The 72,089-nt window shown below is 28.1% G+C and overlaps 3 protein-coding genes and 1 pseudogene across 3 annotated transcripts; 1 reads left to right on the top strand and 3 right to left on the bottom strand.

Annotated features, from left to right (window-relative positions):
• Positions 1-18,446: 18,446 nt before the first annotated feature.
• On the bottom strand, positions 18,447-20,419 carry LOC114167245 (transcription factor bHLH14-like). Its single transcript, XM_028052268.2, has one exon. It carries the CDS (start codon positions 20,162-20,164, stop codon positions 18,776-18,778), a length of 1,389 nt encoding a protein of 462 aa, XP_027908069.1. The 5' UTR covers positions 20,165-20,419; the 3' UTR covers positions 18,447-18,775.
• A 17,207-nt stretch (positions 20,420-37,626) lies between these two features.
• On the top strand, positions 37,627-45,460 carry LOC114167087 (CDPK-related kinase 3). Its single transcript, XM_028052025.2, has 11 exons — positions 37,627-38,367; positions 41,197-41,327; positions 41,840-41,881; positions 41,961-42,069; positions 42,207-42,285; positions 42,485-42,781; positions 42,994-43,103; positions 43,623-43,730; positions 44,001-44,063; positions 44,765-44,932; positions 45,025-45,460. Exons 1-11 carry the CDS (start codon positions 37,846-37,848, stop codon positions 45,160-45,162), a joined length of 1,767 nt encoding a protein of 588 aa, XP_027907826.1. The 5' UTR covers positions 37,627-37,845; the 3' UTR covers positions 45,163-45,460.
• A 9,807-nt stretch (positions 45,461-55,267) lies between these two features.
• LOC114165746 (SAUR-like auxin-responsive protein family) lies at positions 55,268-56,212 on the bottom strand. The gene has a single exon (XM_028050317.2). It carries the CDS (start codon positions 55,959-55,961, stop codon positions 55,629-55,631), a length of 333 nt encoding a protein of 110 aa, XP_027906118.1. The 5' UTR covers positions 55,962-56,212; the 3' UTR covers positions 55,268-55,628.
• Positions 56,213-66,772: 10,560 nt separating this feature from the next.
• On the bottom strand, positions 66,773-67,569 carry LOC146883398 (auxin-responsive protein SAUR32 pseudogene; annotated as a pseudogene).
• Between the last annotated feature and the right edge of the window lie 4,520 nt (positions 67,570-72,089).

Raw genomic sequence — 72,089 nt, 5'->3', positions numbered from 1 at the left:
ATTTATCTTCATTAGACAAAACAAAAAGAGTATTTTCCATTGTTCCTTTTCATTTATGATTATCTCTATTGAATGTCCAATTATCCAATTTATGATTACTCGCTTTTCATGTTTTTTTATTGTTTCTTATGTTTCAATTTTTTTTTCTATCTTTTTCGAATTTATTATGGTGAATAAGTAATCAACCAAGATATTGTCGACAAGTTCGGAAAAATTCCTCTATTACAGTGGGAACGATGAGAAATGAAATTTAAATCTTTTAACAAAAATACTTATAATCTCACTATTAATTTTCTGGGGACATCTTCATGGTTGTTTTATGATAGATTCCGTTAAGAAGGCGGAGACATGTGCAACGGTGAGGGATATTTTTTATTGTTAGGGTTTGTTTATTTTTTTTTATGAATTTAATAAATTTTATAGGAAACCATGAGCGACAGAAAAAAGTATAAGGCTAGATTTGATGTGCAATTTGCATACTGTTCGCACAGTGTTTGTTTAATGGCTTCAAGCCTTTCCACCGGTTCAAGCGTTTAATCTGGAAGAGAAATCCCGCACGTGCACCAAATCTCATTATAAATTTATTTTTATTTTAAATTATTTTATAACTTTACAACAGAAATACTTTTCCTTATCAGTATTTCTAACTGTTTTGCATGTTATAACTGTTTTTAACTTTTTATTATTTAATAACTTTACAACTAGCATATTTTTCATTATAAGGTTAAAAGTTTACGAGATAAATATTTTTTATTTAAAATAATTTTTACTTATGAATTTTACGTCATAAATAAATTTTATAACTTTACGTTATAAATATTTTTCATTATATGTTTTTAAAATTTTTCATTCTTTTTTAAGTTTACAAGATAAATATTTTTCATTATAAATATTTTTAACTTTTAATCACTTTATAGATTTACAAGATTAATATTTATAATTTTTAATTATACATCAATGATTTTAATTTTTAATCATTTTATAGGTTTACCTTATAAGTATTTCAAAATTTTAATAATTTTACAAGTTTACAACATAAATATTCTATAAGTTTTTTAAATTTTACATTATTTTTTAATTTTACAAAATAAATCATTTTCATTATAAGTAGTTTTATTTTTTAATCACTTTATAATTTTACAATATTAATATTAATAATTTTTGGCTTAATTCATCTTTTGATCTTTTAATTATGATATTTGGTTTATTTTGCTCCCTTAATTTTTTTGAGGTTCATTTTTAATCATTTTATAAGTTTACTTGATAAATATTTATATTTTTTAATAATTTTTTAAGTTTATTACATAAATATTTTTTATTATAAGTTTTTTAATTTTTTTAAAATTTTTATGTTTACAGTGTAAATATTTTTCATTATTATTTGTAATTTTTAATCACTTTATAAGTTTACAACATTAATATTTTTAATTTTTAATTACACATCAATATTTTTAATTTTTAATCATTTTATAAGTTTACCCGATAAGTATTTCTAATTTTTTATTAATTTATAAGTTTACAACATAAATATTTTTCACTAGAACTGTTTTTAACTTTAAATTATTTAATAACTTTACGATAAATATATTTTTCATTATAAGTTTCACAATTTATAAGATGAATACTTTTCATTCAAAATATTTTTAAATTTTTATTAATTTATAAGTTTACATGAATTTTTTTCATAAATATTTTTTATTATAACTATTTTTAATTTTTATTGACTTTATAAGTTTCCAAGATTAATATTTTTTATTTTTAATTACACAACAATGTTTTTAATTTTTAATCATTTTATAAGTTTACACAACATCACTTTATTTTATCATTATAATTCAATTTTTTTTATAACTTAGCAATTTTGTATTTAGTGTTTTTTTAGAATTTAGCAATTTTTAAACATGTTGTATTATTTTAAAATTGACAAATTACTTTTTTAATTATAAATATCTTTTTTTTTTCTTCAGTAACTTGCTAACCAGCCTGTCATCATCTGCATTTGTTGTTCTTCATTGTTACATCAAATCAAATTTTATAGTCTTTTTACTTACACATTTAAGTACTTCTTCCTATATCATTATCTTCCTTTAATTTTATTTGTTGTACATATTATGTACTACTTTCAATGTCCTTCTTTTCATTCATTACTTTCTTCCAAGTAATAGATTTTTAAATTTATATTAATTTTGGATTTATTATTTATTGTTTTTGGTTTAAATAAACAACATTCCTAAATGGAAAATATTTTTTCTAACAAATCAAAATCAGAACAACAAAGACAAAGATGGAGAATAAATGCTGCAAATAGAAGATGTGGAATGACTTCCCAACAAAAACTTATTGAACAATCTAAAACAAGGAAAAATAATCCTGAAAACACAACCAACATTGTCCAAATAAAAATAATAAAAATAATAATAAATAAAAGTCACAATAATAGAATGCAATATCTGTGTTGTCGGTCAGTAACTAATGCATGTAGGGATGTCAAAAAAATCCGTACTTGCGGGTATCTGCGGATAAAACCCGCAACTGGTAGAAAATGGATATTAAAATTGGATACTCGCTACCCGCGAGTACGAGTATTTTTGATACCCGCATGTTAACGGGGCGGATACGAGTATCATAGTATCCGTACCCGTGGATACCCGTACCCGCTAAACTTACACCCATTGACATTCTTCTCTTTCCTTTCTTTGAATTTGGTATTTACATCAAACCTTATATAGACAATGACATTTATGGTATGCTTGTTGTCAAATGATGGAATCAAAATAAGAATACTTGGCATGTGCCAATTGAGGTTTATTATTTGTTTATTTTGTTTATTTTTCAAGAACCAATCAGAGAAAGTGAGTTTGTTGATCAAAGCACTAAAAAGAATTTTCATTGTGTTGAACATCATTTTATATTTACTTTTACAATTATTTGGACTTGTATCAACTTGAATTAATTTGAAATTTATTTAAATTTTATGACAGTGATGTATTTTATTTTATTTTATTTGAATTTATGATTAAATATTTGTTTTTTAAATAATTTTACAAATACCTGCGGGTACCCGTGGATACCCGTGGATATGAAAAAAATAGGCGGATACCCGCATAATGGATACCCGATGGATATGGGTACGGGTATGGGACAGATATTTATCCATCGGGTAGGGTACGGGAGAGCTACTACACTACCCTACCCGCCCTATTGACATCCCTAAATGTAGATAACATCACATTTTTCCTCATCACTATTGTATGTCATTGGCCGAGAATGTCCTTCCGAGTATCCTCACATTCTTTTTAGCTATTTCCTTTAAACTATATATTTGATTTAAATAAAATTTAACTTATTTTTTAAATATTAGTTATTCTTTTTAGTTATTTAATCAATGTTATTTACTTACCATTTTATGAAATATTTTCATATTTTCATTTATTATGCTCCATGCTTTCACATAACAGGTATTACTCATGCACCGCAAAGGTTTAAAGAATATAATGTATATGAAGCATTGTCAAGTACTTCACCTGTCAGTAACATAGATTGTGGTCAGTACACTATATCTGTAACACCCCCGGATCCTCTTGGGCTTACCAGGCATCCCACCTGCCACCCTCAAACCGCCCCAACCTGACCTTTAACACCTCTGGCTCACCAACAGATGCTACCAGTTGTGCTGCAGCGCAACTGGTAGCATCTGCTGGTGAGCCAGAGGTGTTACATGTAACACCCCCGGATCCTCTTGGGCTTACCAGGCATCCCACCTGCCACCCTCAAACCGGTTGTGTTAGGTCTGCAGCCCAATACACCCCAACCCATCACCCTTCTCCGTCCATTCATACTGGGTGGGTTGTTGCCAGTGGGAATCGAACCCCCAACCTGACCTTTAACACCTCTGGCTCACCAGCAGATGAGGTTCACGTTGTTTCTTGTCTAGGATTTATCAAAGAACTCTCCTAAGGTAGTCCCAACCTTTTATTTCTTATATTCTTTTAATTATTTATTTTTATGAATTTCTTGGATCTCACATTACTCCCAACTCAAAAGAATTTTCGTCCTCGAAAATTTTACTTACCAGGAAATAAATATGGATATGATTCGTTCATGAGTTCCTCCATTTCCCATGTTGCTTCTTGTGTTAAAGGTCAGGTTGGGGGTTCGATTCCCACTGGCAACAATCCACCCAGTATGAATGGACGGAGAAGGGTGATGGGTTGGGGTGTATTGGGCTGCAGACCTAACACAACCGGTTTGAGGGTGGCAGGTGGGATGCCTGGTAAGCCCAAGAGGATCCGGGGGTGTTACAATATCCTTTGTATTATGTATAACAATAAAAAAAACGTATATAAACAATAATGTATTATAACAATCGTAAAAATATTTCATAAATAATTACATTTACTTACGCTTAAAACAAAAAAAATTATATCTAACTCTATACGCAAAAGTAGAATACAACTTATTTGTTTAGGTTTAAACCCACCTCATCACTATTGTATGTCATTAGCCGAGAAAATCCTTTCGAGTATGCTTACATTCTTTTTAGTTCTTTCCTGTAAAGTATATATTTGATTTAAATACAATTTATCTTATTTTTTAAATATTAGATTATGATTTCACCCCGCAAAGGTTTCCATGACATAATGATAACGAAGCAGGACCAAGTAATACGCACATTACTGACACTGAACATGGTTAGTCAACTTTATTCATCAATATTTAATCCATGTTATTTACTTTCCATGTCACAAAATATTTTCATTTTTTTATTTATTATTCTAGGATGCGTAATTATGATTTTGATATAATTTATTACAGTGTTGAATAATAAAACACTTTTAAGTTGTCGTTAATTTTCGCTTTCCTTTTTTTCTTTTTTGTTTGTGTATCAAGATATAATTATACTTTTTTACCATCTATCATGGTTTTTAATTGGCTCTTTATTTAATACGGTGATATTGGTTATTTATTATGCACTTTTTTTCATTGATTTAACACTACTCAGGTTATGGTGTTCCTGCACAAAGATTGGAAGGATGTAATGATAATGAAGCAGGACAAAGTAATACACACGTCAGTACCATTCAACATGGCTAGTAAACTATTTCCATCAATAGTTAATCTTCATTTTGGTACCATTGAACTTGATTAGTATCTTTTTCTACCATAATTAATACATGTTGTGCTATAATAATGCATTTTTAATACTTTTGCAATTTATAATACTACATTATTTATTATTCTTCCAATTTATCACAATAATGTAGATATGCTACATAGATTCCCCCGAACACATAATAGTACTAGAAATTTTTCAAATACGGTTCCGTTGCTCAAATTTGAACTGCCTACACCAACTACATGTCCATATTGTCATGCACGATTATTTTATCATGAATCACGCAATATGTGTTGCTCTGGTGGCAAAGTGTTACTTCCACGTGTCCCTCCTCCACATGAGCTGCTTCAAATATTTTTAGATCAAACATCTGAAAGTAGACATTTTAGACAACATATAAGAAGTTACAATCATGTCTTTTCGTTCACTTCTCTTGGTGTTCATATGGATTAAACTATAGTAGCAAATAGTCGTGGTATATATAGTTTTCGTGCTGAAGGTGAAATCTATGATAGGATAAGAGGATTTTATCCAAATGATGGGTCCAGACCCCGATTTTTGCAATTGTACATTTATGACACTGAACATGAATTACAAAATAGAATGTTGAAAAACCCTCAACTTCATCAAATTATTGTTCATAAATTGCAACAAATATTACATCGGTGCAATCCTTTTGTGCATGTATTTCGACAACTTGCTCAAGAACCAAATATTTAGATATGTTCTTAACTCATTAAAGAGCGCCTTGCGAATCAACCACAGTATAATCTTTCAACTGCATCTCAAGTAGCAGTTGTATACGAGTCCTAGACCTCAATCTTTATTTGGCCTCTCAATTAAAGAAATGGTTAAGGATGTAAATGTATGATACTTTCATTTACTAATTTTTTTCTACATCATGTATGTAGTAAATATATATTTCAGTTTTTTAACGAATGTATATTTATAGACACCTACTAAAATAGTTTGTATATTTATAGACAACTACCATTGACTTCATCACATATAGCTCATTAACCCCAAATCTTGATCAAATGTATTAAATATTAGTTGATACACAATCTTACGAATTAGTAATTTACTGCTTTCTTTTTCAATCAATCTACGTAGTATACCCATCATAAATTGTCATTGATTATTCTTAATATTATACATATAGCTACATAAAAAAAGCGAACACATAGGCGCTGCCGCGCCTGTGTTTTCGCTAGTAATATATAAAGGGGATTCCCCTTTTTGTGTCCACTTTTCAAAATACCGATTTTACCCTTTAAATATAATAATTTATTAAATTTTTAAAAATTGACCGTTACTTTTACAAACTTTTTATAAAATCAACTGTCTCTCTTCTTCTCTTCTTCTTTATTTATCAATGGTTATTATTTTATCTGATATATTTCACTTTATTTTTAATAAATATAATTTTGAATATATATATATATATATATATATATATATATATATATATATATATTACCTTAATAACATTATAATAGTATCACCTACTAATATAATATCATACATATTTAAAAAATCATACACATAGGCACGATATCGCGCCTGTGTTACGCTTTTATTAATAAAACATGTTTTTGTTATATTCAAGTTGGTCGAGTCTGCTAAGTATAAATAACGGCTGTTAGTACTCGAATCCTCCTAACTTAATATAAGGGACCAAGCCCATGTTTCAAATATTCCGTTAAGAAATTGGGCCTGGGCCTCTCAACCAAACCTCGTCTTCTACATTGGGCAGGTAACTTCTTCTTATTGTGGAACTTTAAATTTATACTTAAATTTTAACAAAAAAAATTATTGAACTATATTGATCGATTTACTCATACCATGTTCACGAAAACTCAGTCAATAAATATTAAAATTGTCTACGATCATAATTCAATGAAATTATGAAAACAAAATTAAAAAAGTTATTATTCGGAAGAATAATATAAATATACATCTTAATGTGTAAGTTAGAAAGAGTTGAGAAGTTATAATAAAGAGAAATTGTTTTCTTCTTGCATGATTATTTATGTTGGAGATTTTAAATTGACTACATAAAAGGCGAGTTACAGTATATAAATATATATAAATTTAATTCTGATTTTGTAATGTTGAGTTAGAAGTCACTTTTTAACATGGAATCAAAGTCATAAGTTTGAGCATTTTTTAGTGAAATTTGTTATTTGTTTGGTCTATTGTGGTTTTTGCTATCAAGATATTTGTTATTTTTTGAGTTTATTGTGTCACTCACTATTAGACTACTTTCGGGTCACTATTTAATGTTTAGTTTCATACTCTAAATGAATATACATTAGGCGTGAGAGTGTCTTAAATATCCCATGTCGACTAGAGATAAGACGTTTTTTTAGATAATTGAATTAAGCTTAAAGTTCACTTCCTAACAATAAATAATAATAAGATTTTTTTTTTCCATAAAAAAAATGCATCATAACAATAAGGTAGAACTATATAATCGCGTTTGGAATATAAATAGGATTAAATATAACAATTTTAAATATATCAAACTTTTATAAAGTTAAGATGAGAAAGGTAAAAATATTATAGTGTTCATGCTTGTACTGTCCAGAAAATGACTAACCTCAATATAATCATTTCGATTCCGACCCGATAAAGATTTGTTAGAAAACGACGAGTTTCGTTAAAGATATGTTATGGGTTGAAGTGACTTATTAGAATTTGGGCCAAGTAAGGAATTAAAACAGAATTTGGGCTGAGCAGTAAAAGAGAGACTGATCTAAATATAATTACTTAGCAACCAATTATAATTTATTATTTTGTTTATTGGTATTTAAGTTTGGTTGTTAATGAAACATTTGTTCTGGTAACAACTTTAGTAAAACAAAAATTCATAATTTTTTGTTATTATTTATGATCAGTGCTAAATGTTCCCTTCATTAATATGACAGTGTTATCTTAATCATTGCACGGTTTATTTGATGATTTTAACAAAGAGAAATCAAAGGTTTTAAATCAATTAGGAAACCTAAAAATATAATTTTATATAAAAAAGATATAATCTATCTTTTTCATGTTATTTCATAATTTGAGGTGCTTTATTACCTAGTTTATTAAAGGCTTCTAATATAACAAACTATTAACTGAATAAGTGATTTCCATTCATCAACTTTCATTGCACTTCAATCCAGTTTATCACTATGTTTTTTTTATGAACCACAACTTTTGCACTCAGAAACTTTTTTTATCATCTCAAAAGCAATTTTATCTTAAAATTGCATGATTCACTGATAACTTAAATGGGAGTAGTTTAGAGGATATATCTAGTATCTAATTACTTCATTGTGATCTTGAAAGCTTCTTGCATTCTGCTATGGAACTGTACGAATAAAAAATGACCAAAATCTCAATTATTTTTTTAATTCACATAATTCCTCAAATAATATTTGGATAAATAAGCTAAAAAATTATTTGCAGTATTTAATAATAAATATTTTAACTACAAAATAAATTTTCATTATCTAGGTTTTTGCTTCCAGTTTATAAATCCCATTATTATTTTAAAAGTATAGTTATATACATTTATTCATCAAATAACAAATTGCAGAGGGGCATTGCATTGAGTTAAGTTTTTGTTACCAGCAAAGTTTGTTATCATCATAGACTAGCATTTAGTCCCCAAAATAATTGCACAACACACATCGTGTACTAACTTTTTTATTCCATTTTTCTATATTATATATATATATATATATATATATATAAATTTAAAAAATAGTTTTTTTTTTTTTTTCTGTTGGTGATATTGTGTGCGGTTGATTCAAGTGGACCAGGTTTGAACAGGTTTATGGAGAGAGTTCAGTATCACCAGAAATGTATTTGTCTATTATGATCTCTCAATTCTGTCTTAAATAATGTCCACTCATTTCTCTTCAACCATCTCAACCATAACAAAATTTTCATTTTCATTTTATACCTATAATGTTGTTCCTCCAATTTTCTTCAATCATGTTATACAGTGTATTAAACATGGTGTAAACAAAAATGTCTGCCAACACTCACCTTTGTCTGGGACACAGATGAAAACGGAAGAAAATACAAACCATCTTAAAATATGGTCGACTAACACTAAAAAATCTGATTAATTTTATTAATATATATAGATTAATTTATTAATTAGAGATTAATATAAAAACTAATTATAATAAAAATTATTTTAGTTACTGATTTAAAAGTTAATATAATCTTTTAAGATTATTTTAGTTATTAATAATGTTTAGTTTATAAATTAATATTTAAAATAGTTATTATACTAAATAATTGTTTTTTATCATTAAAATTAATGATTATTTAAACATTTTTTTTATGTCAATGCATTTTCTTTTATTTATTTATTTTTTAATTTTTTAGTAAATAAATCAAATTATTAATTTTGTTTTCTATTTGTCAAATATTATATTTTTTAAAAATTTTATATCGGATAAAAATTAAAAAATACAGCATTATATAAAAATACAAACACATAAATTTTATTGTTTTAAAAGTTTTGAATTAAAAATAATGTTCTAATAGTTTTTTTGAAAGATCCAACAATATTAATTAAGTAAATATTTAATTTTAATTTTAATTTTTTTTATTTTTTTATGAACCTAAAAAATGAATATATTTTTGTTATAAATTTTGTTATGATCCGGCTCTTATCACTAAAGTTATAGTTTCATCAAAGAATAATTGTCCAACCGTTTTTATTGTCTTTACAATTTTTTCAATTTAATCTCAAATCAAATAACTAATTAAATATAAAACTCTCTGATTTATATTAAAAACATGTTTCGTTACGATGAGTATATATAAAAGAAAATTTAGACGATGATTATAAGTACCTAGTAAAGATTTAAAATTACATTATCGTGTTAGGTGAATTTCTAGTCATATATTTTAATATTTTTTTATTAATGACAAGACCAAATTCTAAGAGTTAAAACTCCGCGTTTCAATAAAATTATATATATATATATATATATATATATATATATACTATAATGGTTTGGTAGCTATCTAATCATATCAGCAGCTATTATTGTATCAAATCAACCTTGAACGATGTATTGGGAAAAAGAGTCAAACTTTAACCTTTTTTTTATCATAGGAACAGTGAAAAATATTACTTATTTTCGTTGTTTTATTTATAAAAATATTAAAATATAGTAGAATACAAATAATGCAAAAAATAATTTTATTTCTGTGGGTAGGATTTGGTTGGGGTTGTACGAAGATAATGATATGTTAAATTACAGTCACGAACTCTTTATTATCACTGACCAGTAATTCCATTATTATTATTATTATTATTTATTATTATGATTATTATAATTTCAGCACTGTACACTCATCGTCGTTTTCGTTAAACGTCGACGTCCCATAAATTTGTGTAGAGTTGCAGATTCCTTACGCAACCGTGAATGTGCTATCTCTTTTGTCATAGCAAATATTAGTCCACTTTAATTTCAAAGAGAATGAAAAAAACATGTTTTAGAAGTTTCTGACTTTTCGCTAAAGTCATTTTAGTATCGTTATTATAGTGCCATCATCAATCTTAATACAGTTATAAACACGTGCTTTATGCACTTAGTCGAATAAAACATAAAGCGTGAAACAAGGGACCAATCTATCGTAGAAAATTAAAAGGAAATTAAAAACAGAAAGAAAAAAATCATTGAAGTATGAAAAGATATAGGATCATTGAACCCGGCCACGATTTAAAAAGTGTCCACACAACTTTTTTTCAAAATTAAGTCTTTATACAAGTCTTCTCAAAATAGTTTATTCATTTAATTTTCACTACCGTGATTTTTAAGTTTCAATACCGAAAATATAGCTTCAGTTCGGAAGTTAAAGTTCTTAAAGTGAGTCTTCATACGATCCATTTTGCTAAAGAAAATAATAAAAGTTACACGGAGTATGATAAAAATTATACTTAAAAAAAAAAAAGTTACCTCTGGTATTGATGGAAAGAAGAAAATGATGCGTTGAAAGGAAAAAAATGTACAAATTTTATATTTTCAAAGTCATTGAATATATTAAAAGAAGTACAATGAGTACTTCACACTTCACTCCAAACAATACCCAAAACAATATCAGAACGATTTGGTAGATTCAATGAGCAGTATACCGACAAGAAAAAAAAATAAATCATGACTACTACATGGTCATCGACTCTTACTTCTCGTATTCTTCTTTTTCCTCTTCTATATTTTCTCTATCCATTTCAAGTTAATTTGTAAAAAAAAGATCTAGATATTAATGAAAAGGATTAAATATCTTTTTTGTCCTCATTTTCGTAGTGTTTGTTGTGGATGGTCCTCATTTTGACACAATGTTTAAAATTGTCATCATTTTGACCGAATATTTAAAATGGTCCTCATTTTTGCAATTCGTGTTTTATTTGGTCCTTTTCTATAACGCCGTTTAAATCATTAACGGAACATTGTACAGGTGGCACGGTTTGTATTAGGATGTGTTACGTGTACTGTACAGTTGTGATAATTAGATATTTGGGGATAAATAAGTGAGCTAGGGTTTTGGTAAGGAATGTTTGGGCAGTTGATGAGTTTTGGCAATCTTATTCCTCCATTCCCAATTGGTGTTGCTCCAATCTTCTTCTTCCTACAATCTCATTATATAGGTATGTTACGGTCTCAATCTTCTTCCTTTATCTCTGGTTGTAATCGTTGGAGACAACCGTGTTGTATCACTTCGTGCACTGTTGGTGGTTCAACGAGAAATGGATTAACCCCGATTTGTATCTGCGGAGAGATGACAACTTTAAGGATGACAAGAACTCCAAAGAATATTGGTAGAAAATTTTGGGTACAATTTATTTTTATTTTTGTGTTAATAATAAATTGGTTTTAATTTTTGGTTTATTGATTTACAGAGTGGTGGTTCCAATAACGTGGACTGCAACTTTTTCAAATGGTGGTGTTGATGAAAAGGATGTCATCATCATGACACAAATGAGGCAGATTAATGATTTGCAAAAGTCATTGAAGGTTGCTGAGAAGAGACTGCAATTAGTAATAGGGTTCACTTGTGTTGTTATTGTATTATTCGTACTATGTGTAATTTTTAAAGTCCAATCTGTTTTATACTATTGTTAAATGAAGAAATGAATTAGTTTGATTATGTTGATATTAGTTTCAACATGTTCAAAATGACATCTTAATCTGAGCATTGAAGTAAGTGATATTGATCTAAGCTTGGGAAAAATTAAATTGATCTAAGTATGGAAGAAGTTAAATTCATAACATTAATTCATCCTCATCAAAATGCAATACATCAATGTTTGGCAAAAGTGAAATTGAACGAAGTTTAAGAAAAGTCAAAATGCAGTACATCAATAATGAATTCTACATCAGAAATTCCAAAAATAACTAAGATGTTTGTAGCTGCTATCATGGCCTCTCCTAATCTGTAATTTTATCCTAAACGATTGAGATGGTTCCTTTGCAATTTCATCCTAATCTGTAATTTCATCCTAAGTTGCAACTGCAATCCAATGATGAAATGACAAATATTAACTGTTTCCTCTGCAAATCCGAGCTCAAGAAAGACGAAGATGAAGAAATTTCCCTAATTGCAAAATTTCCCATAAATTGAGAAATTAACGTTAATTAGCCATATGTACAGTACACGTAACACACCCTAATACAAATCGTGCCACCTGTACAATGCTCCGTTAATGATTTAAACGACGTTACAAAAAAGGATCAAATAAAACACGAATTGCGAAAATGAAGACCATTTTAAACATTCGGTAAAAATGAGGACCATTTTAAACATTCTGTCAAAATGAGGATCATTCACAACAAACACTACAAAAATGAGGACCAAAAAGGTATTTAAGCCTAATGAAAATTTTGATATCTATTTACTAACCGATTTACTAACGAAAAAAATTGTCAATAATAAAAATTTATACATTATCGATAAAATTTACACTCAAAACAAAAAGTTTAACATTATTTTACACATAGATGTATTATTGGTGAAATTTTTGTAGATTGACAAATGTTTTCGACGGATTTAATTCTGATAAATATTTTTGTTAATAATTGAAATTTTAAAATGTATAAATAATTTTACTAATTATTTTCGTCGGTAATTATGAAAATTATTGTAGTTTTATATTCATAAATTTTAAAATAAATTAATTATGACATCTACACATAGTATTTAGATTTTTAATTTTTTTAGTTTATTCTAAAATGTTTAGTTTTATATAAAAAAATATTCCTCCATCTTCTCTGTACAAAAATACGAGATTCTGATTATGATTTACATGCTAGCTTAGAATTTTGTGATGTTGGTGCAAAATACATTAAGTTGGTATAATCAAAACTTGGTTTCAGTATATAGTTTTATTCGTGATAATATTTTAAGTTATTTTCCTCTCCTGTGCTTGAATGGATGATGAAGAATGAGTGTGTGTTTGGTTTAATGTTTCGGAGTCCAAACCTAAGTTTATTTGTATTGAAAGTCACATAATGATATTTAACCAAAAAAAAATATTTCATGAGCACCAAACAAGAGTTTCTTTAAACGCAACACCGTCAGGCTTTTCCGTTGAATGAAATTTTTTTATTTCATTCAATCAAATTTAATTTTTCTAATTATAATTCGTTGTGGCTTAATCAAATTGTAACATCACAACACCATGTAACAATTGCAACATGATCATTTCTAATTACAAAACGCAACACCACCTAGTATATCTAAAATTAGTTTTACAATTTTTTCATAAACAATGATCATGTTGTATATATGAAAAAATGTTTAGCCTTAATCAAAGTTTACAATTATTTCAGTTAGAAAAAATTATCCATATTGGAGATCAAAGTATGAAAACAAGATTACTTCACTAAGACACGGTTGAAATATTGTGGATAAAAACTGAATACACATAAAATGAAAATTTAATACTTAAGTCAGTAATAAAATGACAGTAAATAGTAAATGGGATAGATTTGGTTAGTTGAGGAATTTGGATTTTCTGTTGATTTTTTTTACTGTTTTTTTATTGTGTCTTCATAATACATTGATTACCACTAATTTTGACATTTTAAAATATATTTAAAATATCAACATAGTGTATTTCTAGTGTTTAGCATAGAACAATAAAAAAAAGAACAATAAAAAATCTGAACTCGTTAATTGAGACAGATCCTAAAAGACATTACTACGTAATATTACTTCTATTTAACGGGAGAGCAATATAATTTTATTTTAGTTTAAGTATCTTATTATTTATATGTATATTCTTCACATTATGTCTCTTGATGAGATGTTGACTTTTGGTCAATGACCAGTACGCTGAGTAGGTTAGGAACTTTAAACCATTAGGACTAGTGATCGGAAAAACAATCTATAACAAAATGAAAAAAATGTTCCAGTTATATTTGTTTATAATATAAAATAAACGAGTAAATTTTTTTCACACAGATATAACGTAATTATTAAAGCATTAATTATGTCCCCAAGAAGAAGAAAAGAAGACGTTGACCAATAATATAAACAACTAAAACTTGAAATCCACGTTTAACATCAGTGTAATTTAGTGCGTGAGAAAATGAACTTGGACAAGAAGCGTATGTGTAAGAGTGTGAGATACATACACATATGACGCAAGCTTGGAATTAAAGTAGGAGCAGAGAACTTGGTCAAGTGTTGCCTAGGTTTGTCTTACACGTGTCGGAATATGCCACGAATACACAAAGACAACATTAGTTAGCTGGAACATGTTTGTTCGCAAGCGAGTGTTTAAAGTTCAAACAACATGGACATTCTACGTGTGTCTTCCATAAAATTTACTCACCAGTTTCGTTATCCATCATCCATGGTGTGGGGTTTCCTCTGTCTCTCTGTCAGAGCATGCTGCATTCACATGGGTTCTGACTCCGATACAAAAAAACAAACAACATAGTACTACCATAAGTAAATAACATTAAATCAATTAAACAAAAACATGTCCCATACTATTTTAGCGTCTTCAGATCCCATTCAACCCGTCACTTCGTTACGGTCCTACACAAAAACATGTAACATCACAAAACTTCCAATTGCCAAATATCTAATCACCCCACTACTTGCAAGTGCTACTAATAAAGTGAGCAATTACATTGCAATTGTCATTGTGACTGGATAATTCCTAATTTGGTTGGTGGTTATAGCGGTTTTGTCATGTTTGTAGGATCACGGATTATGAGAGATAAGATAAATTTATATTATATAAATAAAATATAAATTTTATTTTACAAGTTGATTTTGTGAAATTGAGTTAAATTTAAAATTTATTTTTTAGTCTATATATAAGATATATATATATATATATTTCAAAATAAAAAGTATGTGAACAAATTCATAAGATATAAATAGAATGTAAACCTTATTTACAAACTAGTTATATCAGATTGATTTAGATTTTAAATTCAATTTCTAACTATAGTCACGTCTCTGAAAGTCCTTCCAATTGATATTGTCTTTTATGAAAGATTTGAGACAAGAGATTCAAATAGATTTATAATTTAAGATTTAGGATTAAAATTTAGAATTAAGGTTTCGGTAAAGAAAGAAACATAAAAGGATGATTATGGCGGGACAAATCTATGCGTCATCTTTGTCCTATTTCTCGATCAAAACGAAATTAAAAACCCTACCATAAAGTTTTCTTGGGTTATTTATCGGTATACGTTGCCTCAAAAAATTAGATCCTGGATAGCGAACACAATTGTAAAATATAAAGAAACAAAATGATAGCTCATGCACAACTAAAGAATAAATTATGTGCATAAAAAAATTTCCTCACGTTTTGCATAATTACTTGTAGCTCCTCCTTGTTCTGCAAAAATAACAAAAACCTCCACAAATGACAAAACAAAAGTTGGTGTTTAACGTCATCTACATCTCACGAAATCGATTTCTGTTTTCTCTTTCTTGTAAGTTCGTGTGTACAAAGATGGGAGTTTTCACTAAGAGGCATTCATTGACTTCTTTTTGTTACCAATTTTTTTCGTTTTTATTTCCACGTCCGTATATAAATAGCATGCCTAAAAGTTAAGGGACTTTACGATCCATTATGGATAGATTTTAATAATTATTTATATAAAAAAGATAAAAAATTATAGTTTTCATGAATATAAAGAGTGGGAAGGAAATCTACTACTGAATGCATGTTCTGGATTGTTGTTTTAATAGGAACATGTTGACGATGCAACCGACCAAACATTTCCCACGTGAGATGTAAACATGTTATGCCCAACAAGACTGAAGTTTCGTGCTCAGAATTTGAATGTTCAACGTTTATGTGCCAATTGGTTGTTCAGAGAATTGCAATGAGGAAAATTCAAAGTTATTCAAAGAAAGTCTCAACATGTATAACAGGAAACCCTAGAAAAGATTGATAATTGACATCTTTTCTTAAATTGTTTCAATACATCACAAAAAGTCAGGGAATTGATTCTCTTTAAAGTAATCATGTTTGATTAAGTTTCTTTCCAATTTTATTGTATTTTTTACATCTCTTAGAAAGCATACATATATTTCTATAGAATTAAAAAAATATCTTAATAAATTTTTAAATGGTAAATAATTCTTTTAGATTATTGATATTTTAAATAAAATAATACATAGAGTAGTATACTTGTACTTTAAAAACTTAAAAAGATGAATATAAAAGAGGATAAAAACTGTAATTTGAGTCTGATTGTGAATATCTTAAATTCACCAATTCTTAGTTTAATTAAAAATGCATTGCAACCTTCAGTTGGTAAATTTTAAATTGAAAAAATATAATGTTTTTTTAAGCTTAGAAAGAAAACAAGATAAAATAGCTGAACTAAAATAGATGTGAAAAGCTAAAGTAAAATAAATAAAAGGAATAACAAGCTAAAATTCAAACCAACCAATTTGGGCGAATTAGGAAATTACGAACGATAATTTCCACTTTCATATTTAACTATAAAGTAAAACAATTCCTATAGTGATAGAGTTCTTCGTAGACTATAGATTTATATTGATTAAATTATCCTTTCACAACAAACTCTCTAAAATTAAAAAAAAAAAATCACAAAAGAATGAGATTTATGTAGGAGTTTGGTTCCTGTTTAGTCTTGTTCTCAATCTAACAGATTTACACGAACTTCGATTAATGAACAATGACACGAGAGTATTGACAAGCATGTCACTAACATTATTTTTTCAAGTATTTACGAATAATAAGATAATCACTACGAAACACATACGTAACATTATACAATTCAATTGTTGTCGATAGTAGCAACTCCCTATACTAAACAATTATTATATTTCCATTATTTCTCTCACGTGCATATATAACAGTCAGTTTGGACACATGTAATCATATATTAAGCAATTTGAAGAGTTCATGGTTAACATAGAGTTTGTTTAATTTCTTAAAAGCACTTTCAAACTCCTAAAGTTTATTTTTGCGTAAATTACATATTACCACTCTAAATTTTTTAAATTATACTTATAATACTCTCACTATTTTTTTTTATCGTTATAGTAATCCCTTAAGGGGTGTTTGCATGATATGGATTTAGAATTAAAGGAATTAGATAGATGTGTAAATATATATTAATATAAAAATGAGAACAAAATATAGTATATTTGAAACAAACGTGAGAGGTTTGTATTTGATCACAAAATCTTAATACAATTTAATAAAAATATATTTTATTTATTCCGACACAATCTATAACATGACTTGTAATCTGCTGCATAAATAAAATTATACTAAGCACATGTTTTATTTATTTATATACATATGGTATCAGAGCCGATGGTTAATACCGGTTCAGACGAGTGCAGTATAGTTCTAGTATCGAAAGTCTTTCTGGCAAGGGTCCCAAGTAAGAGTTCCAGGTAAGCGTGTCCCGTTAAGAAAAAACGGCGGTACAGAAAAGGGCAGAAAAGGAGTATTCGTGGTTGGGAATGCTTCCGCTGGAGGGGGAGTGTACCAATGTGGTTGAAGGGACTCACCCTTGAGGGGGAGAATGTTAGGAATCCAAGTGTGAGTCTAAGTCCCACATTGACCAGAATTGAGAAAGTAGAGCACCATATAAGGATCAAGGCCCATAAACTCATTGCCTTAAGATTTTGGGTTGAGAGTGGTGTCAGTGTCTTATGTGGTTAGGCTCAGATCTCATTGGTGTTGTTCTCCCCAGTGAAACCCCCTCTGTAAGACCTGAAATAGGCAATCTAAATGTAGTATCGTAAGATTAGAACATTTGGTTATACAGCATAAAAAAGATTAGAATATTAGAATTTTGAGAAAACATAAAGAAGATGGTGACCACATTTTTACTAATGTTTGTCTTCAACTTCAAAATCCGAAAAGATATATGTACAAAACACGGTGGTTCACATAAACGACAGGCTTCTTAGATTCCCTGATCAGCATCTCAATCACATAATTGAAGGTTGGAGCTAACCCCACCGTCATCAAGCACCACGCACGACAAAAAAAAAAAAAAAAGATAGCTTTTTTTTTAACCTAAAGCTTTAATCATTATTATAACGTACACCAAGAACCAACTATACTATGAACAGCAACATCTTACAGTTACAGCTACTACTCTTATGGTAAAAATCTGGGCACTGTCACTGATCCAACCTCATGAGAATGGCAGATTTAAGACCCTCTTCGTTCCTCATTCCATCAGGGACATTGATCACCACGTCTTGAAGCATGAGATCGTTAACGCACGACATGCTAGCATGATGAACCTGGAACTCTAGGTCTCTCAGTGCACCCATTAGCCTCGCACCGGGGTGGTTCGCATTTTCCGATTGCACCCTAACCATGGCATCTGGCCCCACGATCTTCACATCGATCTCGAGACCGAAGGGGCCTGGGCCTCCGGGACCAGGCCTGCCTTGGTCTACGATAGTGGAGGTAGTGGCGGTGCTCTGATTATCCATGGTATCCATCATTTCTGTCTTCACTCTTTTATTACCCTCTCTCTGTTGATGCGATTCCAAGTACTCAATCTTCGCTTTGAGCTCGTTGATGTAAGCGACAGCGTCGGACAACAACGAAGCCTTGTCCATCCTCGAAACGTTCGGAACCACCGCGCGTAGCGCGTAGAAGCGGTGGTTGAGCTTTTCTCTTCTCTGCCGCTCAGCCTCCACGTGGTTCATTGGCGTTTCGCGGCCGAGAACGGGTTTTCTGCCTCGTCTTTTGGGCTCCGAGGCGGTCGGGGTGGAGGTGGTTGGCAGCGTTGGACAGTCCGAATCAGAGTGTTCGGAGTCTACGTAGCTGTCTTTTTGGTTGTTGTTGGGTGGTGGTGATTGGGTTTGTTTTCGCTTTTTGGTTTCTTGGATTCCGGCGGCGACGCCGATGTCCGCGAAGGAGATGGTGTGGTCGTTGAGGATTTGAACGGGAAGCGGATCTGGGAGGGGTTGGAAGAGAGACTTGACGTGTTGGACGAGGTTCCAGTTTTGTTTGATGCTGTCGTAGGATCCCATTTCGACGACGCCGTTTTGTGTGGGGATGGAGATCAACGTTTGGATCCCGTGCAACTGGGCGTCGTTTGATCTGTCGCACTTGTAGTATTGGAGCTCGTGCTTGCTATTGAGCCACAGCACAGAGCCCAGAGCAAAAGACTTGCCAAGGAGTGAAGAAGGAGCGGTAGAGGCCGAAGAAGAAGAATTGTTGACGGGAAACGTTCGAGTCAACGACATGACGTAGAACCACTCGGCATCGTTGATGTTTTCTGTTGTGGGGGTTTTGGTGAACTTCTTGGTGGGAACGGGGTTTGAGAATTTTGGGGAGGTTTCTTTGGTGCCTTGGAAATGACCTTCTCCGAAGGAGAGGTAAAGGTTGCCATTGTCGTCGTGTGAAGCCTGCCAGAAAATGGCGTAGACCCACCAATCGGGTTGGGTTTGGAGGAGAAATTGGAGTTTTTGTTGAATGGGTGGTGTTGGGTTTTGTTGGGGCAGAGTGACCAGAGAAGAAGATGAGGAAGGGGAGATGATGAGTTCCTCCATAGTTGTTGTTGTGTGAGAAGATGTGTGAGAAGAATCAGAAGGAAGTAGTTTTTAGGTGTGGAAGAAAATGGAAGAATGAAAGAAGTGGGTGAGAAGGTTTGGGCATTAATAGAATAAAGATAAGGTATAAATGATGTACGGATGAACAGTCCTTTTAGCGTGAGGAAAGGGTGTGATGGTGTGAAACATAGAGGGAAAAAACTAATGCTTTAAGATTTTGGTTGGAAAGTTGAGAGTGGTGGGTTGTGGGTTGGGGAAAGAGGGGTTATATTAGGAGGAGATGGTGGGGGCAAAAGTGTGAAATTTGGTGGGAATGACCAAGAAAAATGGGTTCAAACAAAATGAGTGTAGTGAGGTTGATGTTGAGCACCAAGACCAGCACGTGACGCGAAAGCGAAAGCTGCAGTGATGCACGGAGATGGAAGAAGTGTGTTTTTTGCGGTACTAATTTGGTGTGCACACCTTCTTTACTATATAAAACTCCAATAATATCGAGATCGATCAATGAATCTATCCAATTAACTATTATTTTATATTTTCTATCTATGCAAACTTTATCAATTTCATCGTTTTTTCTTCTTCTTTTACTGCTAAGCTTTTCAACTTTCACATATTTTATCAGCTTATTAAATTTCTAATAATGGGTGTCCACAAAAGTTTTAATCTTTTACTTGTTTTTTAAAATTACATTTTTTCTATTTTATTTTATTTTTTAAAGTTTTTTGTTACACGTTATCTTTTTGTTGACAGATAGAAAGTTCACCATGCAAGATGACGATAATTGGATAGGATAATATTTATTTAATTAATATTAAAATTTTCAATTTTTATATGTTGTTTTAGTTTCTCTTTGCTTTACATCTGATTCTTTCACTTTTTTTAATCCTTATATAATAAATAAAAGACTAAGATATATTAACACAAAAAATGTTAAGAATATAGATTAAATAAATAATTTGACTAATAAATTAGATAATTAGTCCCGTTGGTTCGTCAACTGTCTTGTCGTTGTTTTCTTATGACTTTTAGCTCAGTGCAATAATTACAAAAGGTACCACTTTTTCTTTTACAATTATGTCCTCCGTATACCATGTCACAAAAATATTCATCACTTAACAGATAAAATTTAAGTTTTAGAAATTCTGCTAAGAATTATTTATTGACGATATAAATATAAACTAAAATATACAAATATACTCCCAGCGATGAAACTAAAAATAACTTGCTGTATATAATTATATTATGTGTGACTAAATTTCAACAAACATTATTTTATTTGATAAAGTTATTCTCGACCTACTATTTCTTATTCTTTTGACGTTACTGTTTTTTTATTCTTCATAAATTATATGTTAATATAAGATAGTTTAGTATTTTATACATGAGATAAGTGTAATTTAACAATATTAAATGATAAATTTAATTACTTTGAGTTTTTTTTTTATAAATGTCAGATCAAAGAAACTAAACATAAAATTCTTATTTTGAGTTTTCCACTTAATTGATAAAAGTACGTTTTGATAACAACTTTTAAGTTGTGGTTCCAAGTTGAACGTTGATTTCATGTACTAATATTCATTTTGGTGAATAAAATTTATATGATACATCTAGTTGTGAGATATTATTTATTACAAAATAATTTGGATTAAATTTATACGTATACAAATTTTTAAGTTTAAGTATTAAAAATATATGTTTTTTAAATTGTTGTCAATTTAACTTGAAATTAAAAATTATATGATGTTATTCTAAAAAATATTTTGTAGACATTAGGTAAGGGTGATTTTATATCTTTAAAATGATTGTTGGTGTTTTGACATTTGTATATCTAAATTGACTAAAATTTCTTTCTAACGTAATAAGGTTATACTTTATTGTTAATTCAGTATGAATAGATATTCATTGGAATTTCTCGCCTTTTGTTGTCAATTTATGTGATTTTTTTTTAGTGGTTAATGAAGATGAAGATGTGCCTAGTTGGATTCTAGATGATACTGGTGTGCTTTTTTAAAAAGTTGAAAAAATATTTTAATCTTCTAATATGGAATGTGTGAATTTAAGAAAAAAGTTGTATATATAATCGTGATAGAGAGTGGTGGTGACAAGTGCGTAGAAACCATGTGGGGGTGAGGATAGAATATATGGGGTGTGTGTAGTTGTGACACAAAGAGGAGGGTGGTAGCAATGTCAAAGCGAAAAGAGTGGATGTAATTACAAATACAAAGAAGGAAAATGGTAGCAAAGAAAAAGTGAAGAAGAGATAAAAAAAAATGGTTGACCAGGCAAGGGGAGGTCACAAGCGTCTATACCGTTAAATTAATTTTTGACAGAATGAAAAACATATATAGTAGAATCGTAACCATGAAATATAACCCTAATTGAAATGTATTCATTTGTCTCGTACATTGTGGGGATGGTGAGAAAAATATATTTTTTACATCCCAAGAGAAACTATAATTGGATATACCATTATTTCTAGTGCATAAGTACCTATAGAGATGGGAGGAATGTATAAATCAAGACTTCAATAGATTTAATCGTAGTTTACAATAATAATTTTCATACTCTCATTTTTTCGAGTTGAGACTCTTTTCGAAAAGAAAAAAAAAGAATAAATGCAATGATTCAAATCAAGATTTATCAAGTTTTTTTTATGTGAAATTCAAAATGATAAAAAAGTAGTAAAGAACAAAAGAATGTTATATAGTTGGATTTCCAAATTCTACTTTAGCATCTAAATATGGGTGGACCACTAACAAATTTTAGGAGTGATAAAGTGACTTAGTGGTGAGATAAGAGGGAAGAGAGGGAGAGGTAGTGTGTTCAATCCCTCTGCTAAAAATTTGTAAAAATAATTTTTATTTGGTGGATTTAGAAAAGAGAGTGGGAGATGTTTAATTTGTAAAAATAAGGTTTATTTGGTGGATTTAGAAAATAGAGCGAAAGAGGTTATATTAGCTAAAACTATAATTAACATGGAATATATTTTATACCTTAGTTCAAATTAGAATCAATACACAAAATTCTTTTTATCTTTACATTCTATCACCATTCCACTTATTGTATCTTCTAGTAGTGATCGTTTTAATTGAGTAATTATTTTGTTTATGGCATAAGTTAATGTTATTGTTTGGGAAATTTAATAAATGATTTTTAAATTGACATTTGTGAATGCTTTTATATTAGGATTTTGAGATATTGTGTTGATTTTACATATATAAAATATTTTTAAATGGTGATACAATTGAGTTCACATCCATTAGGGATGGCAACGGGGCGGGGCGGGTACGGGTATCATGATCCCATCCCCATCCCCATAATAAAAATTCATCCCCATCCCCATCCCAAACCCAACGGGTATACAACTTTTGACCCATCCCCATCCCCACCGGGTAACGGGTATTTTCTTATACCCATACCCATACCCATTTTTTTATTGTTTCATATATCAATTAAATATTTTTTATAAAAAAAAATTTAAAAATCACACCAACGGAATCATGATACTATCAAAATATTCAATATTAAAATAACATACTCTTTTTGATTTTCATGATGTCAAATATTAAGAAAAATATTATAATAGTATAAATCTCAAATTAAAGTATCAAATAACAACTAAATAAAATTCAAATAATTATATAAAAGCTAAAAAATTACACATTACTAAAATTTTATAATAACCAAAATATTTATTAATTTTACAAATGATCAGTGGTTTCATTTGCATTCGATCCACCTACACATAGAAAAAAAATGAAAAATTAGATATGATATAATAATTGAAATTGAAAATTTTAATTACTAGAATATAATGTACCTCCTTCATCAGATTCATTTTCACTCATGAGAACATCTTTTCCTTTTAATTTTTTAACACCTACAAACACCAAATGTAGAATATTAGATGAGAATTCACAAAAAATACTAACAAAAAATATTAATAAATTTGAGTAACTTACCTAGATGGTTTGAGTTCCATATCCAACTTCTTGTACACATCAAAGCCTCTATAGTAATATGATGAAGTCGACTACGGTGAGAAGTTAATATCTGACCACCAGTACTAAAAGCAGATTCAGAAGCTACAATTGTTATTGGAATAGCTAAAACATCCCTTGCAATTGCTTGAAGGGTTGGAAACTTTAACCCATTTGAAAATACAAACCAGACAATTGAGAGAGTAAACAAAGTGTATAACAAAAAACAAAGAGAATGAGAAATATGTTATATATATATATATATTATATTATATTATATTATATATTATATTACTATGTATATATATATTATATGTGTGGATATCTTATGTTTATATATATATATATATATATATATATATATATATATAATTATTTATATATATTATATGATATTATATATTATATTATTATTACTATGTATATATATTATATGTGTGGATATCTTATGTTTATATATATATATATATATATATATATATTTTTATAGATATATATTTATTTTAAGTATATATTATATTATATTATATAATAATATAAATATAATAATATATATTATATTATTATGTATATATATTATATGTATATGCGTAGATATTTTATGCTTTTATATATATATATATATATATATATATATATATATATATATTTCTTTTAAATTTTTATAAATTTGTAATGTTATAAATTTGTTTATAACAGATCTCACTAGTTAAATGATTAATTTGTTTTATACGTATATATTATATATATTATATTATATTATTATGTATATATATTATATGTATATTATATTATATTATATTATATTATATTATATTACATGTATATGTGTAAATATATATATATATATATATATATATATAAAAGTATATTTTATTTATATGTATATATACTATATTATATTATATTATATTATATTATATTATATTTTATGTGTAAATATATTATTTATTTATATATATTTTTTAGATTATTTAATAAATTATAAATAGTTTAGTAATTTAAGCGGGGACGGGTATTTGGGCGGGTATATATATATCCCCATCCCCATCCCCAGTTGAAAATTTCGGGTATTACCCATACCCATATCCATACCCAGTCAAAGCGGGGATTCCCCGTCAAAACGGGGACGGGTTCGGGTGATACCCACGGGCACGGGTTTATTTACCATCTCTAACATCCATTGAAAGGTTCATTAAGATAAATATTTGCATTAAAATTTCGTGTGTGAAAATTTGATTTGGTTTATAAAGACGTGAGATGTATAAAGGATTTCCTCTTTAGATATTTGTTATACCTATTTAAATATGTATTTTGTACATAATTAGAAAAATTGGGTCAACATAAAAGATACAACTACTTATATTGGTTTTCCATTAAGTTAAAAGGTAACTTAATATAATTCTATAAATAGACTCTACAAAATTCAAGAGTATAAAGAATTTAAGTAAAAGTTAAGAAGTGATGGTTGTTATATTTAAGGTAAATGATTTAATGTTGTCACATTTGGAACTTTACGAGATTTCAGTTTGTGGGAAGAAAATAAATGAACTATTCACTAAAGTATTATGTGAGTTGGTTTCAATTGATGAATTGACTTGGGGGTATGAATATAAATTGAATTATGTGATTTGCTTGAAAAATTGCTGGTTATTTGAGATGATAATCAAATATTGTTGTTGTTGTAATATAGAGTATAGAAACTCATTATTAGTACAAGATATATCTTAACTTCACTAATAGATTGAATTAAACACATTAGAATATCAAGAAAGAAGATAAAGGAGATTTTTGCATCATACTTTGTCAAGTATTTGTAATAAACTATTATGATTGTATAATATTGTGATTTGTAACTTAGTATGTTAGTATGAGTTAGACGACGATCATAGTTAACACAAATTTTTCGAAATATCTCTTAATTTTTTCAATTTTTGTAGACATTAAAATTGTATGTGAAGTTTTTTAGATTTTTGTGAAAGTTAGAAACATGTGTGGTTCCTAAATCTTCATAAAAGATAAAAATATAAATTTGATTATTGGAGATATACGATTATTTTCTTTTATAATGTTTAGACCCAGATGGATCATGAAACATGTATATATTTAGTTTTTGTGAATAATTGTATATCTATAAATGTAAAGATTATTATTGGTGTATAAAATTGGACTTTTGATACAAAATCATCTTATAATTATGTGATGATTTTAAAGATTTTCTTAATACAAGATCATTTGAGACTCTAGAAAAAAAAAATATCATAGAAGACCAACTTAGAAATTTGATGAATAAGTGAAAAGTATAATTATATTGGTTTAATTAGTCGGATGGTATCCATTTTTGTTTACATGTATGTGTGAATTTGATACTCATTTTTAAAATGGTGTCAATTGAGTCTCAACTCTTGAAAAAGTGTCTCAATTAGGTTCCTTTTAGAAAAAAAATTATTATCAAATTGATACATCCAAACAAAAGTGGATATCATCCAACTAATTAAACCTATTATATACTAAAGTACACACAGGTACCGTCACGCCTGTGTGTACGTATTTTTTAAATATGCGTAATATTACATTAATAGGTGATGATAATATAATGTTATTAAGTTAATATATAAAATAAAATTATATTTATTAAAAATAAAGTGAAATATATAAGAAAATATGAGAGAATAATTATTGATAAATAAAGAAAAAAAATTGTAAAAATAACGGTCAATTTTTAAAAATTTAATAAATAATTATATTTTAAAAAGTAAAATTGATATTTTAAAATGTAGACAAAAGAAGAATTCCTCTTTATATCTTATTTATATCTTATAGATTACAAAGAACTACTGTTCTTCTCATCATGAACTTTACCAAAAGAGTAATTAAGGTACGCAGTCTTAATCTTTGTTTCTCCTATCAATGAATAATGTTAGAGGTTCTTGTATTATTTTAAACCCCATCATTATACTAATGCTACAATTTAAAATTTAATATCACTCATGAAATTTCTTGAACCACATTTGACAAAATATATTCAAAAATTAAAAATGATTCCGTCGTCTTTGTTTGTTTTTATCAGTTTGCTCGATGCATGATTTCAATCAGCATTAAAGTAAGATAACTTATTGAATTAATTTTATGGGACGAATTGAAGTAAAAGAAAGATCATTCATGTTGTCACTGCTTTCGATTGCCAATAAAATGAAAACTACATTGATAAGCTTCATTTAATTATTTAATTATATTTTAATTATATAATATTTGTAAACGTGTATCATGAGAGTGAAAACTTATTGTGCATTATTAAAAAAAATGATTATGTCCACTCATCTTATTTTATTCTTGCTTACTCGGGTTGGTCATAATGCAAAATTTGCAGCTATTTTTTAACCTAATTTAGTTTGCGGCTTCATTACTCCTCAATTAGTAAATAATTTCTGATTTAGTATCAATTTTCTCCATTTAGTGGATACCGTTACTACTTAATTATATACTTTTTGCTTTCTAAGCACGTGCTTTTAAGAAGGGATTAACTTAAGCCATTTCTTAATTCATTAGACGCAATTGCTATAGTTATAGCACTATCTTTTTTATTCTAGATCTTTTAGTTTTTATATTTCGTTGTTGCTTTAAAAATATATATATTTCGTTGTCATCTTTTTACACAAACGACGTCTATAGTGTATCGAAATATTTGTATTCAAGATGGGAAAGTAAATCAGATTTTGCTTTTGAAATTTTAACTCGGAGAGGTTGGAATTTAAGATCATTAATTATGTTGAAATATGTTCGTATCAATTGATTTATTATGATTTATTATACTACAATAAATACCTTTGGAGTTGGATGTTTTTTAATACACATTAGATTGGAAGGAATATTTTTAATTTTTTTTCTGTGTTTGGTTGGGGAAAGGAATAGAAAGGAAAAAAAAAGTGTTTTAATAGAAAAAGAAGAGGAAAATAGCTGAATGTTGTATAAAAATAGTATAAATATTTGCTATAACAAACTATGAAAAAAAAATTAAGTAACTATTATGTTAAATATTTTTCTCCTTTCTTTCCATTTTGGAAAGATTGTAATTGGTGGGTTGCAATGATTATGATTATTATATTAAAATCATTTGAACTTATTCTTAATATAAAAACCTTTTTAATGATTTATAATTTTTAATTAAATTGAAGCATTCAAAACGTGCCTAAAACAAAACCCCACATCTTGTAGTATGGGCCAGCTTAAGTCATTGAAAGATCACACAAGTTTCTCTAAACTGGATCTTAAGTTTGGAAGCTGAAATGGGCCAGCTTAATTAAGCCCAATAAACTAATGTTTGAATCATGCTGGTTCACTATCCCACCAAAAATATTTATTATTTCTTTTATATATGGGCCTGTATAAAAAACTATTTCCAATTCTATGAGGTTTATACAGGTTCGGTTTATATGATTGAGTGTTAAAATAAAATTTAGATATACACACATTTCCAATAACAGTCATGCAATAATTTTTTTATTGTTATTCTTCTTTATTTAAAAAAAAATGCTTTTGTTGTAATATTGGACGAAAAAGTGTGTTACACACAGTACTGCTATTAAAAGTGGAGTGGTACAGTGAGACTAGGCCCAAAAGGCCCAAATTTGAATGGTTATTGTCCATGTTGTTATTTTTGTTGGGATTCTGAGTCTGCATTATTTCATTATCCAACTGTGTTTGGGCAGAGCAAATTGAGAGTTAAATGTGTTATTTGTGAACACTCATCATTCAAAGTTATCCATAGCACAAAATGTTAAGAATTGAAATTTTTTGCATGTTTCTACAATTCCATTCACATGCAAAATGTATGGTAAATGTTCAATTTCAAAGCATATAATCAATCAAACATAAATTAAGTTCCCAATTTTAAGTTTTTTGCTCTTTAAGGAATTAAAGGTGGAAGGGAAGGATGAAATTAAATTGTTTTAATGATTATCATTTAACTTTGAAAACTTAATCATCAATTACTCAAATTTAGATTCTAATTAACCAAAAAATTAAGGAAAATAAATATTGAATTAAATGGAATTATAATGATGAGGACTTAGGAAAAAATATTGTTATTTTGAGAAGGGAATATAAGAAGAAATAAAGAAGGGAAAAAAAGAAGAAGAGAATATTACATATTTTATGATTTTGTTATAAAGGAATAGTAACCTTAAATTCTTCAATAAACACCATTAATTACGTATGTAACGATGCGAATTTGACCATTTCATATTCAAATAAAAAATATTCATCTACAACTCCATTTTTATACTTAACATATATGAAATTTTGCCTAATTTTCATCTTAATCGAAATAGATATACTCACACCCATATTTGTACTCGTCCTACTATTATTATAAATGTTAATTAAATAATTTTTTACAATAAATAAAAATTGCATCAAATAAAACATGAAATTATGACTATTTTATGTCAAAAGTATATACTTTTTTACAATATTAAATATATATAAATATATAATTGTATAAATATTAAATAATAATTAAATAAAGATCAAATAATTGTTAAAAATAGTAAAACTGATCTGTATAAAAATAAATTACAAAGTTAAGAATACAAAATAAAATTTAAAAATTTAAAATATTTTAATAATTTAAAATATGATAAATATAAAAACGAAAATAAAAATAATAGAGATAGAAATTAGATTGATATACATAATCATAGTCCTTTTTATACCAATTTAAAAAATTGAGCATATATTAACACTCTGACCTAATTAATATAATAAATTTTCATAAAAATTTTAAATCAGATTCAAATAATAGTTGCGAAGATCAATTCATTTGATATCCTAGTTTATAAACTTATCTATCAAACTCATCTAAACAATATAAAACTTTATAAGACAAACTAAAACACATAACCCAAATATATATATATATATATATATATATATATATATATATATATATATATATATATATATATATATATAACTAATTGTATCACCTCTCTATCTCATTTACGATTATATGCTTATCATGATCAGATTATGGTTTGAAGATAAATTAAATATAATTATCACTTTTTAAAGACAATTATAGTTTTATTCTTATCATGTGGTTTTTTAATTCACTTGTTTCCAATAAGTATTTTACACACATATTACTTGTTAAATGGCCAAGCTTTTCACTCTTTTATCATGCACTTGTATAGATTTAAAACTAGACAGGGAAAAAAGAATAAAGAAAACCTTACTGGTAGATTTGCACATGTCAATTTTTCAATGAATAAAATAAATACATTTAACAAATATCATGAGTAACATACCCAAGGATTTTAATTATTCATTAATGGTTTTTATTGTCGTTAATATTATAATATCGGTTTCCTCACTTTCCATATATTTCCAAACTCTAAAATCCCATTTTCTTAATTTTTAATTTTAATGTTAACAATAAATATTCATATTAATATTATTCATTTTTATGTGAATCTTTCAAGTCATCAAAATGAATTTATTATTGAGAAAAATATGAACAATTAAAATATTATTTAGGATTTAATTCTATTGTGTATTTCAGTTAGACTTATAAAATTAATTTTTCTTGAATAAAATATTATTTGTACTCATAGTTAATTTGCATGTAATTTTTGAACAGATATTCAAGCAATAACCGAACAGAGATATTCTTTAAGAATGCAAATGAGTTTTGTGATCAACCAAAGTATAAGTAAAGACAATGGGATAATGAAGAAGACTTATAATAATTGCAAATTTATTAGCTTTAGAGTGAGGCTTTAATGGTAGCCACACATACTACCAACAACCATGGCAACCGCCATTAATGGGTCCAATTAGGTCATCAACTACATTTCATTAACTTTATATTTCTTTTCAACACTAAACTTTGCTTTATTATTTCATTTTCTATCAAAAATAAGTCACACTTGGTTTTTATTTAATTTATCGATTGATTAAGGTTACTTTTGTATATATATAATTTAAATTTTAGAAATTTGAACTATTTTATCCAAATAAACAATATTGAAAATGTAAAAGAGTTAAATAAAAAACAAATTAAATTTTAAATATTTAATTTTTCAAAACAATTATGAACTTTTTTCTTTTTCTTTTGATTGAAAAGGTACATATATAAAAAGTTCTATGAAGATTTAGATCAGAAGAAAATATGTAAAGTGAGAGCACCAACCTTAACCAGAAATTTTAGTAAAACTTAGACATAATCTACCCATGAAAAAATATATAACAATTAAACTTAAACCACGACTAGTAAAAAAGAAAAGAAAAAAACTATTTGAAAAAAATCAACCAAACAACCTTGCATGTTTTGCTTCATTGGCGTAACATCTTATACAACGGTTATGTAAAAAAGTTACACTTTAAGTTTTTAGTTCAACGTCCGTTTAAACATTTTAAACCGAAGGACGAATATTTTATTTATATATACCAGGTGTGTTCACATTTTTAATTTTAAATTTAACATAGATGAATAATAAATATATAATTTTTAAAATAATTTTTAAATAAGAAATAGAAAAAAGTAAGATACGTAAAAATAAAATTTAAATAATGATTTAAAATAAAAAAGAAATTTAAAAAAAATATTAAAAGTAAATTATTTATAAAAAATTAATTTTTAAAATAATTAAAGATAAAATCGATATTATGAAATGTGAAAAAAAAAAATCTTCTTTATTATTATAGAATAGATACATTATTACAAGAAAATTTTTTCTACAAATATTTTTTTTATTATATCACATTTATTAAAAATTATTTTTCTTAACTAAAACTGACATAAAAATAGAATTACTAAAAGGAGCATGCATAATTTTTTTTATAGAGTGCATAGACAATGTTAGTTTCCTGAACACTGTAGTTGGTCACGTCGAATACAATAAATGAAATGTAGAGTCCCATAATGTTATCCACCCTTCACATCAAACAATACAATGTTATTGGCTGAGATAATCAAGTTGTTTAGAGACGAGAAATTTAGATTTTATTTGTTTTTCATTTTATCTTCAAATCATATTAATCAATGCCAATTTTTTTTCATATTTTAAAATAGAATTAAATATGATATATTTTTAATATTTAATAAAAATAAAAATTAATTTTTCTTTTAAAATTTTGATTCAATTTAATTTTCAACTTCAAAAATACATTAAATACGTTAATTTAGACATTCTAACCATCAAATTTTGTTTGTTAAGTTTATTTAATATTTTAATATTAAATTATTAATTAATAAGTACATGATTATATTCAGATTTTTTATACCGTTTAACATATTTTTGCTTCAATATTAATTAATAAATATGTTTTAATTATTAAATAAATCTAATAAAGTTGTATTAAAACAAGGGTTAAATATGTTTTTTATTCCTTAACTCTTAGTGAATTTTGAAATTAGTTAATTTCGAAATTTTAGACCAATTTAGTATTTCATATTTCAAAATACGTAAATTTAGTCATTTTAATCAAATTTTGTTAAGTTTATTTGACATTTCAATTCATAATCGTATTTGACTTAATATCAAAGCAAAAATGTGTCAAACATTATAAATAACCCAAATACAATCCTGAAATACGTACTAAACATCAAATAAACCTAACCAAATTTGATTAAAATGACTAAATTCACGTATTTTGAGAGATGAATGACTAAATTGATCCAAAATTTTAAAATTGACTAATTCCAAAATTCATTAAAAATTAAGATAAAAACATATTTAATCCTTAAAATAATTAAAATCAAGTATTTTAAATTTTTAAGGATAAACAACTAAATTGATTTAATATTTAAAAAAAATTGAATTTTCATAGAAAAAGTAAAGAAACCAGATCATAATTAACCCTTTGAAATACATTAAAAATAGAGAATCAACCATAAGATTTTGGTACCAAATATTTTTCTTACAGCATTTATTATCTATTTCCAACCGTCACAAATTTTCTGGTAGGGATAAAGAGACAGTGACAAGTTTGTCGTTTATTTTTTCTTCCTACCTATAAAAATATTTAGTATTTGTGAGATGGTGGTTATTGAGCTACGAAAGTAAGAAAGTTGAGATGGATGAATGAATGAGAATGAGTATGATAAAGTTTTTGGAAGTGTTGCACAGTATTTTGGGTCTCAACTCTCAACTCCCAAACGTCACATTATTGGTTTTTTCATTCTGAAAGTTTGTTTGAGTCAATGAAGCAGTTGGTGATAGTGAAACCATACCAACTCAACTGTGGAATGGATTATCTAAACCATCTACTCATTTTCTATTTAAACACACATTTCATAATTTATACAAATCTACAAAATATTTTCTTAACATTTATTATATTATATTATATTACTTATCATATATCTTAAATATAAGTTAATCTTATGAAATTAGTATATAAGATAATAATTGTGTTTACTTTTAATTGTTTATGAAGATAAAAGAAATATTTTTGACATCCCTTTATAGTACCGTATAACATATCCCTGTTAGTATTAGTGAACAAATGATGTAACGTAACCATAAATATAAATTCTAATAATTATCTCAGTCTCCAACCAAACCAAAAACCGGAAGAGGGATGCGCCATTAACAGCTTCAATACTGCCTTACGCATAATTTGATCATCGGCAGGGCGAGTTGATGGGCTACCATGAGAATCTTTAATACACTCACTTTATATTCGAGTAGTCAGGTTCAGAAGGTAGTCAAGTGCAGATAAAAGGAATGAACTGTAGGATGCTTCTGATTCTAGTGAAAGGAATTGAGCTTAAGTTGCTTGATGGTAGTACTATAGGGGGAGAAGTCAACTGCGAAGAATGAAAGCGAGTCAATGTCGGATAATCTAGCAAGAGCTTCTAGCGCAAGGGAGTACCAGATAGAGCTTCAACAAGTGGGAATCAATACAGCAACAAGTCCGATGTTGAATGAGATAGCTTTCATCTTCCAATCTTTCTGAGCTAAGAAGTTTGAAAGGGGCAGTCTTCCATGTCACTCGGAAGGCAGATCAAGGTAGATGAACCAATACCAGATGCTTCCGTTTGGGGATTGACAATGGAAGTTGGTCATTCTCTTCCCTTCCCGTGTAGAACTAGGATGACTAAAGCCCAGCGTCGAAAAAAGATTGACTTTCAAAAAAATAAAGGAGAGTGGATAGCTGTGATGTGAAAGAAAGGTTAGACAGTTTTTAATAATATAACCATCACCTGCTATATATATACTATCCTAAATAGACCAGTTACAACGTCAAATTTAAAACAAAAACTAATTATTTTGAAAAGAACTCATCCATTTAAATAGCATATAGGCATAATTTTCTATGACACATAAAGAAAAACAAATTCCTTGTGTTATCGTCAAAGTCACTAAATATATAGAAGAATGAAGGATAAATTACTATATAATAAAATAAACATACTAAAAATTAAATTGTTTGTAACTATTAAAATAAATAGGATGTCCCGTCTATCCGTTTTGGTCGCAAAAAGAAAAATAGATTAATCCGTTTCATAATAAAAAATTGAACTAATTTCTTTGGTTTGCAAATATAAATTTTTTAATAATTTTGTTTTATTTAATTAAATTAGTATAAATAATAATTTTTATAAATCTATTTTTTAAAATAAGTAATATTCAAAACTTTATAGTTTATAATTTTTAAGTTCAAACCTATTTAAAAATAAGAATGATTTTGAAGTGTAATGAAACAAGCGAATAAATATCAATAAAAAAAACGAGTTTAAGCAATCAAACATACTAATATATTCAATTCATCTCGCACTTTTCTATACAACCTCGCACTGTATTATCATATCTAAAAATAAACATCAAAATTCATCATTTATTTTGTACATTTTTCAAAAAAAAAAAAAAAAAAAAAAATATATATATATATATATATATATATATATATATATATATATATATATATATATATATATATATATATATATATATATATATATATATATAACCGAACACACACTATCAAATTTGTTTGTTTGAGCATTATCAATTTATTTACAAATTTTCTTTATGATTTGATAACTTCTTAAAAAACATATTGAATATGTTCATATGACACTTAATCCATATGTAAACCTATGATACTTTTATACATTAATATATATATATATATATATATATATATATATATATATATATATATATATATATAAAAATTCAGTATATAACTTTTATCATTTTTTTTCATTATCTAAATTATATACATCTTAGGAAAATTTGAATACCTCATATCATTAATATCCACTACGTTAATATCAAGATGATTTTTCATTTATATATCCAATTCCATTAAACAACCTAAATTTCACTAAAACTTCAAATTTTCAAACACAAAATAAAAAACATTCAAAATATATATATTTATTGTCAAAGCTCAAAATACAAAAACTCAAATTTCTAAAAAAAATACAAACTTGCATGAGATGAAAAAAACGACAAGATAGGGAAAACTTACTCGAGAAGTTTTGCTTCAAGATTGACACTAAATTATTGTCCTTACCAGTTTGAATCTACAATTTTTCTAAAGGAAAAGAAAGATATTTTTCTTTGGAATGAGAAGAAGAAGAACAAAACTAATTCTAAGAGACAAAAATGAAAATTTTCTCAAATACTGAATTCTGTTTTTATTTCACATTTTCTTTTAATAATTTTCAATTCTTCCATTATGTTTCACCTCAGCTCAACCTTTTAGTCTATAAAAAACTCGATCCAAACAATTTTAATTCTTTTTATAATCCCATCGAAAAATCCTTTTATCATACAATAATATAATTTAATTTACAAAAATATTAAATCACACATACCATATAAATATACTTCAAATGCGATGGTTTGGTTATTTAATATTTATGTCTCTTGTTATAAATACCAATGAAAATAAATATGCGTGTGTTCAATGTTGTATGATAATAAAAAATAATAAAATTATTATAATTATTATTTTCATTATTATAATTATAAAGTTAAGTATAAATAATTTTTGTAACTTTTCATTTATTTTGAAGATAGTTTTATAATTAAAAAAATTCAAATTTAAAAAAAAAATTAAATAAAAAATAATAAATTTAAAGAAACAATCTCATAAAGAATAAAATTGTTAAGATAATTATTTTAATTTAAAACAATTTAAAGGATAACAATAAAAAACAAGTGTTCATAAAAACAATCATATAATAATAATAAAAAAAAAACAGTTTACTTATTCATTATTTATTTTTTTCCTATAAATGCTTATAGATTTGTCGCTTAATATTCTTACTATGAAGTTAGTTTACTATAATGAAAACATAGTAATTATATGTTTAAATAGATTATATATGATTTCAATTTAGATCCATTATTAGTTTTCTTTTAAAATATCAAAACATGACTGAAAATTTCCTCAGCAACTGTTTTTTTGTCAAAGGGAAAACTGCTAAAAAAAAATCACAATTCCTGAATAAATTTATAAATATAAATTTATAACATATTTGTTATATATTTGTTGTTTCATACGTTAAGACTAATTGCTGCAAATACTTCACTTTCATTAAAAAAAATACGTAAATCTTTCAAATACTTTCTTGTCTGTGATGGTTTGTTTAAAAGTATTGAAACTGATGCTTGAACAACACAGAACACCCACCTCCTCATATACTTTTTTAAGTTTGATATTTTGGTCAGCTTTTATTTGAAAACTAAAGAATAAATCAATTGAGTAATTGATAAAACAGTTATATTTTCTTATATTTGAATTTACTTCACAATTAAATAGACTTAATTTAAACATATTTCAGTAGTTATTCTATTAAAACATTATTCGTTTTTATTTAATAGAATTATAAATCGACAAAGTTTAGGTGAAGTGAGTGATTAAAATAAGAGAATCTCCCTGATATTTTTCCAATATCAGCCTCTATTATCTATAGTCTAATAAGAGTCTTCCTTTGATTTTTTTTTTTCTTTAAAAAATGGAACGCATGCTTCCTCATTTGAAAATTACTAATAACGGCAACAAAAGTTACAAGAGACATTAATATATAAATAAAGTAGCTAAAGACAAAACAAAAACTCCCAAGACAAAAATTATCACACGCATGGAGGGTACACAACACTTCATACTCCTTCACATCCACCACGATGCTGAAAAAATTTAGTTATGCAGTCGAATTAACATAATAATAATTTTTACAGAAAAAAAAACAACATTTATAATAATAAACATAAACAAAATTTATTCCTAGAGCTAACCATAGGATTTCCTAAACAAAATATTAAATTTGTGAATTTTATATTTATTTTATGAGTTTTATTCCGATTAAGTAGTTCTTAAGTAATGAAAGAAATGTAGTAAAGGGTGTTGTGTTAGTAGGTGGCCACGTCATGGTAGCAGAAAAGTGCAGCGTGCACCGCGGAGCAGATTATCGGAACCCGTAAACCTTATGCAACAGTGACAGTCACATACACAAGCACAAACACAAACACACGGCTTTCTCTGTTTGTTAACAGACGTTGTCCATGCTTTCTCGGTGTCTGTCTGTCTCTGTCGCGCACTGTCTTGCTTTCTCTCTCTAAACCCATTCTCTCAATCTCTCTCTACCTGACTCAAATTCTCTCATTTTATCGTTTTCTCATCTGACCAGATTCGTCCCACTTCCCGCCGCGTGAGGCCCTCCGATGTGCTGACGTCCACATGGGTCAGTGCTACGGCAAGTCCAATCTCACGTCGGAAAATGAGGCTACAGCCGCAGAGGGAGCCACAGTCGACACCGCTGTGGCGGTGGCTGGATCCGCTGACGTCCCGCTCTCTCCGCTGCCGGTGAAGGGAACGCCGGCGCGGGCGAGTCCCTGGCCCAGTCCATACCCACACGGTGGCGTGACGCCGTCCCCGGCCAGAGGCACGCCGAGGAGATTTTTTCGGCGGACGTTCGCGCCTCCGTCGCCAGCGAAGCACATAAGGGCGTCGCTGGCGAAGCGGCTCGGGCACGCAAAGACGCCAAAAGAGGGGCCGATCCCGGAGGAAGAAGCGGCGGGGGCGGTGGCGACGGAACAGTCGCTGGATAAGAGCTTTGGGTATGGTAAGAATTTTGGGGCGAAATATGAAATTGGGAAAGAAGTGGGTCGAGGGCATTTTGGTCATACTTGTTATGCTAAGGGGAAGAAGGGAGAACTCAAAGACCATCCTGTTGCTGTTAAGATCATTTCCAAGGCGAAGGTATAATTTCAGTCCAATGTCTTCTCGTTTCTTTTTTTGTTAATTTGTTTTGAGATATTTGAGTTTGTTGGTTGTACTTGAGTTTCAATTTTCTGTGGTATTTTTTGTTATTTTGATCATTGCTTTGTCTGCTCTTGCTTTTTGGGTGTTTTTTTTTGTTGTTATGAATTATGATAGCATTTGGATTTGGACGATTCGGGGTTTGATCTCTGTTGTTTGATTGAACGCTCTGCGAGATTCTGTAAGTGGGACTAAGGAATGATTGGGAATTTGTCTGACACAGTTTTTTTACGGACTGGGGTTTTTAGATTTGTAGTTTGTACTTGGAAATGTTACCCGACAAATACATGGTTCTGGGACATTGTCTTGTTTTCTTTGTTTGTAGCTTCATTTCGAATTTTAACTTCACTGTTCTGTGGCCAGAGTCATTTGGATTTTACTGAATGAACTGTATAATTTAAAAGAAAAAAAAACCTCTTATGTAGTTGGAATTGACATGACATTTGACTTGGTTTTACCTTGTTGTCAGCTGTAAGTTTACATGGCAAGGCATTTCTTAACTTGCCTGGTTGAACTGAGAATAGGTTTTTTACTTCATATCATGTGGTATAGTATATTTAAAAAAGATATTTGGAAAATTGGTAGTGTAACCAAGGTGGTAAATGATGGTCTCTTTGTTTGATTGTGCTAGAATAAGTTGTTTAATAAGAAATACTATCATGTAAATGCATGCAGCTTGCCCTTGTTGCAGTTGAATTGAAGTTTTGATCATATTGATTGTTTCGTTGATTGTTGAAATGACTATCCATTCTGTTATTTTTTTATTCTTTTCAATCATATAGGGTATGTTCGTTAGCTAATTGTCGAAATAATTATCCATTTTCATATTGTTTGATGCTAACCATTGTTGATACTTTTGGAAGCTGAACTTGTCTTACATGTGTGAGGCATTGGTATATTACAATACTCTGTTCTCTTGGACAATGGCCCAGTCATTTTATTGTGCTGAGTTTTGGAATCTTTGTAGCTTCCAGTTGCAATTAGTGTTAAACTCATGTTTCTCATTGTCATTATTTGAGGTAGGGTTAGTAACTTTGTTGGGGATTTTGGATGCTAGAATTGTCTTACATGCATGGGGCATTGGCATATTACAATAATCCGATCTCTTGGGTAACGGCTCAGTCATTTTGCGATGCCAAGTTTCAGAAGATTTATAACTTCCTGTTACATTTAGTGTTAGAAGTGTGTTTCTCCTTGTCCCATTCTAGGTAGAGTTAGCCACTTTGTTGGAGGTTTTGGAAGCTATAAATGTATTATATGCCTGAGGCATTGTCCTATTCAATACTCTGTTCTCTTGGTTAAAGGCTCAGTCATTTCTTGTGTGTGTGAACCATTGGCTTGGCATATTTATTACAGTATTGTGTTCTCTTGCGTAAGGGTGCAGTCATTTTATGGTTGCAAGTTTCCGAATAATTGTAACCGGTTGCATTTAGTGTTCAAAATGTTTCTATTTGTCGCTATCTGAGGTGGGGTTAGTTACTTTGTCGGCGGTTTTGGATACTCCGATCTCTTGGGTAACGGCTTATTCATTTTATTATAATTTCTAGTTTTAGAATGTTTGTAACTTCCAGCCGCATTTAGTGTTAAAAGCACGTGTCTCTTTGTCGCCATTTGAGGTCCGGTTAGCCGCATTTAGTGTTAAAAGCGCGTGTCTCTTTGTCGCCATTTGAGGTTCGGTTAGCCACGTTGTTGGCAGTTTTGGAAGCTAAAATTGTCTTGCATGTGTGAGGCATTGGCGTATACTCTCTGTTTGGTAACCGTACCGTCATGTCTTATTTATCACAATACTCCATTCTCTTGGGTAACGGCTCGGTCATTTTATGGTGCCAAGTTTTAGAATCTCATTCGGTTGCATTTAGTTTTTATAACATCTTTCTACTTGTCCCTATTTGAGGTTGAGTTAGTCACTTTGTTGCAGTTTTGTAGTTTATTACCTTACTGTGTTTTTTTCTATTAATGGAGTGATTTTTAATGCATACAGCATATGGAATTACATCACCTATCCACATTAACACTAAAGCAACATAATAGCATAAGGTGGATCCACATTTTTTCTCATATGAATGTGGGTCCAAACATGCTGACAGTGTGTGCTTGAAATTGTGTTGCACACACATGCCAACCAAGAAAATTCACTTTAAAGAATGTGAAGAACCATAAAAATAGAAGTAATGAACTCAATGTATGTCCAGTAGACTAATGCTGATAATCACTAGTTAATGTACAAAACATGATAGTTGTCTGCATTCCATATGGATAGCCCAGTTGCCTCTCTAGTTCATATATTCTCACTATGCTGCTGCAATATCTTTCTCCTTATTGGATTGCATTTTCACTTAGTTTACTACTTTAAGTGGAAAGATTCATTCTCAGACATGAATTAATACATATTGCTATCCTAGTAGTAACTCTAATACTTGCCAAAAAACTGGTTCAGCTGGCTATATTAAGGGACCTTGGGAGGGGTAAGTTAAAGCAGGTCAGCAGCTTGCACTCATATTTTACAAATAATTCAATTATTGTATGTATAGGAAATTGATTATTTGAAGTTTATGGTATGTTTGCACGTGCCCAAGCCAATATTTTAGTCCAAAAAAGGAGTCTGCATAATATTATCTTCCAATCCATCCTTTGTCCCTCATAGTTTCATTAGATTTTTAAAAGAGGAAAAGAAGCAGAGGTTATATTGTATCACCTTATAATTAAATTATTATTCTTTGCACTTGCATTTCTATACCATTTCTAGTCTTAATAAAATTTATTCAGCAGATGACAACTGCAATAGCAATTGAGGATGTTCGCAGAGAGGTGAAGATATTAAAAGCTCTATCTGGCCATGAACATCTTGTCAAATATCATGATGCTTTTGAAGATGCCAACAATGTGTACATAGTTATGGAGTATGTTTTTTATTATTGTATTAATTACCATTTAATGTATGATTTATGATAGAACTGTGTGGTGTGTTTTTGATCCATATAACCAACCTCACATTGTGGGTAAAGCTTGACTGTTCTGTTTTTGTGATTTATTATCATCTATAATTAGAATTTGGTGTCAAGATTGCTATGGAACTGAATCATTATTGTTTCCTTTATACATTTGGTTAATGAGCAGTTACTTTGAACTATAAAAGGCATTGTTGTTTTTGTACGGATAATTTTCCCATTGGGACTACAATTAATATGCAATTTCTCACTTCTGGTTCTCATTTCTTTTGTTCATTCTTTTGCCTGTTCCAAAGGGTTTAAACAAGTTCAACTGCATGTATGTAATATGTTACCTTGTTTCTAAGTTTCTGCACGACATATATTTCATTGAGGAATATTTGCAAAGTTGTTTAACTGTTAGGGGGTTTGCATCTTAGAACTGTAACTTCAACATACAGTGACCTTTTCTGCTTTCTTACCAGATTGTGTGAAGGTGGGGAGCTTCTTGACAGAATTTTGTCAAGGTTAGCCTTTTCTTGTCTTTTTTATTTTGAACTCGGTATAATATTTTTACTTATTGAATAATGCTTACTATCAAATTAGGGGAGGAAAATATTCAGAGGAGGATGCCAAGGTTATAGTTTTGCAGATTCTAAGTGTAGTTGCTTTTTGTCATCTTCAAGGTGTTGTGCACCGTGACCTTAAACCTGAGGTTTGTGCTTTGAATTTCATCCACATAATAATTTTTAAAGATAACATGTAGGTCTGTTTTTGTATCATGATGACTACTTATGTAAGAATAAGAGTATCAATAATGTTGTCCATTCTTTGTCGGACTTCCTTTTACAGAATTTCCTCTTCACTTCGAGAAGTGAAGATGCCGACATCAAGCTTATTGATTTTGGTCTATCTGACTTCATCCGGCCCGGTAATTATTAGAGTGATTCTATATTTTATTTTTCTTTTACTTCCAAAGCAGACTCTCTTATTAACAAAGTATTAAACAAACAGCTAGCTACTAGAAATTCACACTTCAATGCTGCTGCTTACCTTCTGCATAATGCTCTTTGGTCCAATATTTGTGATTAAGACCATCCTTCTTAATTTTTCCCTTCATGTGTATACAGATGAAAGGCTGAATGACATTGTTGGGAGTGCGTATTATGTTGCACCGGAGGTCCTTCACCGGTCGTATAGTCTGGAAGCCGATATATGGAGTATCGGTGTTATTACCTATATCTTATTATGTGGAAGTCGACCTTTCTGGGCACGAACAGAATCTGGAATTTTTCGTGCAGTGCTCAGAGCTGATCCTAACTTTGATGATTTACCTTGGCCTACTTCCACTGCAGAAGCTAAGGACTTTGTGAAACGGCTTCTAAACAAGGACTACAGGAAAAGAATGACAGCTGTCCAAGCTCTAAGTAAGTTCTCTTATCAGTTCAACTCTTTAACATTCCGTGTTAATCATTATGAGATTCTTATCTTGATGATAGGGACTTGAGTATTTTGTAATGATGTCTAAATCCCACATTGAGTTGGTATGTTTGAGAGTATTTAAGTGTTTGAAAGCAGGTTCTACTTTGTAAACTTTGGAATCTGTTAAACTAATTACTGCATACTTCTGCACATGCAGGTCATCCTTGGTTGAGGGATGACAACCGACCACTCCCTTTAGATATATTAGTTTATAAACTAGTGAAGGCTTATCTTCTTGCAACACCACTCAAACGTGCAGCAGTGAAGGTATTATTTAGTTCATTTTCCTTGAATGCAGAGTTTAACTTTCAGTGTCTTACTTTATGTGAATGCTTACTTCTATCTTCATATTTTTTACCTACTACTATCTCTCGCAAATGCCTTGCTGAATTTATGCATGCTTGTAGCTTTTTTTTCTTCTTCTAATTTTACTGGCAATACTTCACCCCTCAACTGATATCACATACATTTTCCTTCGTGGTGATATTTTCACCTCTCGCATCTATAATCATGATGTTTCGGGGTGGTGTAATGTTCATTTTAAAGTAAGAAATGAAAAGAAAATTTGTGCTGTTTATGGTCTATTGTGAATTATGATGTTGATAAAAAATGCTTTATGGGAAACTCAAGGTGTGTTTTTATTATTTGCCATAAAGTATCATCAATGGACTTCTTTTTAAGAAACATTGTTTAGCATTCTTTTTGCCAGTTCTGACATCAGGTTATTGTCTATTGAATATTTTTCTGCCCTGTATTTTAACTAATCTTGTGACTTGTTTTGTCTAGGCACTTTCAAAAGCCTTGCCGGAGGATGAATTGCCCTACCTTAGGGCGCAATTCAGATTGTTGGAACCAAATAGAGACGGACTCATCTCCCTTGACAATTTCAAAATGGTTTTCTACCCATTCCCTAATAAAATCCTTTAGAATTTATGTTTATATGGTTCATAAAATGAACTTTTTCATTTTGTATGGCGTGGAGGACACAGAGGTGTTAGAAAACTGTCATTTTCACAGCGCAGCTTGCCTTTTTTTTCTTGTTTATATTTTTGTGGAAATGAACGTGTTTTTCCTACTCTGAAGGGTTTTGGTTGGTTGTTTTCTTGTCCTTTATTTAGAATCCATTAATCTCCATGATTCACACCTTCAAAGCAAACTTTGCAGGCTCTTGTACAGAATGCAACTGATGCAATGAGGGAGTCAAGGGTTCTTGAGATCATAAATGCGGTGAGCCATTATTCTTTAGTTGTATTGAGAAAATATCTTTGGCATGTTGGACCTTACACGCCATTATATTTTCCAGATAATTTATTGACCATACAATTTTCAAAATTTTCTTTTTATTCATAGCACCTTAGATTGTTAACTGTTCAGTCCATTTCTAGTATCAGTGCTGAAGTCCACACTATTTCCCTATAAAGCTCGGACACGCCTCATAAATTGTGTGTCCCCATGTCCGACATAACACCGACATGCATACGATACACATATCGGTGAATTGTCTAATTTGAAAGACATTTTTTTTTGACATACCTCCAACACAATGTTAATAACCACAAATATAATTATTTTCTTAAAAACCATAAACTTGTAAATTTATTATATAAGTTTCTATTATGATTATAGAAATAAGAAACAAATTTTATATGATCACTACTTTTCGCTTTTTTATATTAGATAGATAGATTAAATATTTTTTTTTGTGTTAGCTGACAATGTGTTTTGATTATTATATTTGACTAGTCTTGTTTATAGATGATTTTGAGGATGTAAATACATAATGATCTAATATATTGATCCGTGTCCCTGTGTCTTACATTTTGGAGACTACATGTGTAGTGTCGATGTCTGTGTCCGTGTCAGTATTCATGCTACTTACCCATCTTGTTCAAACGGCTTATATTTTTCTTGCCTGAATGATTGCATAGATGGAGCCACTTGCCTATAGAAAGATGGACTTCGAAGAATTTTGTGCAGCTGCAATCAGCACATACCAATTGGAAGCACATGAGAGGTGGGAAGACATTGCCTCAGCTGCATTTGAACACTTTGAGGCAGAAGGCAACCGTCTGATATCTGTTGAAGAATTGGCCAGAGTAATTATTTCTTATTCTACCACATATATGAATTGGTATGTTGTTTTGCAATGCTTATCTGTGTTTTTATATTTTTTTCTTTTTGGCAACAGGAGTTGAATCTTGGGCCTTCAGCTTATTCAATTCTGAAAGACTGGATAAGAAATAGTGATGGAAAGCTTAACTTACTTGGATATACAAAATTTTTGCATGGTGTGACTCTCCGTAGTTCAAACCCAAGACACAGGTAGTCTTGGATTGGACCCTTTGACATATAGTTTGAAGATGCGGGAACAAAAGTAGATCTTAGAGATTTTTTTTCCTTTTTTTCTTTCATGGTTAAAAAATAGGATTTGTGTAAATGAATGTGTTACAGAGTCAATACAGGAAATGCTGAGTCAATTACATGTCAAATGCTTGTTCTTTAGTCCATTTCGCAAATGATATGGGTCTGGTCCCATGAATATTCATTAACTTGTGAATGCCTCAAAAGTATTACTTATAGTCAAAATTAAAGCAATTTATATCCAAATTAGTCATTTACCGTCATTATCAGGAAAACAGTTTTATTTGTTTTGATGTCTTATTTTCACTTTCTTTTGATGTCTTATTTTCACAATGAAGCAACAAGTACACAAACACATGCTTAGGCATTTGTGTATGTGTAACTTATGAATTTGGATTCTCTATTGAGTTTTTTTGTATTATTGTTTTACTGTGCTTCTACTTCTATAATATATTGATTATCACTAATTTTAACGTTTTAAAATATATTAAAAAGATATTTTAAATACTAATACAGTATATTTTTAATATTTAGCAGATGACTGTGTTTCTATAATATATTGATTATCACTAATTTTGACGTTTTAAAATATATTAAAAAGATATTTTAAATATTAATACAGTATATTTTTAATGTTTAGCAGAGGACAGTGTCTAAAAAATCAATAAAATCAATAGAGAATCTGAACTCTAACTTTATTGTTTAAATTTTTAAAAATAAAAAAATCCTTGTATTTAATTGTTACTTTTGCTTGTTGGAGTGAAAAGTAAATTTATGTGCAGATATATGATGATCCACCTTGGTTCTTAATTATCACTGTTGACGAGGTTTGGTTTTTGTTATCATTTAGTTTTGTACTGAAAAACATTCACAGTCTCGGCGCAATAGCTACCTATTATTGCAGTACAAGATAAGATAACAAGGAAAAATAAAATTCTATTGAGAAAGTAATTAAAGCAATAGAATAGAAAGAAAATGAGAATAACATACCTTGATAGAATGAGATTATGATTTTGTCAAAGCAATATCTATGATGAAAAGTAAGATTCATAATTGTGCAGGGGTTTAAAATAATCAAGCGACAAGTGATTGAAATAAAGTCAACAAAATACTGCCCAAATGAAACAAAATCATTCTATTAGATACTTTAAAGTAAAAAAAAGAATATATATATTATATTTCTTAATTTTTTTTTTCGAACAAAAACTTTTAAATGGCACCAAAGTACTATTATCTATCATGATAAAGTTCTACCTCTAATGTATTATGAATTCAACTTTTTATCAAATGTTTAAACAAATTTGTATTCTTTTAAAGTTGAGTCCTTCATTAGCATACCCAAATCTATTTTAAACATAGCATTAGCATTTTTATTATTGTAGGACTAAACATTCCATCATAAGATTAGAATTTCAATTTTGTAAGACTTTTTTTATTGAAATATATTGTAAAGACACAAAAGTTAAAATACATAGTTTTAATAATAAGTTATAGGAATACAAAATTAAATTTGTTTTAGAAATATATATTTCTGCCCACAACCAGATAAACATTTACAATAATGTGAGTTTTATTAAACTGTTCTATTAGACTAAAAACAACGTGATATAACACAATAAAATTAACAAAAACATATGATGTTCTTCTCTGGTAAGCATGGTCTAGAATGTTTTGAGTGAGAAAACATTCGAAACACTGAAGCCAGTTGCAACAAAAAGTGAACCACCCATAGCAACTTATAGTGGCTGCTGCTTTTGTTTAGTAACAGTGATCGAAAATTGTAAACAAGTCATGTCTGTTTCGGCGGCAGCTTCCATCACAGAAAAAAGAAGATAACTTTCTTTCTGTTATCTAATGAACATGCTGGTCCCTTTGCCTTCACCAAATACCTTATTAACTTTTCCACAGCAAAGAAATAGAAGAACTACTCAGTATAGCCAATAAATTTTAGGTTTAATTAGTGGAATGGTATCCACTTTCGTTCATATGTATCAGTTTAGTACTTATTTTTAAAAAAATGTTAATTGCATCCTAACTTTTAAAAAAGTGTTTTAATAATTAGGTTCCTTTCATAACAAAATTTAATCATAAAAGTCATGAATAACAAAACATTAGTTAACAATTATAAAAATATAATATATTATAACGTCATTTCTAATAAAAAGTATGAGTATAACCTTTTTAATAATACTCATATTTTTAATTGGAACTTAATTGAGATTCTTTTTCAAAAGTCGGGACACAAATGACACATTTTTAAAAGTGGATACCAAACTAACACATCCGAATGAAAGTTGGTACCATTCGATTAATTAAACCTAAATTTTACATCGCTTGTGCAGTTTAAATACTTCTCTCATTCTTGAAGCGTCTTTTAACGGATAAAACCGTGACAGAACTTCATAATTCAAAACGGATAATAAATCAGAAATACATTCCTGACGATCCTAGACCAACTTGGGTTGGTCGGAATAAGAACAAAATAAAAGCATTCTATGGTTGAATTATGTGAAAATAATCACTCATTTTTTTTGTTTATCCAGATTCAGAGTTCAACAAACTGCTGCCACAGGAACCATCGTTTTCCTAATGTGGAAGACAAATTTTGAGATCATGTTTTGCCCCCACCTTGTTAATTTTGAAAGGAGTCTAGTCATGTTTCTAGAAAAAAAAAAGTTGGCTAATTTTAAATTTTGGATTGATTTTTTGCTTCATATATCAACTTTGGATGGTAAAATTTATTTGTCGTAATTATATTTTTTTAATATTTTTGTCTAATAGAAGTATTTCTAAATGACTTTAGTGATTATTAAATAATTTCCTGCCGACAAGAGAGTCCCATTCTCATGACTGAAAATTGTTAAAAAGAACAAAAGAAAAATGAATAATTGACAAATAGTTGCCCAAATTAATGTTTTTTTTATCAGTAAATTGCTTTTTATAAATCTGATTTGAATTTATATGCACTACTTGTTTTTTGGGCGGCGAGAGGTTGTTTTCATTTGAACCATAGGAGATATAAAAATTGAGAAATGTAAGGTCAACGTCATTGCCTCAAATGATAATGGGGTTGACTTTTTCTTTATCAAATAAGAGTACAATTTGGGCCATAAAATATTTTCTTATAAATAGGTTATACTAAAATTAATCATTAAAATTGTGATCATATATAGTATATTATAAAAATATCTTCTATCATTGAATTTAAAAAATTGTTGTTAACATCATTTTTCTTTAGTATAATCATTGTATAATAGAAATTATATTGTTAATTGGAATAGATTTTGTGAATTCACAGTTATAATATAATATATGCATCACTACTATTAAAAGAATGTCCAAGACATGTTGTGTCAATGGTTGAAATATTTTTTTTGTCATGTATGTATGTATGTATATTTTTTAAAATTATTAATTAAACTTACTTGATTTATTAAAACATATACCCTTCCTATTAAATGCGTGGAATTCCTGAATAAGAATGAAATACCTTCAATATTAATTTTTGCTTTAAACATGGATACAAAGATTGATTAAGAGTTTTCAATCTATGAGATTTGATACATGAAAAAATGTTATAAGAGGAATTTAAATATTCTTGATCTTTAATATCGTCCCGTCTATTATGTTTATAAAATATTCTGATACATACCTTTTTAATATACAAAATATATTAAAAAATTGAATGTATTAAAATTAATATATCGTAAAGATATAATAAAAAATATTTTTAAAACATCTTGATTCATTGGATAATGTTGTAGTTAGTGAATCTTTATAGTTATTGAATTTTTTTATGGTGAAGTGGTTGATTGAAGTTATCTATAGTTGTAGTTTCCTAGAAAGAAAGAAGTGTAAAGTAAATTGAATGCATCAAAAGAGACAAATAATAAAGTCAGAATTGGCATTTTTATCAGATTAGTTGAATCTGTAGGCTCATTTGGGTAGTTCATCATCTTCTACCAATAAATAATATAAAATATTAACAAACATAATGATGTTGAGTCCAAGTAAAGTGTTCAAGATTTAAGAACATTCAACAACACACAAAAATATATGTGCACTGTGTTTGTTTGGTTTCAGTCATTTGTTTGTTTGCATGTGTTTCTCTTAGTCACATGATGTGCAATATTTTATTCTTATCTTATTCATTAATTTTGCCTATTCACAAACTTTCTTCCAAAATATCTGTTTAATCAATTATAGAATAATTAGAATTTATTTGATTTAGAAAAGCTTTTCTATTTTTGTGTAATTTATATGTAAATGAAGAACATAGAGAAATTTTTGGGTAAAAAAAAATACAACTTTGCTTAATTTTTAATTAATTTCTTTAATGTTGTTATTAAAAAAATTAGAAAATATCAAAATTAACAAAAGCAATGGTAAATTATGTGACATATCATTTAATAGAATAATTTTAATAAACAAAACATCACATACTCATAATATAAAGTAGAGTACGCAACATAAAGTATGTAGAAATTAACTTTTTACAGTTATCCAAAATATACTAAAGCAAGAGTATCATTAACAAAATAATTTTTAACATATAAATAAATTAGCATATTAGTACACTCAAGCAACATGTGATAGGAAACAATTCCAAAGACTCTCTAATTCAATTATCCGAATACATGTAATGCGATCGGATTCACTTGTTGATTGCACTTGTGGTGACCTCTACTGTAGAGCCATTACCAATTGGTTTAACCTTAGCACGCATAAGGTTAATTAATTCATGATCATCTAAGGTCATTATCCTACCAAAGTCTAGGACATTCTATACTCTCACCACTTAAACCAATCTACTCTAAGTGAGTCTGACTGATGCATTAGAGTGTCAGAATGCAACCTTGCTTAAATCCTTATTTCATTACATACACTACAATAACACCACCATAAAGTTCCCCTCAAGAGACTAATGGAATTACATCAAACACATACCATATACACATTCTCAAGCATCCATTATCATTTCAGACCTAGCTCAACCAATTTCAGTTCAACATATCTCATCATACATGCATTATCACAGGTTCATGCCTCTGAGAGTAATTCAATCAATCACAAGTGAAATCAGAGAGTTTAAAACCAATCTGCCTTATTTTCGCTTAGGCTAGAAGGTCTTCCTCAAGTGACAGGATCCCCTCGCTTAAGCCAAAACCTTCTCGTCTAGGTGAAAACTCGAACAACAAGCACAATGCACATCTACAAGTTCTCGCTCAAGCTAGACTTTCTCGCATAGGTCAGAGGATTCTCGCTTGAGCGAGAATAGTAGTTTCTTTCCTGCTCCTGCATGCAACATCAGAAATCTAGCCAGAAAACCACATATATCATATTATCGCACCATCACAATCATCATCCAAGCTTTTTAAACATGAAACATAACTAAAAACAAGCAATATACCTTGAAAATGTGAAAGGTCCTAGCTTCCCTTACCTCTACAGATACTAATCCAACAAGAACATGTCCCAAAAGAAGAGCACCACAACACGATTCCAGCTTATGGAGCTGGCTAACAGAACAAAGGAGACGAAATTGAGACCATAACTAAGATTGATGTTGAACCAAAGCTTCATAACAGAAAAGAAAAATAGAAAGAGACTTGGATTTGAGTTCTATTTACGCGAAGGAGAGCATTCAGTTAGCTCATGGGAAGATCTTGCTTAGGCCCTAGCTCAAGTTCTGGTTTGAAGAAAACAAGAGTAAGAGCACAGATTTTGAGTGAGTGAGGAAAAAAGAAAGAAAGGTTGAGTGAGAAAAATTGAAGAGTTTTTCTGAAATTGGAAAAAACTAGTGAACTGACTTAGATCTCTTTACCTGAACTGAATCCAACTCATAAAATAAAAGTAGATCTCACAAATTACTTCGAAAAAAAGTCATGAATAAAATAAGATTATAAACTCATGAATTATGTTCCTTATTTAGACATCTCCATGAGTAAATTTAGTTTAGTGAATTTTTAATAATGATTTATAAATTAATTTAATTTAAAATAAAAAAATTGTAGATGTTAATTATCAATTTCGATTACAATGCACACAATGGTATCATTTGAAAAATGATAAAATAGTTTTTACTGTTAGTTACAATGTATTAAAACAATGCAAAACTAGAAGTATAGTTATCAAATATGAAAATCATAAAAAAAAAAATTCATGCATTACTAAAAGTATAGTCCTATCCACAACAAACAGCAAAGAAATCTCTAAAATTGCATCGGTGCCACGCAATTCATCTTTGGAACACAGTCCTAGATAGAAAAGACAAAATCCACCGCGAAATTAAATTCCTTAAAAAAGTCAATATCATAAAAATTTGCCCTCTCTATGCATACAAAAACGAAGAAAAAAAAAAAAAACATTTCATAGCCAAAAGCAAAAGTTACATTTAATGATGATAAAGGGTTGTTGAAAGAGGAGAAATGGCATACTTTCTCATTGTAGTCAAAGGAAAATTCTTATAATAATTCATTTACACTATATGTTTCCACTAACGTTTTTGTGACAAAATAATTCAATGTTGGTGTCTCGTGGTTCCAATTCGTGCTCAATATTGTGCACTCCACTTACAAATATTGTGCTAACTAATCCAAAGAGGAACGAAAGAAAATTTCAGTGGAGTGACATCCGCACCTTAATTTCCACCATTTTTTTCTCCTCACCCAAGTGGAAGGAAAGTGTGAGGATGTTACCTTTTCGATTATTAACAATTGGTGTTAAACCATCGCTTTTGAATTATTCAGATTCAATTTTTGGAAATATTGGGCCATTCCAGAAACAAAGGTCATCAAGAATCTGAAAAACCCTAAATTTGACACTTGTGCTTTTAGGTGTTTTTTCTATTTATTATTTGATTAAGAGAAGAAACTTATGATAGAGAAATAATGAGATTGTTATGCATATCCAAAGCTGAAAGAAAGCCGTTAGTTTAATAGTTTTACATATTATTTATATCATTATTTATGTGAATGTCAACTAGTTGACTGGCTACAAATAAAATAAATAATATGGTTTACATTTTTAATCTTATAATTCTTTTTATTTTTATAGTTCAACTAGTTTATTTTTATTTTTTGTATGCATATTCTTTCTTCTTCTCCACACATTTGTCTGACATGCCCTTTTTAAATGATGATGTGTAAGTAATAAAATTAAACAACTTGATATTTTAAAAAATTGAGAGCTAAAATCAAGTATTATTATTCAGAGACATACATGTAAAAAAATAGTGTTTTAATTTGGTCTAAATGAAATTCAGAGTGCGGTGTCAGAATCTTTCTTTGTAGTATGTGAAGTTCAATGAATAGAATAGTATAATTAACTAGATATTAAAAAAAAAGCACATGTTATTGGTGTGAATTTCTTGAAAATATTTTTGTGATATTTGAGATTTCTCTAACTTAATTAAGTTCTAACTTACATTATTATATTAATTCATATTTTCCTACCATAATCACTAGCATTTTGTCTCATCTCTGACCAAGAGAACTTGTTTCCAAGAAGTTTTCTTCCCTGTGCTTTTCCAAGAAATTCATGAATTTATGATTTTGTAATGTTAAGAAAATGTAACCAATTGTTTCTAATGAGATTTTACGGAGAAAAATAAAATAAAATAATTAAGGAGTGGAGATTTTACAGTAGATTCTGTCAACATCTAACAACACCATGGTATAAGATGTCAACCCAACATCATGATTCATTAATTAATTTAAGAATGTAATACTATTTCTTCTTTGCACTTAATTTTTATTTTATTAATGAAAGCATGAACCAGCCAGACACAATTTGAAACAGAGATTGATTTCTTAGACTTTCAAATCAAAACAAGGGATGAAAAATGCAACACCATGGGTATATACACCTAGAACTTTTTAATTTTTTTTTTGTTGTATCTCTCAGTTTTTATATTCATTAAATTATCTTCTAAAAGAAGGAACAATCACAAGAAGCCGAAAACACAAAAATTTAAAATATATCCTTTATATATAAGTCTCAAAGAGTGCAATATTTGTTGATATGAGGTCATGAATGATAAAAGTAAATAAGGGAATAAAATCACAAAAACAGTTAATTATACTGTACAATTTTAGTTTTATACTTTTTTTTAAATTTTTTTGCATATAATTGATTATATTTATTTTTTTCCTTTTTAATGTTTCTCTTCCAATTGTGGATGTGTAGGTATGAAATTATAATTTTGGTATTATTTTATTTTATACCATACATATTTTAACTGTATAAAAGTTATAACTATTCTATCCGAAAAAAGGTCCACCGATCTGAATATGTACTTTGAATTTAATTAGTGATTCTGAAATTTACTTTTTGCAATAAAAGCACCTTAAAAAATCAGATACAAGTCTATATTAAAAAAGAATACTATTAAAAGTACATTGAAAGCATAGAAATAAAAAACTGACAAAATAGATATATTTTATAAAAATAATTACTATCATTAAATATAACTGATTCATTAATGTTCCCCTTAATATCTTTTCTTTGGACCATGTGAATTCCTGGTAGAGTTTTCATTAGTTTCAATTCAACACAAACAAAAAAAACATATTGAAATTCAATTAATGCAGCGAATGTATGATTTTCCGTCCCAAGGTGTGGTTCTTTTCAAAAGTGTGACAAGAGAAACTATTAAATAATTATTTAAACATGTCAATTAAGATAACAAATAATTAATAATTCTGAATCAAGCACTAATTTTGTGTTAAGAGATAATGAGAAATCATGATCCTTTGCTTTCAGTAAACCCAATAATTCGTGTGGGGTTGAGGTTGTCTAGTTGTGTATATGATAGAACTAGTCAATGACTACTTCAGAAGGTAACAGCCAAAGATGATACTGAGGAAACCTTTATATTCCTGGACCATAGTCTGAGATAAAATAGACTCCAACCCTAAAATCTGTTCCTGTTTGGATTTTTTTGTTTCACCTTTAAACTTTCAACATTACACGTTAGAATGTTAGATGCCACGTAGATGGTTCTGCGACATAGATTAAGTAAGTCGAGTTAAATCGAATTATAATGTTTTAGATCGATATGTATTTAGATAAAATGAGTTATGTCTTAATTAATGATTATAATTTTTATTTATTAATAAATATTCAATCAATTGATATCAAAATCAAGATAGGTAAATAATTGTCAAAAATAAAATTATTGTAAATTATAAGATTATTTCGTAATAAATCTCAAATAAACTAATTAATCTAATCATAACATTTGAACTATTCATCTTAACTAATATTGTAACTTTTGATTAAGTGACAACTCCGAAACAATTTACCAACACTTAACCAAATGAAATTTGTGCCATTTGATGATACGCGTAAAATAACAATACAACCTTTGCGAACGTGGAAGTCATGCACCCACCCACTGACACCTTTTATCTCTCTGCACGGTAGTTTGTCCTTCTCCTTCACCTACCCATATTCAATGCAATGATCCAAAACAAACACCAACAATTTTCAGTGAGAAAAAAGGGAAAAACAAAATAAGAAAGGAAAATCTTAACACTCATTCCTAGAGAGTGATATCAGTGATTCAGTTTATTTCAGATTTCAGACACAGAAATGGTCCACACACCCACCTCATTGTTTCGCTCCAAATTTTCTTCATGCAAACCTCATTTTCCCTTTCTGCTATGTAACATAAATCACAAAAAAAGCACTTAATTGGAATGAATTACGGTGCAAAAGTTCCAATTGATTACACAATCATTGAAGGTAAAGAGAATGGTCCCAGTACACACCACCACAAATTTTCATAATCTCAGCTTAATCAAGAATGTAACCCCAATTCACAAGCCCCATCACCTACAGTGACAGAAAGGCTTGATTTTTTTTCCCTAATCAGAGATTAATTAAGAATGGAACCCCATGTGTTACAGTGAGACGAATTCAGTGACTCAAAAGAAGGTAAAGAAACAAAATTTCGGCCCTACTTACCGTCAATTCCTTCTTTTTTCGATTTCTTCCCTTTCCAGAAAGAGTGGTGTACCAATTATTCCAGCGCGTGAAAAATTCTTCGCAAGAAAAAGAATAGAAAAGAAAAGAAAAGCATCTCCTTTTTCCATAACGATTCCTAACAATATAGAAAAAAGTAAGTACAATTGGAAGAAGCAACATTCTGTTGTCTTCACCATCACCTACCTAAGGAGCTTTTCTTTCACATAAACCAAACACTACCAAAAAAAATCTAAAAGCTACCAAATTTACATGAGATAATCATTGAAAAAACTAAAGGGGGGTGCCGATTTGCAGTCCAAGATCGATTCTTTCTCCATGGTTCCACCCAAACAGTTTCTTCAGAATTCTGAACATTTAGAAAACTGTGGACAAAAGACCCCAAAAAGCTTGATGCTGGGAGCAACAAAAACCATATTTGAAAACCTTGGTTTGGAGCAGAATTCAGAAGCCAAAGCAACCAACATGGTTGTGGTGGTGGTGGTGAAGGGACTTGTCCCTATCAATCAAGCCTCGAACGTTTCTGAATTCCTCAACATGGCAAGGGATGGTTATGGTTCCCTTCTGGTCGAAACCGTATTCTTCCTCTGCCTCCTTCAGAAGCTGCATGAAGAGAGGGTGGTTGATGTACATCACAGGAACCACGAACCTTTGTTGCTCTTCTCCTTGACCAACTTTGATCGCCATGCACCCTTTTGGCACCCCTCTGAAATCCTGCTTCTTCCCATCACGATGGTGCAATTGGAAACTCCTCGGACTCTTCTCCCCCATGCCCATTTTCTGCAACAAAGACAGGGAAACCAACACAAAAAAAAAACCCACCCCAAGGTTCGTGAGTTTCAGGATGTTTTGTTCGAAAGAGAAAAAAAAAAAGGTCACAGGAAAACGAGGGTGAGGAACGACCAAGGTTCTGAGTCTGCTATCGCCATGTTGAAGTGAGGTAGAAAGGAGTGACTCAGAGACCTTGGATCGTTGGACATGGTTGATGGTGAGAACTAGAACTACTCATGCTATGTATGCCCAACACTTGAAACTGATGATATATAGGACAAAGTGTAGAGAGAGATGAAGGGTAATTTTTCCCTGAATTCGGGGTCTAAGTTGAAGACCATAACTGTGACTCGATCTGCACCGTTTGATCGTGGCGGGTGATGATGATGGCATCATTGTGGATGGATCGTGTCACTCTAAGAGGTTATTAGAGAAAATAGGAAAGGTTGGTTGGAATTTAATTTGTTGCTTGCTTACCTCTCATCAAGGACACTTGTGATCATCACATCATATCTATAATAAATCAAGATCTTGTAAATTTGGCAATAGATAATTAAATGGGGCAATTAATATATATTTTTAATTTTTAAAAGAAATATATAAGTGGGCAATAGATCATTAAATTTGGCAACTTCTTTTTTTTTTTTGCTAAATGTTGCTATTTAGTTTCTCACTGGTCAAAGTTTGTTTAATGTTTATCACAAAAATAAAAACGGTTGTTTTGATATTTTTTTCATCATAAATAAATATTTCTGAAGAATTTAGTCCAAAGTGAGATCAAAATTAAATAAGATATTTTGAGGGTTAAAATTGCTATACTTAAAACATGGGAATTTCTTAGAAATAATTTACTTAGACAAGTTAAGTATATCAATGATATATTGTTATTATTATCAAATTATAAATTTTATATATGATAAAGTTGTTATTTTGATAATAATTATTTTAAGAATTATCAATAGTTTTTTATATTTTCATATATAAAAATTAAATAATATTGTCGATACATAAAGAATAAATCAGAAAATAATATATTTATTAATCATTAAGTTTTTTCAAAACTTTGTTTTCTCTTAAGATTAAGATTGTTTACTCTTAATATAGAATATTACTTCCTCTAAACCCGTATATAAGAAAACCAATTATTTATAAAGTAATCAAATATTAAAAAAAAATCCAATTCTTTATATTATATTCAAAATTATTAGTTTAAAAATCATTCTCAAATTTTTTTATCATACGTATGACTGAGAATGATTGAATATTAAATTAATCTAACGACAATTTGTAATAACAGTTTATTTTGTACGAGTTCAGATGAAGCAGCCTTTTAAGAATTGTATCCAACACACAAATACACGAAAACGAAGAAATATATTGAGGTTGCCATAAAAAATTGTGACAACACAACAAAAAGAGTATTATCTTTTGGATTTGACTTTTTTCCTAATTTTTTTCCTAATTTTTTTCCTATTATTATGAAATTGACAAAAAGTGTAGAAGACTCAATTTATTTTAAAAAGTTAAAATGTATTTTAAAATTGTTACAATAAAATAATTTATAAATTTAACAAAAGCATATTAATAGTGTGAATGATTTTCGTTATTTTTTAATTATGAAATACTATATTTGATAAAGTTCACTTTCAAAATAATTATTTTAAAATTCATATCTATAATGGTTAAAATTGATTAGAAGTAAAAAACTGTATTATCAAGATTAAATTCATGACTTATTTATGAAAAATTGATGAATAAGAAAAAAAACATGACATGCATAATTGTTGTTGACTAAATATATATTTTTTCTAATTTTGATTTCTATGTGATTTGAACTTAAAATTAGTTAAACAATCAATACGTTAAATATATATATATATATATATATATATATATATATATATATATATATATATATATATATATATATATATATATATCGTTGAAAAGAAAAAACAAAACTTCTTATGTGGTCCACGTAACGCAAAGGCAACCTCAGATAATAATTCACACACTGAAATATATTTTGGAATATCTTTATTTGTTCTTTTAAAATGATTTAGGACAGGAACCCAAAGTAACAAACTTAATAAAAGTAAAGTAAGTGTCATGGATAATTTTATTTACTAAAACCTTTTGTTTATTCTATATATTTTTTAAAAATTTCAATTTAACTATAAAAATATATATCAACAAAAACATTAGGGGTCACCAAAATTATATACAGGTAATCCGCAACGAATATTTAACACCTTCTCTTGAATTAAGAATTAATATTAGAGAGTAAAAATTATTCTATGTGCAGAGTAGAGGGATTTAATAGTTCTTGAAATTTATAAAGTTGTATGCTCATTTATAATGAGGTGAAATAATAACTTTTTTAGTTCAAAACTTATATTAATAAAATATTTTTAATAACCTTATTTTTTTAATTATTCAAAATTAATCACGGTAAAAATAATTTTAAAGAGAAAAATATCAATTGGATTTTTTATTTTATTTTGATTATTAGTTCAATCTAATGAAACAAAATACTTTTATTTTTTTTTCCTTCTCAGACATGTCTGGCATAATTACAACAACTTGTATACTGATATTATTATATAAGTTTAATTATGTTTTTAGTCGATAATAAATTTAAAATTTTGGTTGAGTCCTTACTAAAATTTTATATTTTATTGAATTTTTAAAATATTATAATTTTTCAATTGAGTATTTACTTAAATTTAGTGTTGACTATTTGACATTATGTTTAAATGTCGTCGTATAATACTAAAAACTTTTAATCATGACAAAGGTTTATTTATTAATAAAAAATATTTTTGTTATCTAATTATTTTTTTATTTAGTAATTTATTATTATTCAATTTTATATATTTTGTATCTTTTAATTTACATTTTTTAATTTTAATTTGTTTTAAAAATATTTTTTGTGAAATATAATACATTGTTGTAAAAGATTTTCGTTACTAAAATTTGTTGTAATAAAATATTATATGATGATATTTTAACATAATAATAATAAAATTAAATGTCACATCATATAATTAATAATAAAATTTAACTACCAAAAGATATCATAAAAATTTAATAAAAGTTTAATTAAAAATTCTTAAATTTATCGAATACTTAAAAAAAGATTGATAAATTTAAGAACAATGAATAAGAAATATCTTTCATAATTGGTAACTCTCACACAATTCTTTGAACCAGCAAAATTAAATGTAATTGACCAACTTAAAAAAACTGATGCATTGTTTTGTGAGTTCAATTAATTCTGTTGACTGTGTTCAGGTACACAAATATACTTTTAATAATAGCCCGTGCTTTTATAACTTATGATTTATTTTATATCCAAATAATTTTTTTCGTAGACATAGTAATCACACTTGTTAACTTATCTACATTTTTATTTGCATTTTAAAACTATTCAATTCTGATTAATTTGTTCAAACTTATAGAGGCACATCGTCTTTTCATTATAATAGTTTTAATAATCAGGTAACAAAATTATATTCCTACAAATGTCATTTGTCAGACTTTTTAAGAAATTAAGAAAATATTTTTATTAGGATATATATTTTATACTTATTTTGTAAAACATTTCTATATGATTTCTAATAAAGAAGTTATCTTTCCAATTCTTTGACATTTCCTTTCATAGCTAAGGCATTTAAAAAAGAAAAAAATATTTTAATTTCAATCACATTACGCATCACCTTAATAATGGAATAATATGAATAATATATATATATATATATATATATATATATATATATATTCGTATTTTAAATTAAAAAAGTTGAAAAAATATTACTTTTTCAGTAGTCAAGTGATTTTTTATTTATTTAAAGACTGTCAAGATATCACCTTCCTTAAAAAAATACTTATATTTTTAATCTTATTTTTATTATTTTATGATAAACTAATATGCATAAATTTATCTGGGACATTGTGCATGCTAACCTAACCACACAAGTTAGTTCACTTCTGGCCGTTTTGTATACGTGTATGAACAATAGAAATAAGAGTTGGAGTGCATGGTATGTTATTACTTTTTGTTGATGTTATCACAATAAAATATTTACTTCTTTAACATACAAAATTATTAAAAATATTAAAACCATTTATTGATATAACCTTTTACAAATAAAATTAAAGATTAAATATGTTTTTATTTCTCAAGTTTTAGTAAATTTTGGAATTAATTTCTTTTCAAAATTTTATACCAATTTAGTCATTTATCTTTAAAAATATATGGATTTAGTCTATCTTACCAAATTTGGTTAGATTTATTTGACATTTTAAACGCATTTTATGATAATATTTAAGTTAACTTTGAAGCGAAAATGTGTCAAACAGTGTAAACAATTCAAATATTATCATAAAATGCATTTGAAATGTCAAATAAACTTAACAAAATTTGGTTAAAAGAACTAAATTTACATATTTTTAAAAATGAAGGATTAAATTGGTCAAAATTTTTAAAAATGAACTAATTTCAAATTTCACTCAAACTTAAAAAAAAACATATTTAATCCTAAAATTATCGAAACTAAAAGCTTTATCAATTCAGGAAAGAACTTGTGAAATAACATATGCCAAAAAAAAAAGAAACACAATAAGTTAGCAACTTAAAGGGTATCTTATATGTCCACGATATTAATAAAGGTTAGACTAAATTTGTTACTTTCTGTGAGTTAGTAGAGGCAAATATGTTTAATTTTTTTGGAATTGTCTAAAGTAACTTTTTGCGAGTGCGGGAGTAGAAGATTTTATTTTATAATGTTTTTGATAGGTTATAATTGGATTCTTTTATGAATGAAACAGATTATGCAGTTTTGAATAAAACTACACAGTTATTTGTAATGTGATTAAAATATAATAAAAAAGTTGGATTTTTGTTAGTAGGTTGGTGGGGTGTAGTAAGTAAGAAGGGAGAAGAGGGTGAGGGGAGGAAGAGAGGACACGTGGAGTGGGGTGAGGGCTGTGGTGGTGACAGCTAGGTAGATGGGGAAAATAGAGAGGGACAAAACAATAACAGGTGGCGATGAAATGTGTCAACGTTGTTTCTTTTGTTTGTTTGAATGGTGAGAAACTACGGAACCTTTGTACTTTCTTTCTTCTTTCCATCTTACTTTCCGCCATCAATAATAATTTCTTTCAACCTACCAGATGCCTTCCTATGTCTTTATGCTGCATATTTCATTCCATCAAGTAAATATCTAAATTATGATTACTTTTCTCTTCTATTATTTTACATAACAGTAATAAATGAAATCACTCCAAATTATTAAAATAATTTTGTATATCACTCTTTATTTATTGATTTAGAGATTAAAAAAGTAAAAGTGATTATATGTTTTATGTGCGGAAATAATGTTGATTATATATATATGTTGTTTTATTGTTATGTGTGGGAATGGTTAAAGGATTTGTATTTTTTATTTGTCTATTTGAATTTGGTTTTCCAATTTATAAAATCTCATTGTAGTATGTTGTTTAAAATAATTAAAGTGATTTTCATTATTACATATATTTACATTATTTGGAGTTGTAACAAGTAGATGTTAGAATTCATTTGTTTTTATTCCTGTTGTTTTTCAAATTACAAATTAAGAGGTTGGTCATTGTGACCGAAAATTAATTTAAAAAAATGTGTATGTAATATTCTCTCTTGTTTGTGTTAAAATTTTTCAATATTCAAAATGAAAAAAATAGTGCGGTTCTATTTATGATGTAATATGACAAATTTTATTTGTTAATTAATCTAAGATGAATACTAATAGTGTAGTTAGGTTGTTCCTCTGATACGTGATGTGTTGATTGTGTTTAAAGTTTCACATCGAATAAAGATAAAATAATTTCATAATATATAAATAGAATGTAAATCTCACCTTAAAAGTCAATTTTGTGAAATTAAATTAGGTTAAAACTCCACTTTTAACATACTGTATTTTCATAAAAAAGTAAATATGTAAATAACATTTAATATTTTTTCAGAATTCACAATCTATCCAAAATTTTTCATTCAATCGTATAATTAAGATATATAAGGATAATTTATATTATATAAATATGACAATCTTTATTTTATAAGTTAATTTTGAAAGAATAAATTAATTTTAAATTTAATTTTTAATATAATGTCAATATTTAACAAAATAAATTAAACTTATTATATCGTTATAAAAGCAAAAGAACACAAAGTACGAGAATGAATAAATTTAATTTAGCTTGAATAAAGCTAGGACATGTACCGTAAAATGAAAGTGGAGTTGAGCTTGTGTTGTGACCCAAACGAATCACGCAAAAAGAGCTAGCATTGGATTGTGTAGCTAGGTAGGACCGTAGGCGAAAATTATACCAGTTTTTCTTTTATTTATTTTTATTTGGGGACGTAGTTATAAATAAAATAAAAATCTTAGACACTGACAAAAAAGTCATTTTCCTTAGCAATCTTATACCTTGTGGCCCAAATCTTGAGTTCCCTTTTCATTTTCAACCTTGGGCTACAATTCCATTCCCAGGGGCCAGACAAATAATAATTATCACTTATATAATATGTCAACTCTATGTTTTTAAAGAATGATAGAGTCCATTCAAAGTTATTTTTTGTGTTCTTTTTCAAGTAAATATAAATGTTCTTGTTGCTTTGTTTGAATCAGAGAGGAAGAGTAAAAGATAAAGATGGTGATATAAAATTATTTTTTCCAAAAGAAAACCTTATTTTCAGTGCATGACTTTATTTAAAAAAAAAAATCCACGCACATAAATATTAATAGAAATTATGGATCCCATCAGGTACTGTTCTAGATCTTTATATAGTAAAAGTTATCATTTTCTTTTCCATTTTAATTTTTGATTTGATGGGCTATTCAAATTATTGATTATGTACCATAATTCGAAGGAAGACATAAGAAAAATGATTGGGAGAGAGAAGAAAGAGGGATTAAAAGTAAGAAAAGTTGGAGTAACCGAAAAAACAGGCATACCATCCAATGTGGAGGGACAACATCAATTGAGTAGGGTGAGTTCGGCTTAATATTTGTAATTTTTAATTTATATTTTGAAAGTAAACGATAATTTATGAAAAATAATTTTAGTTTAGATGTGATGAGAGAATTATTTAATCTTGTGTGAAATCAATGTATTATATGCAAACGGATAACAATTTTGTAATATTTTTATTATTGGTAAAATTTGTTAAATGAAAAAGATAATAGTTAAATTTTATAATATTAATAAATAATGTTTCCCTGTTCTAATTATCTATCTATTCTATCTATCTATATATATATATAATAAAAGTAAAGGAATTTTTTTTTTCACATTTCATAATACCAATTAAACCCTTAATTATTTTAAAAATTAATTATTTTATAAATAATTTACTTTTAATCATTTTTCTACCAATTTTTTTTGAAATCTCTTTTATCTTAAATTATTATTTAAATTTTAATTTTACATATCTTATTTTTTTTAAATTTTATATTTAACAACTATTTTAAAAATTATATATTTATTATTATATTTAACAACTAGTCACGCATGTGTATCCGCTGGTTTCTATAATATTTATGAGTTAGAATTGTTTTGTCATTATTATTTTGAGAATTTTTTAATGTTGTTGGCGGAAAAAATCTGGTAGGTACGAATAACAATAAATAAATAAATAAATAATTTATTCATATTATACTATTTATATTTTATAAATTTATTAAGTATACAAATAATTATAGAAAACTTAAATTTTTAAAATATAATTAAAAAATGTTAAATCGCAACAGATTAATTGATGAGGATTAAACTAAATATAAATAATCTAGTTTTTGTTTCATTTCTTTACTTGTTTATGATTTTTTACTTTATATATTCTGGTTGAACACTGCTAATTGCTTTTTTTTTTTTCTTTCAACACTGCTTATTGTTTTTTTTTTCTTTCGTCATCAATGGATCTTTATGTATAGGTTTCGTCTTTTCTACACGGGACGGATCTTGATCTTATCAATCTTATAAGAATCACATCAATATCACACTTATTTATCATTTTCGAAATAAAACTTTTATATCAAAATCAACTTAAGACTACAATGGTACACAAGAAACTACTAACTCATTAAATGAAAATATACTTATAAAAAAGAAACCTAAAATATAATACAATCATGATAAATTATTTGGTATAACTATAGATCTCAAAGCAACGATATTATTGGTCAAAGTAACTATTCATGTGTCTACAACCAGTTGTCAAAATTTAAGATCAATCTGATAATCAGTGGAAATCTTAAATTTTCTAAGAAGACACAAACCAGAAAAACATGGTGACACCTGACACTACAAAAGTGACGACCGACACTACAAATATTCAACACAATATCAACTAAAGCAAGTTCAATACAAAATAATTTCACCATTTTAAAATTCATTGAGTCCGATTTACCAAATTTGACATATTTCATCGTACCAAATTTCAACACATTTAACATGCATTCAAAATTCCTCTAAGACAAAACAAGCCAAAATGTTCACCTCACACTTCAAACCATTCAACATCATACCAATTTCATATATATTAAACCACCAACTCAGCAAAACTGATTCAATTTCACAGCTTTATATCAAAGATTAAATTTCAACACCAAAAGTAACTTATTTGATAGCTTGCATAAACCCAAACTTTATGTACAAATCCAACCAACTCATTTTAATTTAGAAATCTATAACTCTAGACTCGATACCACAATTCTCACATAATGTAATTATATAACAAATATAATAAGCAATTAATTAAAATTAGTTTCCCTCAAATAAATATTTTCCTAAAGACATTTTCCTCAAATAAACATTTTCCTAAAACACCAAAACACACAAAATACCCTAGACAAACAATAAAAACTCTAATTCTAATTCTAAGACTACCATTAGGATCAAAGAGTAACAGAGAGTCATCAAGAACAACCTTAAGTCACATGCATTGCTTTAGAACTCACATACAACTCAAAGTCTAAAATATTTAAAAAAGAACAAAACATAAACCTATTCTATTTAACTTTTTAACCGATAATTTTTATAGAACTTCTCGTTAGGAACAATCTTATAATCTCTGATCTTAAATCAAATAAAGATTGAAGTTAGAAACTAAAAAAAATAATTTGTAAAAAAAAATATGATTTTTATAAAAAAAAACTTTCATATGATTCAATCTTTTATTATTGAAATATTGTAGTGTTATATTTTATAAAAGTCACCACTAATCTAAAACTATTTTCTAGATTCTTTCCTTCTCCCCAACAACATTTTTTTTTTCTTTTAAATAACTGTACAGTCCGTCCAAAAAATTATGATTACATAGGGGACTTTATTTTTCCCGTAAAATTAAGAATTGAATTGTAATAAACAATATACATTGGACACACAACATAAATATCTTCATAAATCTTTTCAAGCACTTATGACCATTTTGACCTTAAATAAAGAAGTGTCTTTTCAAAATAAAATATTTATTTAGCGTACGGAATAAAACAAAGTAATAAATGTGAAAAATGAAATAAAATTAATTATATTTAAATTGATAAAAAGAATATAAATGTGATATAACATATTACTAAGAATAAGTGACACATATGCACTCTTATTTTGAATAAATTCGATTGTCAATGTCATGGTGATGATTTCAATCGATTCAAAATTGTATATGGGAAAAAACAATGCTCAACAAGACATAAAGTAGAAGAAAAATGTTACTCTCATGCATAGTGTTAGAGTAGGTCAAAGTTGTCCACCAATAGTCTATATTATGGCCTATTTATGGTCTAGTTAAGTATCATCATATATCAAAAGTGTAACTTAACCTAATTTGTTTGGTCTATATCAACTAACACTTGAAAACCAAGTTATGCCTAGCTATTTAAGGTCCAGTTAATTTTCATGATATATCAAGGTGTATCCATATTTCATATTTGGTTCAAATACTTAAAAAAAATATATAAAATTATGGAAACAATTTAATAAAAAGAGCTATATGGTTATCATACTAATTATAGATATTAACTCGTGTCAATAATGAGTTGGTAAAGCATAAACATTTAGGTCTAATTTTAACTTTATACCATTTGTAATTTAATAAAATATAACAAAGTGACTGACGAAAGAAAAACAAAATACGAATTTAGATTGTCTCTTGGTTTTTTTATAATGTCTTTTTGTTGTCTTATGCAAAATAGATTGATTTTAATATAATAATTTATTCAAAAACATTAGAATGAGTGTACATCAATACATTTTAAAGATATAAAATAGAAATCATACAAAAAAAAAATCTAAATACAAGGATGCTATTGAATGATTCAACAAGATTAGTATTAACTATAATTTTGAAAAATGGTAATCCGATGATTCATTTTCTCCTACACCAGTTTTGGATTGAGGTAGTAATATTTAATTGTTAACGATATAATTAATTTGTAATGAAAAATAATTAATACATGTTGCCAACTACCTAGAACGAAAATTAACGGTGTGTAATTAAAAACCCGTTGTACAAATTTTAAGTTGTCCATCAACATCTTTATTGCTTCAATTTCACTTCTATTTCAAAAATTAAAATATTCGAACGTTAATGGTTCACATCTAATCTTTAATTAGGAGCCATTTGCTTTAATGATTAACGCCATGTACGAATGGAAGCATTCTTTAACTGATTTTTTTTTTCTTTTTCAATTACTTCATCCAAAAGAAAGACACAGACTTTGCATTCTGGGTCCATAAGACAAATTTAAAAGAATATAACAATAACAACAAACAAGTTCATATAAACTACAATCAAATTGTTCATCCCTACTTGGACTTCGATTTTAAATATATTACAAATAAATAGTATGTAGTAACTAGTTCATCGATACAAGAAAGCGTGAGATGAAAAAAGAAAAAAGAAAAAAAAAACTTAATTATCCATTCCCTTTCCACATTACATTTTGGTAACACGACATGAAAAAAAGAAAGTTGTTATGACATGTTTGGTCATGGAGACCTAAAACATCTAATGACATGGTGTTGGTTTTGGTGTTGGTGATGTTGGGTGGAGGACATGTCCTTATGAATGAGGTCTTGAACGTACCTAAAGTCCTTGACATGGCAAGGGATGATCATGGTTCCTTGCTGATGAAAACCATATTCTTCTTCTGCCTCTTTCAGAAGCCGAGAAAACAAAGGGTGATTGAGGTACATCACAGGCATCACAATTTTCTCTTGCTCTTCACCTTGCCCTACCTTGATCGGCAAAAACCCTTTTGGAATATCTCTGATCACCACCTTCTTTCTCTGCGGGTGATGATGGGGGCATGGAAAGTTGGTCACTGCAACTTCTCCCAAGTTGTTTTCTTCACTCTCACACATCAGAAGACAACAAAGGTTTTCTGCAAAAGTTTTTCGTGGAAAACTATGAATGTTGAGGGGGGTTTTATTAGCAAGCAGAGGGAGAGTAATGAACCCTAAGTGTAGCAACGTCAGAAAATGGTGGATTATTGGCGGATATGGCGGCAAAGAACGTCAGCATTGATAGAAAGGGATGAGGTGAAGTGGAAGAATCCATTGCGAAATTAATTAAGTCGGTTATTTAATTGTAAATATGAATGAGTAGTACTTTGAGCTCCTTTTTTCTTTACAAGTGGGAGAGAGAGAGGGACCTAGCCTACAAAAAGTACTTACTTTTAAATGTCATAATGATGCACTATGTTCTTTTTGATGGCTAATTTTAATAATTATTGAATCTAATTTTTTTACCTTCATTTTTATGTATTTATCACATAAGAGAGCAGTTTATTATTTTTAAAAAAATATTAATATTAATTTTTGTTTTTTTTTTTTCATTTTTAGTTCTATCTTTTGGTTTCTCCTTTTATTTTTTACATGGGTTTAACCAAGATGATTTTTAAGAAATTTAAAAAATATAATTAATTATAATCAATAAGAATTAGATTAATTATTTTTTGTTATGGCAACAAATTAAATTCACACCGGTTAAAAATGGTGATATTAGAACATGATATAAGATTGGTGGTAACAAAATTGATTTAATTTAATTTTTAAATACTGAAAAATATTTTAAATCAGGAAAACTGATTAAATATGTCTTTTTCATTACAAGGCATGAAAATCCTTTTCACTTTCTGAACTTGGTCTTCTTTCTTGCGCCTCCATTGTTGCTACTTCTCTTTCAGGCCATTAACCCTGCCATTGTGCTTTACCACTGCGACGTCGCGCGCTTTAGCAAGATTCTTCTTCTCTTCTATGTCACTCTTTAACAACCAATGCAACAAGTTAGTGTTTTTTTCACTTATTTTCTCGTGCCTAGGACTTTTGTTTGTGGAGAAAGCTCTCTTCCATGCCACTATCCACGATGCTTTGTGGTTGGGGTGCAATGTTCTCCATGGTGGTTAGTTGGTGCTAGTCCAAGGTGATTCATTGATGACTTTTTGTGATTTGTTGTTCTCTCCTTTGCACCTTCGTATGGTCACTTTCAAAAATATTTTTTTATTCTTTTCGGTAAAAGATATTAGATCGGTTGATTCAAAATCGATCTATTATGTCTTGGACATATTAATCAGTGTATATTAGATTGGTTGTGGAACCGATCTAATATATCTATTTTGCACTAGTATTAATATTAAAGGGTGTTAAATGATATAATATTATAATATTCTTAATTTATTTATAGAATCAATTAATATATAAATATATATATATATATAATTTAAAATTTTAATTATTATATTAATATTAAAGTAATAATATTTAGTGATATAACATCATTAATAAATTATAATCATAAAAATATACAACAACTTAACAAAATGAGGTAAAAAACATTTGGTTCCTTTATTTAGGCTTATAATTCATGTTTTCCATATTATTTAAAATAAAGTTAATGTAGTTTATTCCACAAAATAAGTGTTAACATATAGTTAGGAAGTCACCATTTGTGAGTCAAAATTCTTCTTTTCTAACCCTTCTTCTTTAGTATCACAATCTCACCGAGATCATCTCCTTCAAATCTAATATCACATATCTCAGAACTTTGTTTTTGTCTTCTATATCATTAGTGATGGACACATGAACTTAATTGTGACTTTTTTGAGTTTGTTTTCAAGATTAGTTCAACGTTAATAGAAAAAAGATTACATTATTTTTATGTAAAATATATAAGGACTCAATTGAATCAGAAAAAATATAGGAACTAAATTACTATTTAAGTTTTCTCATTTGACTTATACGTCACCATTTCTCAAAGTTAATGCCAGTTTAACAAAAGAAACTACATTTTCTTTATTTAATAAATATCAAGTGAATAAAAACAGAAAATCAAAAATCTAAATATAAATATCAAATTACTAATTAAATCAAATAATAATAATAATTGTCACATCATCAAAACAAAATATCATTTTAATAAAAGATATACAACTTATATTTAAGTTAGGGACTAAGCATAAATATGGTATACTAAATTTAAGTATTTTTCTTTACTTTTTCACACTAGTTGTGAAAGATATTTTGGCATGGGTAGCCACCCTTCCTATGTTACCGATATTTGATGCATTTGCTTAGATGGATAGAAAGTTTGAACTTTTGGAGTAATTGTATAGTGAAAATTCCTCACATCGATGCCTATATATCAAATGGGAGATTGAACTTGGTCCTCCAATTGCATCCATATAAAATAGATATAGATATTTGGTATCTTTTTATGTTTGAAAATAGTGGTTGAATTGAATATTGAGTATTAATGTTCTTTAAAGTCATTTCCCATTATAAAACCAGCCAAAATTGAAATAACAAAATAAACAATGACCACCTAGTAATGACTAAATCACTCTGTCATAAAAAGGGTACTCAGAATATTGAAATTACAAATACAAATTCATTAATCTTCCAATACTATACCATGTTTCTCACATTTTAATTTGACTTTATTATTTGAGCATTAAATAAATGACTGACAATATTTAACTGTTGTTTTATATATAATTTAGTGCATCCACCAAATATCCAATTTAGTGTGCGTTGAAAATATATAACAAGTGCATTATTTCATGTTAAAGTGCCTGTTATTTACTTGGAGGGAGGGATTTTATAGAAAAAGAAAAGAAGATGAAATTTTCATTTTAGAAGAAAAAAATAATTTAAGAATTTAGTAAATAGAAACGAAATGTTATAACTTTTTAGTATTATATGTTTTTCTAAGAAAGCGTGGTGACATAGAGGGGTAATATTCGATAAAAAACTATAGGTGAAGAAATCAATCATATATAAAAGTTTGAATATATTAATGACTTTTTAATATATTTATTTTATCAATTTGGTTTTTTCTTTTTTTTTTCTTTTAACATAAAAGTTTACTGGTATTCTATTTATTATTACGTCACGACGTACCATATATAATGTAACATCATTACGTTTAAATTATAATTTTTTATAAGTTTATAAATATATTTTTACTCCTTTAAAATAATATATAATTTTTTTATTTCATTGTATGATCTTATAATTTTTTTTTCATGACATAGTATTAATCGAAATTCCTTAATTAGAGTCAAACATTGTTGCCTTAATTTTGTGTTGATTATCATCGTTATGTTATTGGAGAGAAAAAAAATAGTAATATTAATAATAACTCAAGTGAAATATTTTAGTCTACATCAAATGGATTATCACTTTTTAGTAAAAATCATAAATGAAAGAGAGATTGAGTAGGAGATGAACATCACGACCTACCAAAGAACAAAGTTTACAATAATAGACGATTATTGGTCATCTTTTTAATTTTAAGATAACTAAAATGTTGTCTTAATATATGCTAGATATAAAAAATTAATAAATAGTTTCAGAAAACATGACACTTAAATAAATTTATGTAGCAAATGTTGAATAAATTATTGACATAATAATAAACTACATTTTAGACTCTAAAATACAAATAACACTCCATAAAATCAAAGGTTTAAGATATAAAAAGTTTAATGAGAGGACAAAAATAAATTATGCAACTAATTTGAATGACTAAAATTACATTCAAACATTCAATAAACATTTAAAACAAATTACGTCACTTAATTAGATTCCTGTGTGACAATTTGTCGTATAATAATAATCTTTGTACCTAGTCCAACCCAATATATTAAAAATGGCATTTCACAAAAAGCAAAAGATTAAAAACAAATTAATTGAGTGAATAGAGAAATAGTATCTAAATTTGAAAGACTAAGTACATCCTTAATCCAAATCTATATTCTAAAAATAAAAAAAATATGGCCATTATTTTCGTAAACCAAAATGATAAAAAATAAATATATTAGATAAATCATTTCCAAATTAATATAGAGAATTTTACAAAAATAATATTTATTAATTTTGTTATATTTTTGGGAATACTATATCATTTGTACGCAAAAGATTTAGTAAATAATTAATTCATAAAAATTTTATTTTATACTTACTTTTTCACACTAATTAAGAATGTTAGCGGTAATTAAATTAATTTAATATTATAAATTTTGTAAGCTGAAAATTATATTTCTAAATTATCCTGAATTATAATCTTTAGGAGTTTTGCCTAGATAGATATAAGAATATTTTTAAAATTAATTATGATAGAAATAATATGCGTAATCTTCGGTTATGTTATTACGTCTCACCATTAATCCATAAAACTGAAATAATAAAATACTAAAAGCATAATATGTTGGGTTTTAACAGGACAATGTGATTTATTTTTATCAAAAAGAATTTCTAATAAGATACCACTGATTTTAACAATTTTAAAAATATAAAAGTTTTTACATAATGATAAAAATTACGTGTCATAAGAAAATAAATATATTTTCATGTCAAGCAATTAATTATTGACAATCCTAACTAATAAAAAGATGAAACTTTATATGGAATATAAGTACGAATTATTTGGGTTCATGGACTGAACCTCTTTGAATTTCAGAAACACAATATATTCCCAGAATAAGAATGAAAAAGACCAATTTGAACTTTTTTTGTAGTGCAGCAATTCTTTATATTGGGGCCCAAACCTATTGGATCTGAGATAAACAGGTTATTGTATAAAAGCCCATGTTGATT

The sequence above is a fragment of the Vigna unguiculata genome, chromosome 10, assembly GCF_037176805.1.
Source record: "Vigna unguiculata cultivar grain cowpea cultivar isolate G323 ecotype 2 chromosome 10, ASM3717680v1, whole genome shotgun sequence".
Taxonomy (NCBI): Eukaryota; Viridiplantae; Streptophyta; class Magnoliopsida; order Fabales; family Fabaceae; genus Vigna; species Vigna unguiculata.
Note: the sequence above shows the minus strand (reverse complement) of the source record. Positions and strands in the feature narration are given on the sequence as shown.

What these genes read in the sequence shown, in the direction of transcription:
- LOC114167245 (XM_028052268.2), bottom strand. Translation starts at nt 20,164, where the DNA reads ATGGAGGAACTCATCATCTCCCCTTCCTCATCTTCTTCTCTGGTCACT.
- LOC114167087 (XM_028052025.2), top strand. Translation starts at nt 37,846, where the DNA reads ATGGGTCAGTGCTACGGCAAGTCCAATCTCACGTCGGAAAATGAGGCT. An exon ending in AGATCATTTCCAAGGCGAAG is followed by an intron (nt 38,368 to 41,196) that starts GTATAATTTCAG and finishes TTTATTCAGCAG; the next exon opens with ATGACAACTGCAATAGCAAT. An exon ending in GACAGCTGTCCAAGCTCTAA is followed by an intron (nt 42,782 to 42,993) that starts GTAAGTTCTCTT and finishes CTGCACATGCAG; the next exon opens with GTCATCCTTGGTTGAGGGAT.
- LOC114165746 (XM_028050317.2), bottom strand. Translation starts at nt 55,961, where the DNA reads ATGGGCATGGGGGAGAAGAGTCCGAGGAGTTTCCAATTGCACCATCGT.